A 72,089-nucleotide genomic window follows, 5' to 3' on the forward strand; every position below is an offset into this window, starting at 1 on the left:
CCACCTGCTCAACTCGCCTGAACCACCTGCCGGACATGCCAAAATCACCTGCCGACTATGCCAGAACCACTTGGCGAACACTCCGGAATCACTTGCCGGGCATGCAGGAACCACCTCTCAGACATGCCAGAACCCCGTGCCAATGACCCCGGAAGCACCAGCCGAGCACGCCGGAACCACCTGCTCGACTCGCCAGAACCACCTGCCGATCACGCAAAAATCACCTGCCGGCTACGCCACAACCAGTTGGTGAACACTTTGGAATCACCTGCCAGGCTTGCTGGAACCACCTGCCAGTCATGCCAAAATCACCTGCCAACTACGCCAGAACCGCTTGGCGGACACTGCGGAAACACCTGTCGGGCCGGCTGGAACCACATCTCAGACGTGCCAGAAACGTGTTCATGAGATGCTGGAACCACACCCCGAACAGACGGATACCACCTGCCAGAACCGCCTGAACCACCTGCTGAGCACGCCGGAACCACCTGCTCGACTCACCGGTACCACCTCCCTGACACGCCAAAATCACCTGCTGGGTATGCCAGAACCACTTGGCGGACACTCCGGAATCATCTTCCGGACATGCTGGAACCAGCTCTCAGACACACCAGAACCAAGTGCCGGAGACGCCGGAAGCACCTGCCGAGCATGCCGGAGCCACCTGCTCGACTCGCCAGAAACACCTGCCGGCCACGCCAAAATCACCTGCTGGGTACGCCAGAACCACCTGGCGGACACTCCGGAATCACCTGCCGCGCATGACGGAACCACCTCTCAGACGTGCCGGAAGCACGTGCCAGACACGTCGGAAACACCTACCGGACAGACCGGAACCACCTGCCAAGAACGCCGGAGCCACCTGTTCGACTCGCTGGAACCACCTGCCGGACAGGCCAATATCAACTGCTGGCTATGCCAGAACCACCTGGGGGACAGTCCGGGATCACCTGCCAGCCATGGCGGAACCACCTCTCAGACGTACCAGAACCACCTGCCGGAGAAGCTGGAAACACGTCCTGGACAGACTGGAACCACGTGACGGCCATGCCTGAACCACCTGCCGAGCACGGCGGAACCACCTGCCGGACACGCCAAAATCACCTGCGGGCTACGCCAGAACCACTTGGACGACTCTCCGAAATGACCTGCCGGGCATGTTGGAACCACCTCTCAGACGTGCCAGAAGCACGTGGCGGACAGTCCGGAATCACCTGTTGGGCATACGCAACCACCTCTGACACCTACCAGAACCACGTGCCGTGCTCGCCGGAACCACCGACCGGACAGACCGGAATCAAATTTTGGGCATGCCGGAACCACCAGTCAGGTGTGCCAGAAACACGTGCCGGACACGCCGGAAGCACCTGCCGAGCACGTCGCAACCACCTGCTCAACTCGCCTGAACCACCTGCCGGACACGCCAAAATCACCTGCCCGCTACACCAGCACCACTTCGGGGACAAGCCGGAATCACGTGAGGGGCATGCCGGCACAGCCTCTCAGACTGAACCTCGTGCCGGACACCACAGAACCACCTGCCGGACAGACCGGAACCACCTGCCGGACATGCCGGAACCACCGGCTCGACCCGCCGGAACGACCGCTGGACATGCAAAATCACCTGCCGGCTACGCCGGAAACACTTGGCGAACACTCCGGAATCACCTGCCGGGCATGCCGGAACCACCTCTCAGATATGCCAGAACCACGTGCCAATGACCCCGGAAGCACCTGCCGAGCACGCCGGAACCACCTGCTCGACTCGCCAGAACCACCTGCCGGACACGCAAAAATCACCTGCCGGCTACGCCACAACCAGTTGGGGAACACTTCGGAATCACCTGCCGGGCTTGCTGGAACCACCTGCCGGTCATGCCAAAATCACCTGCCAACTACGCCAGTACCACTTGGCGGACACTGTGGAAACACCTGTCGGGCCGGCCGGAACCACATCTCAGACGTGCCAGAACCATGTGCATGAGATGCTGGAACCACACCCAGAACAGACGGAAAACACCTGCCAGACCCGTCTGAACAACCTGCCGAGCACGCCGGAGCCACCTACCTGACATGCCCAAATCACCAGCCGGGTATGCCAGAACCACTTGGCGGACACTCCGGAATCATCTGCCGGACATGCCGGAACCAGCTCTCAGACACACCAGAACCACGTGCCGGAGACGCCGGAAGCACCTGCCGAGCATGCCGGAGCCACCTGCTCGACTCGCCAGAAACACCTTCCGGACACGCCAAAATCACCTGCCGGGTACGCCAGAACCACCTGGCGGACACTCCCAAACCACCTGTCGCGCATGCCGGAACCACCTCTCAGACGTGCAGGAAGCACGTGCCGGACACACCGGAATGACCTACCGGACAGACCGGAACCACCAGCCGAGCACGCCGGAGTCACCTGTTCGACTCGCTGGAACCACCTGCCGGACAGGCCAATATCAACTGCTGGCTATGCCAGAACCACCTGGGGGACGGTCCGGAATCACCTGCCAGCCATGGGGGAACCACCTCTCAGACGTACCAGAACCACCTGCCGGAGAAGCTGGAAACACGTCCTGGACAGTCTGTAACCACCTGCCGGCCAAGCCTGAACCACCTGCCAAGCACAACGGAACAACCTGCCTGACACGCCAAAATCACCTGCGTGTTATGCCAGAACCACTTGGAGGACTCTCTGGGATGACCTGCCGGGCATGCCGGAACCACCTCTCAGACGTGCCAGAACCATGTGGCGGACAGTCTGGAATCACCTGTTGGGCATGCGCAACCACCTCTGAGACGTACCAGAACCACATGCCGTGCCGGCTGGAGCCACCTACCGGACAGACCGGAATCACCTTTCGGGCATGCCGAAACCACCTGTCAGATGTGCCAGAAACACGTGCCGGAGACGCCGGAAGCACCTGCCAAGCACGTTGGAACCACCTGCTCAACTCGCCTGAACCACCTGCCGGACATGCCAAAATCACCTGCCGACTATGCCAGAACCACTTGGCGAACACTCCGGAATCACTTGCCGGGCATGCAGGAACCACCTCTCAGACATGCCAGAACCCCGTGCCAATGACCCCGGAAGCACCAGCCGAGCACGCCGGAACCACCTGCTCGACTCGCCAGAACCACCTGCCGATCACGCAAAAATCACCTGCCGGCTACGCCACAACCAGTTGGTGAACACTTTGGAATCACCTGCCAGGCTTGCTGGAACCACCTGCCAGTCATGCCAAAATCACCTGCCAACTACGCCAGAACCGCTTGGCGGACACTGCGGAAACACCTGTCGGGCCGGCTGGAACCACATCTCAGACGTGCCAGAAACGTGTTCATGAGATGCTGGAACCACACCCCGAACAGACGGATACCACCTGCCAGAACCGCCTGAACCACCTGCTGAGCACGCCGGAACCACCTGCTCGACTCACCGGTACCACCTCCCTGACACGCCAAAATCACCTGCTGGGTATGCCAGAACCACTTGGCGGACACTCCGGAATCATCTGCCGGACATGCTGGAACCAGCTCTCAGACACACCAGAACCAAGTGCCGGAGACGCCGGAAGCACCTGCCGAGCATGCCGGAGCCACCTGCTCGACTCGCCAGAAACACCTGCCGGCCACGCCAAAATCACCTGCTGGGTACGCCAGAACCACCTGGCGGACACTCCGGAATCACCTGCCGCGCATGACGGAACCACCTCTCAGACGTGCCGGAAGCACGTGCCAGACACGTCGGAAACACCTACCGGACAGACCGGAACCACCTGCCAAGAACGCCGGAGCCACCTGTTCGACTCGCTGGAACCACCTGCCGGACAGGCCAATATCAACTGCTGGCTATGCCAGAACCACCTGGGGGACAGTCCGGGATCACCTGCCAGCCATGGCGGAACCACCTCTCAGACGTACCAGAACCACCTGCCGGAGAAGCTGGAAACACGTCCTGGACAGACTGGAACCACGTGACGGCCATGCCTGAACCACCTGCCGAGCACGGCGGAACCACCTGCCGGACACGCCAAAATCACCTGCGGGCTACGCCAGAACCACTTGGACGACTCTCCGAAATGACCTGCCGGGCATGTTGGAACCACCTCTCAGACGTGCCAGAAGCACGTGGCGGACAGTCCGGAATCACCTGTTGGGCATACGCAACCACCTCTGACACCTACCAGAACCACGTGCCGTGCTCGCCGGAACCACCGACCGGACAGACCGGAATCAAATTTTGGGCATGCCGGAACCACCAGTCAGGTGTGCCAGAAACACGTGCCGGACACGCCGGAAGCACCTGCCGAGCACGTCGCAACCACCTGCTCAACTCGCCTGAACCACCTGCCGGACACGCCAAAATCACCTGCCAGCTACACCAGCACCACTTCGGGGACAAGCCGGCATCACGTGAGGGGCATGCCGGCACAGCCTCTCAGACTGAACCTCGTGCTGGACACCACAGAACCACCTGCCGGACAGACCGGAACCACCTGCCGGACACGCCGGAACCACCGGCTCGACCCGCCGGAACGACCGCTGGACATGCAAAATCACCTGCCGGCTACGCCGGAAACACTTGGCGAACACTCCGGAATCACCTGCCGGGCATGCCGGAACCACCTCTCAGATATGCCAGAACCACGTGCCAATGACCCCGGAAGCACCTGCCGAGCACGCCGGAACCACCTGCTCGACTCGCCAGAACCACCTGCCGGACACGCAAAAATCACCTGCCGGCTACGCCACAACCAGTTGGGGAACACTTCGGAATCACCTGCCGGGCTTGCTGGAACCACCTGTCGGTCATGCCAAAATCACCTGTCAACTACGCCAGTACCACTTGGCGGACACTGTGGAAACACCTGTCGGGCCGGCCGGAACCACAACTCAGACGTGCCAGAACCATGTGCATGAGATGCTGGAACCACACACCGAACAGACGGAAAACACCTGCCAGACCCGTCTGAACAACCTGCAGAGCACGCCGGAGCCACCTGCTCGACTTGCCGGAACCACCTACCTGACATGCCCAAATCACCAGCCGGGTATGCCAGAACCACTTGGCGGACACTCCGGAATCATCTGCCGGACATGCCGGAACCAGCTCTCAGACACACCAGAACCACGTGCCGGAGACGCCGGAAGCACCTGCCGAGCATGCCGGAGCCACCTGCTCGACTCGCCAGAAACACCTGCCGGACACGCCAAAATCACCTGCCGGGTACGCCAGAACCACCTGGCGGACACTCCGAAACCACCTGTTTCACATGCCGGAACCACCTCTCAGACGTGCCGGAAGCACGTGCCGGACACGCCGGAATGACCTACCGGACAGACCGGAACCACCTGCCGAGCACGCCGGAGCCACCTGTTCGACTCGCTGGAACCACCTGCCAGACAGGCCAATATTAACTGCTGGCTATGCCAGAACCACCTGGGGGACGGTCCGGAATCACCTGCCAGCCATGGCGGAACCACCTCTCAGACGTACCAGAACCACCTGCCGGAGAACCTGGAAACACGTCCTGGACAGTCTGGAACCACCTGCCGGCCAAGCCTGAACCACCTGCCAAGCACAACGGAACAACCTGCCAGACACGCCAAAATCACCTGCGTGTTATGCCAGAACCACTTGGAGGACTCTCTGGGATGACCTGCCGGGCATGCCGGAACCACCTCTCAGACGTGCCAGAACCATGTGGCGGACAGTCCGGAATCACCTGTTGGGCATGCGCAACCACCTCTGAGACGTACCAGAACCACATGCCGTCCCGGCTGGAACCACCTACCGGACAGACCGGAATCACCTTTCGGGCATGCCGGAACCACCTGTCAGATGTGCCAGAAACACGTGCCGGAGACGCCGGAAGCACCTGCCAAGCACGTTGGAACCACCTGCTCAACTCGCCTGAACCACCTGCCGGACATGCCAAAATCACCTGCCGACTATGCCAGAACCACTTGGCGAACACTCCGGAATCACTTGCCGGGCATGCAGGAACCACCTCTCAGACATGCCAGAACCCCGTGCCAATGACCCCGGAAGCACCAGCCGAGCACGCCGGAACCACCTGCTCGACTCGCCAGAACCACCTGCCGATCACGCAAAAATCACCTGCCGGCTATGCCACAACCAGTTGGTGAACACTTTGGAATCACCTGCCAGGCTTGCTGGAACCACCTGCCAGTCATGCCAAAATCACCTGCCAACTACGCCAGAACCGCTTGGCGGACACTGCGGAAACACCTGTCGGGCCGGCTGGAACCACATCTCAGACGTGCCAGAAACGTGTTCATGAGATGCTGGAACCACACCCAGAACAGACGGATACCACCTGCCAGAACCGCCTGAACCACCTGCTGAGCACGCCGGAACCACCTGCTCGACTCACCGGTACCACCTCCCTGACACGCCAAAATCACCTGCTGGGTATGCCAGAACCACTTGGCGGACACTCCGGAATCATCTGCCGGACATGCCGGAACCAGCTCTCAGACACACCAGAACCACGTGCCGGAGACGCCGGAAGCACCTGCCGAGCATGCCGGAGCCACCTGCTCGACTCGCCAGAAACACCTGCCGGACACGCCAATATCACCTTCCGGGTACGCCAGAACCACCTGGCGAACATTCTGAAATCACCTGTCGCGCATGCCGGAACCACCTCTAAGACGTGCCGGAAGCACGTGCCGGACACGCCGGAATCACCTACCGGACAGACCGGAACCACCTGCCGAGCACGCCGGAGCCACCTGTCCGACTCGCTGGAACCACCTGCCGGACAGGCCAATATCAACTGCTGGCTATGCCAGAACCACCTGGGGGACGGTCCGGAATCACCTGCCAGCCATGGCGGAACCACCTCTCAGACGTACCAGAACCACCTGCCGGAGAAGCTGGAATCACGTCCTGGACAGTCTGGAACCACCTGCCGGCCAAGCCTGAACCACCTGCCAAGCACAACGGAACAACCTGCCTGACACGCCAAAATCACCTGCGTGTTATGCCAGAACCACTTGGAGGACTCTCTGGGATGACCTGCCGGGCATGCCGGAACCACCTCTCAGACGTGCCAGAACCATGTGGCGGACAGTCCGGAATCACCTGTTGGGCATGCGCAACCACCTCTGAGACGTACCAGAACCACATGCCGTGCCGGCTGGAACCACCTACCGGACAGACCGGAATCACCTTTCGGGCATGCCGGAACCACCTGTCAGATGTGCCAGAAACACGTGCCGGAGACGCCGGAAGCACCTGCCAAGCACGTTGGAACCACCTGCTCAACTCGCCTGAACCACCTGCCGGACATGCCAAAATCACCTGCCGACTATGCCAGAACCACTTGGCGAACACTCCGGAATCACTTGCCGGGCATGCAGGAACCACCTCTCAGACATGCCAGAACCCCGTGCCAATGACCCCAGAAGCACCAGCCGAGCACGCCGGAACCACCTGCTCGACTCGCCAGAACCACCTGCCGATCACGCAAAAATCACCTGCCGGCTACGCCACAACCAGTTGGGGAACACTTTGGAATCACCTGCCAGGCTTGCTGGAACCACCTGCCAGTCATGCCAAAATCACCTGCCAACTACGCCAGAACCGCTTGGCGGACACTGCGGAAACACCTGTCGGGCCGGCTGGAACCACATCTCAGACTTGCCAGAAACGTGTTCATGAGATGCTGGAACCACACCCCGAACAGACGGATACCACCTGCCAGAACCGCCTGAACCACCTGCTGAGCACGCCGGAACCACCTGCTCGACTCACCGGTACCACCTCCCTGACACGCCAAAATCACCTGCTGGGTATGCCAGAACCACTTGGCGGACACTCCGGAATCATCTGCCGGACATGCCGGAACCAGCTCTCAGACACACCAGAACCAAGTGCCGGAGACGCCGGAAGCACCTGCCGAGCATGCGGGAGCCACCTGCTCGACTCGCCAGAAACACCTGCCGGAAATGCAAAACTCACCTGCCGGCTACGCCAGAACCACCTGGCGGACACTCCGGAATCACCTGCCGCGCATGCCGGAACCACCTCTCAGACGTGCCGGAAGCACGTGCCAGACACGCCGGAAACACCTACCGGACAGACCGGAACCACCTGCCAAGCACGCCGGAACCACCTGGTCGACTCGCCAGAACCACCTGCCGATCACGCAAAAATCACCTGCCGGCTACGCTACAACAAGTTGGTGAACACTTCGGAACCACCTGCCGGTCATGCCAAAATCACCTGCCAACTACGCCAGTACCACTTGGCGGACACTGTGGAAACACCTGTCGGGCCGGCCGGAACCACATCTCAGACGTGCCAGAACCATGTGCATGAGATGCTGGAACCACACCCCGAACAGACGGAAAACACCTGCCAGACCCGTCTGAACAACCTGCCGAGCACGCCGGAGCCACCTGCTCTACTCGCCGGAGCCACCTACCTGACAGGCCCAAATCACCAACCGGGTATGCCAGAACCACTTGGCGGACACTCCGGAATCATCTGCCGGACATGCCGGAACCAGCTCTCAGACACACCAGAACCACGTGCCGGAGACGCCGGAAGCACCTGCCGAGCATGCCGGAGCCACCTGCTCGACTCGCCAGAAACAACTGCCGGACACGCCAAAATCACCAGCCGGGTACGCCAGAACCACCTGGCGGACACTCCGAAACCACCTGTCGCGCATGCCGGAACCACCTCTCAGACGTGCCGGAACCACCTGCCGGACAGGCCAATATCAACTGCTGGCTATGCCAGAACCACCTGGGGGACAGTCCGGGATCACCTGCCAGCCATGGCGGAACCACCTCTCAGACGTACCAGAACCACCTGCCGGAGAAGCTGGAAACACGTCCTGGACAGACTGGAACCACGTGACGGCCATGCCTGAACCACCTGCCGAGCACGGCGGAACCACCTGCCGGACACGCCAAAATCACCTGCGGGCTACGCCAGAACCACTTGGACGACTCTCCGAAATGACCTGCCGGGCATGTGGGAACCACCTCTCAGATGTGCTAGAAGCACGTGGCGGACAGTCCGGAATCACCTGTTGGGCATACGCAACCACCTCTGACACGTACCAGAACCACGTGCCGTGCACGCCGGAACCACCTACCGGACAGACCGGAATCAACTTTTGGGCATGCCGGAACCACCAGTCAGATGTGCCAGAAACACGTGCCGGAGACGCCGGAAGCACCTGCCGAGCACGTCGCAACCACCTGCTCAACTCGCCTGAACCACCTGCCGGACACGCCAAAATCACCTGCCCGCTACACCAGCACCACTTCGGGGACAAGCCGGAATCACGTGAGGGGCATGCCGGCACAGCCTCTCAGACTGAACCTCGTGCCGGACACCACAGAACCACCTGCCGGACAGACCGGAACCACCTGCCGGACACGCCGGAACCACCGGCTCGACCCGCCGGAACGACCGCTGGACATGCAAAATCACCTGCCGGCTACGCCGGAAACACTTGGCGAACACTCCGGAATCACCTGCCGGGCATGCCGGAACCACCTCTCAGATATGCCAGAACCACGTGCCAATGACCCCGGAAGCACCTGCCGAGCACGCCGGAACCACCTGCTCAACTCGCCAGAACCACCTGCCGGTCACGGAAAAATCACCTGCCGGCTACGCCACAACAAGTTGGGGAACACTTCGGAATCACCTGCCGGGCTTGCTGGAACCACCAGCCAGTCATGCCAAAATCACCTGCCAACTACGCCAGTACCACTTGGCGGACACTGTGGAAACACCTGTCGGGCCGGCCGGAACCACATCTCAGACGTGCCAGAACCATGTGCATGAGATGCTGGAACCACACCCCGAACAGACGGAAAACTCCTGCCAGACCCGTCTGAACAACCTGCCGAGCACGCCGGAGCCACCTGCTCTACTCGCCGGAACCACCTACCTGACAGGCCCAAATCACCAACCGGGTATGCCAGAACCAGTTGGCGGACACTCCGGAATCATCTGCCGGACATGCCGGAACCAGCTCTCAGACACACCAGAACCACGTGCCGGAGACGCCGGAAGCACCTGCCGAGCATGCCGGAGCAACCTGCTCGAATCGCCAGAAACAACTGCCGGACACGCCAAAATCACCTGCCGGGTACGCCAGAACCACCTGGCGGACACTCCGAAACCACCTGTCGCGCATGCCGGAACCACCTCTCAGACGTGCCGGAACCACCTGCCGGACACGCCAAAATCACCTGCGGGCTACGCCAGAACCACTTGGACGACTCTCCGAAATGACCTGCCGGGCATGTTGGAACCACCTCTCAGACGTGCCAGAAGCACGTGGCGGACAGTCCGGAATCACCTGTTGGGCATACGCAACCACCTCTGACACGTACCAGAACCACGTGCCGTGCACGCCGGAACCACCTACCGGACAGACCGGAATCAACTTTTGGGCATGCCGGAACCACCAGTCAGATGTGCCAGAAACACGTGCCGGAGACGCCGGAAGCACCTGCCGAGCACGTCGCAACCACCTGCTCAACTCGCCTGAACCACCTGCCGGACACGCCAAAATCACCTGCCCGCTACACCAGCACCACTTCGGGGACAAGCCGGAATCACGTGAGGGGCAGGCCGGCACAGCCTCTCAGACTGAACCTCGTGCCGGACACCACAGAACCACCTGCCGGACAGACCGGAACCACCTGCCGGACACGCCGGAACCACCGGCTCGACCCGCCGGAACGACCGCTGGACATGCAAAATCACCTGCCAGCTACGCCGGAAACACTTGGCGAACACTCCGGAATCACCTGCCGGGCATGCCGGAACCACCTCTCAGATATGCCAGAACCACGTGCCAATGACCCCGGAAGCACCTGCCGAGCACGCCGGAACCACCTGCTCGACTCGCCAGAACCACCTGCCGGACACGCAAAAATCACCTGCCGGCTACGCCACAACCAGTTGGGGAACACTTCGGAATCACCTGCCGGGCTTGCTGGAACCACCTGCCGGTCATGCCAAAATCACCTGCCAACTACGCCAGTACCACTTGGCGGACACTGTGGAAACACCTGTCGGGCCGGCCGGAACCACATCTCAGACGTGCCAGAACCATGTGCATGAGATGCTGGAACCACACCCAGAACAGACGGAAAACAACTGCCAGACCCGTCTGAACAACCTGCCGAGCACGCCGGAGCCACCTACCTGACATGCCCAAATCACCAGCCGGGTATGCCAGAACCACTTGGCGGACACTCCGGAATCATCTGCCGGACATGCCGGAACCAGCTCTCAGACACACCAGAACCAAGTGCCGGAGACGCCGGAAGCACCTGCCGAGCATGCCGGAGCCACCTGCTCGACTCGCCAGAAACACCTGCCGGACACGCCAAAATCACCTGCCGGGTACGCCAGAACCACCTGGCGGACACTACGAAACCACCTGTCGCGCATGCCAGAACCACCTCTCAGACGTGCCGGAAGCACGTGCCAGACACGCCGGAAACACCTACCGGACAGACCGGAACCACCTGCCAAGAACGCCGGAGCCACCTGTTCGACTCGCTGGAACCACCTGCCGGACAGGCCAATATCAACTGCTGGCTATGCCAGAACCACCTGGGGGACGGTCCGGAATCACCTGCCAGCCATGGCGGAACCACCTCTCAGACGTACCAGAACCACCTGCCGGAGAAGCTGGAAACACGTCCTGGACAGTCTGGAACCACCTGCCGGCCAAGCCTGAACCACCTGCCAAGCACAACGGAACAACCTGCCTGACACGCCAAAATCACCTGCGTGTTATGCCAGAACCACTTGGAGGACTCTCTGGGATGACCTGCCGGGCATGCCGGAACCACCTCTCAGACGTGCCAGAACCATGTGGCGGACAGTCCGGAATCACCTGTTGGGCATGCGCAACCACCTCTGAGACGTACCAGAACCACATGCCGTGCCGGCTGGAACCACCTACCGGACAGACCGGAATCACCTTTCGGGCATGCCGGAACCACCTGTCAGATGTGCCAGAAACACGTGCCGGAGACGCCGGAAGCACCTGCCAAGCACGTTGGAACCACCTGCTCAACTCGCCTGAACCACCTGCCGGACATGCCAAAATCACCTGCCGACTATGCCAGAACCACTTGGCGAACACTCCGGAATCACTTGCCGGGCATGCAGGAACCACCTCTCAGACATGCCAGAACCCCGTGCCAATGACCCCGGAAGCACCAGCCGAGCACGCCGGAACCACCTGCTCGACTCGCCAGAACCACCTGCCGATCACGCAAAAATCACCTGCCGGCTACGCCACAACCAGTTGGTGAACACTTTGGAATCACCTGCCAGGCTTGCTGGAACCACCTGCCAGTCATGCCAAAATCACCTGCCAACTACGCCAGAACCGCTTGGCGGACACTGCGGAAACACCTGTCGGGCCGGCTGGAACCACATCTCAGACTTGCCAGAAACGTGTTCATGAGATGCTGGAACCACACCCCGAACAGACGGATACCACCTGCCAGAACCGCCTGAACCACCTGCTGAGCACGCCGGAACCACCTGCTCGACTCACCGGTACCACCTCCCTGACACGCCAAAATCACCTGCTGGGTATGCCAGAACCACTTGGCGGACACTCCGGAATCATCTGCCGGACATGCCGGAACCAGCTCTCAGACACACCAGAACCAAGTGCCGGAGACGCCGGAAGCACCTGCCGAGCATGCCGGAGCCACCTGCTCGACTCGCCAGAAACACCTGCCGGACACGCCAAAATCACCTGCCGGGTACGCCAGAACCACCTGGCGGACACTCCGGAATCACCTGCCGCGCATGCCGGAACCACCTCTCAGACGTGCCGGAAGCACGTGCCAGACACGCCGGAAACACCTACCGGACAGACCGGAACCACCTGCCAAGAACGCCGGAGCCACCTTCTCGACTCGCAGGAACAACCTGCCGGACAGGCCAATATCAACTGCTGGCTATGCCAGAACCACCTGGGGGACAGTCCGGGATCACCTGCCAGCCATGGCGGAACCACCTCTCAGACGTACCAGAACCACCTGCCGGAGAAGCTGGAAACACGTCCTGGACAGACTGGAACCACGTGACGGCCATGCCTGAACCACCTGCCGAGCACGGCGGAACCACCTGCCGGACACGCCAAAATCACCTGCGGGCTACGCCAGAACCACTTGGACGACTCTCCGAAATGACCTGCCGGGCATGTTGGAACCACCTCTCAGACGTGCCAGAAGCACGTGGCGGACAGTCCGGAATCACCTGTTGGGCATACGCAACCACCTCTGACACGTACCAGAACCACGTGCCGTGCATGCCGGAACCACCTACCGGACAGACCGGAATCAACTTTTGGGCATGCCGGAACCACCAGTCAGATGTGCCAGAAACACGTGCCGGAGACGCCGGAAGCACCTGCCGAGCACGTCGCAACCACCTGCTCAACTCGCCTGAACCACCTGCCGGACACGCCAAAATCACCTGCCCGCTACACCAGCACCACTTCGGGGACAAGCCGGAATCACGTGAGGGGCATGCCGGCACAGCCTCTCAGACTGAACCTCGTGCCGGACACCACAGAACCACCTGCCGGACAGACCGGAACCACCTGCCGGACATGCCGGAACCACCGGCTCGACCCGCCGGAACGACCGCTGGACATGCAAAATCACCTGCCGGCTACGCCGGAAACACTTGGCGAACACTCCGGAATCACCTGCCGGGCATGCCGGAACCACCTCTCAGATATGCCAGAACCACGTGCCAATGACCCCGGAAGCACCTGCCGAGCACGCCGGAACCACCTGCTCGACTCGCCAGAACCACCTGCCGGACACGCAAAAATCACCTGCCGGCTACGCCACAACCAGTTGGGGAACACTTCGGAATCACCTGCCGGGCTTGCTGGAACAACCTGCCAGTCATGCCAAAATCACCTGCCAACCACGCCAGTACCACTTGGCGGACACTGTGGAAACACCTGTCGGGCCGGCCGGAACCACATCTCAGACGTGCCAGAACCATGTGCATGAGATGCTGGAACCACACCCAGAACAGACGGAAAACACCTGCCAGACCAGTCTGAACAACCTGCCGAGCACGCCGGAGCCACCTACCTGACATGCCCAAATCACCAGCCGGGTATGCCAGAACCACTTGGCGGACACTCCGGAATCATCTGCCGGACATGCCGGAACCAGCTCTCAGACACACCAGAACCACGTGCCGGAGACGCCGGAAGCACCTGCCGAGCATGCCGGAGCCACCTGCTCGACTCGCCAGAAACACCTGCCGGACACGCCAAAATCACCTGCCGGGTACGCCAGAACCACCTGGCGGACACTCCGAAACCACCTGTCGCGCATGCCGGAACCACCTCTCAGACGTGCAGGAAGCACGTGCCGGACACGCCGGAATGACCTACCGGACAGACCGGAACCACCTGCCGAGTACGCCGGAGCCACCTGTTCGACTCTCTGGAACCACCTGCCGGACAGGCCAATATCAAATGCTGGCTATGCCAGAACCACCTGGGGGACGGTCCGGAATCACCTGCCAGCCATGGCGGAACCACCTCTCAGACGTACCAGAACCACCTGCCGGAGAAGCTGGAAACACGTCCTGGACAGTCTGGAACCACCTGCCGGCCAAGCCTGAACCACCTGCCAAGCACAACGGAACAACCTGCCTGACACGCCAAAATCACCTGCGTGTTATGCCAGAACCACTTGGAGGACTCTCTGGGATGACCTGCCGGGCATGCCGGAACCACCTCTCAGACGTGCCAGAACCATGTGGCGGACAGTCCGGAATCACCTGTTGGGCATGCGCAACCACCTCTGAGACGTACCAGAACCACATGCCGTGCCGGCTGGAACCACCTACCGGACAGACCGGAATCACCTTTCGGGCATGCCGGAACCACCTGTCAGATGTGCCAGAAACACGTGCCGGAGACGCCGGAAGCACCTGCCAAGCACGTTGGAACCACCTGCTCAACTCGCCTGAACCACCTGCCGGACATGCCAAAATCACCTGCCGACTATGCCAGAACCACTTGGCGAACACTCCGGAATCACTTGCCGGGCATGCAGGAACCACCTCTCAGACATGCCAGAACCCCGTGCCAATGACCCCGGAAGCACCAGCCGAGCACGCCGGAACCACCTGCTCGACTCGCCAGAACCACCTGCCGATCACGCAAAAATCACCTGCCGGCTACGCCACAACCAGTTGGTGAACACTTTGGAATCACCTGCCAGGCTTGCTGGAACCACCTGCCAGTCATGCCAAAATCACCTGCCAACTACGCCAGAACCGCTTGGCGGACACTGCGGAAACACCTGTCGGGCCGGCTGGAACCACATCTCAGACGTGCCAGAAACGTGTTCATGAGATGCTGGAACCACACCCCGAACAGACGGATACCACCTGCCAGAACCGCCTGAACCACCTGCTGAGCACGCCGGAACCACCTGCTCGACTCACCGGTACCACCTCCCTGACACGCCAAAATCACCTGCTGGGTATGCCAGAACCACTTGGCGGACACTCCGGAATCATCTGCCGGACATGCCGGAACCAGCTGTCAGACACACCAGAACCAAGTGCCGGAGACGCCGGAAGCACCTGCCGAGCATGCCGGAGCCACCTGCTCGACTCGCCAGAAACACCTGCCGGACACGCCAAAATCACCTGCTGGGTACGCCAGAACCACATGGCGGACACTCCGGAATCACCTGCCGCGCATGACGGAACCACATCTCAGACGTGCCGGAAGCACGTGCCAGACACGCCGGAAACACCTACCGGACAGACCGGAACCACCTGCCAAGAACGCCGGAGCCACCTGTTCGACTCGCTGGAACAACCTGCCGGACAGGCCAATATCAACTGCTGGCTATGCCAGAACCACCTGGGGGACAGTCCGGGATCACCTGCCAGCCATGGCGGAACCACCTCTCAGACGTACCAGAACCACCTGCCGGAGAAGCTGGAAACACGTCCTGGACAGACTGGAACCACGTGACGGCCATGCCTGAACCACCTGCCGAGCACGGCGGAACCACCTGCCGGACACGCCAAAATCACCTGCGGGCTATGCCAGAACCACTTGGACGACTCTCCGAAATGACCTGCCGGGCATGTTGGAACCACCTCTCAGACGTGCCAGAAACACGTGGCGGACAGTCCGGAATCACCTGTTGGGCATACGCAACCACCTCTGACACGTACCAGAACCACGTGCCGTGCACGCCGGAACCACCTACCGGACAGACCGGAATCAACTTTTGGGCATGCCGGAACCACCAGTCAGATGTGCCAGAAACACGTGCCGGAGACGCCGGAAGCACCTGCCGAGCACGTCGCAACCAGCTGCTCAACTCGCCTGAACCACCTGCCGGACACGCCAAAATCACCTGCCCGCTACACCAGCACCACTTCGGGGACAAGCCGGAATCACGTGAGGGGCAGGCCGGCACAGCCTCTCAGACTGAACCTCGTGCCGGACACCACAGAACCACCTGCCGGACAGACCGGAACCACCTGCCGGACACGCCGGAACCACCGGCTCGACCCGCCGGAACGACCGCTGGACATGCAAAATCACCTGCCGGCTACGCCGGAAACACTTGGCGAACACTCCGGAATCACCTGCCGGGCATGCCGGAACCACCTCTCAGATATGCCAGAACCACGTGCCAATGACCCCGGAAGCACCTGCCGAGCACGCCGGAACCACCTGCTCGACTCGCCAGAACCACCTGCCGGACACGCAAAAATCACCTGCCGGCTACGCCACAACCAGTTGGGGAACACTTCGGAATCACCTGCCGGGCTTGCTGGAACCACCTGCCGGTCATGCCAAAATCACCTGCCAACTACGCCAGTACCACTTGGCGGACACTGTGGAAACACCTGTCGGGCCGGCCGGAACCACATCTCAGACGTGCCAGAACCATGTGCATGAGATGCTGGAACCACACCCAGAACAGACGGAAAACACCTGCCAGACCCGTCTGAACAACCTGCCGAGCACGCCGGAGCCACCTACCTGACATGCCCAAATCACCAGCCGGGTATGCCAGAACCACTTGGCGGAAAACTCCGGAATCATCTGCCGGACATGCCGGAACCAGCTCTCAGACACACCAGAACCACGTGCCGGAGACGCCGGAAGCACCTGCCGAGCATGCCGGAGCCACCTGCTCGACTCGCCAGAAACACCTGCCGGACACGCCAAAATCACCTGCCGGGTACGCCAGAACCACCTGGCGGACACTCCGAAACCACCTGTCGCGCATGCCGGAACCACCTCTCAGACGTGCAGGAAGCACGTGCCGGACACGCCGGAATGACCTACCGGACAGACCGGAACCACCTGCCGAGCACGCCGGTGCCACCTGTTCGACTCTCTGGAACCACCTGCCGGACAGGCCAATATCAACTGCTGGCTATGCCAGAACCACCTGGGGGACGGTCCGGAATCACCTGCCAGCCATGGCGGAACCACCTCTCAGACGTACCAGAACCACCTGCCGGAGAAGCTGGAAACACGTCCTGGACAGTCTGGAACCACCTGCCGGCCAAGCCTGAACCACCTGCCAAGCACAACGGAACAACCTGCCTGACACGCCAAAATCACCTGCGTGTTATGCCAGAACCACTTGGAGGACTCTCTGGGATGACCTGCCGGGCATGCCGGAACCACCTCTCAGACGTGCCAGAACCATGTGGCGGACAGTCCGGAATCACCTGTTGGGCATGCGCAACCACCTCTGAGACGTACCAGAACCACATGCCGTGCCGGCTGGAACCACCTACCGGACAGACCGGAATCACCTTTCGGGCATGCCGGAACCACCTGTCAGATGTGCCAGAAACACGTGCCGGAGACGCCGGAAGCACCTGCCAAGCACGTTGGAACCACCTGCTCAACTCGCCTGAACCACCTGCCGGACATGCCAAAATCACCTGCCGACTATGCCAGAACCACTTGGCGAACACTCCGGAATCACTTGCTGGGCATGCAGGAAGCACCTCTCAGACATGCCAGAACCCCGTGCCAATGACCCCGGAAGCACCAGCCGAGCACGCCGGAACCACCTGCTCGACTCGCCAGAACCACCTGCCGATCACGCAAAAATCACCTGCCGGCTACGCCACAACCAGTTGGTGAACACTTTGGAATCACCTGCCAGGCTTGCTGGAACCACCTGCCAGTCATGCCAAAATCACCTGCCAACTACGCCAGAACCGCTTGGCGGACACTGCGGAAACACCTGTCGGGCCGGCTGGAACCACATCTCAGACTTGCCAGAAACGTGTTCATGAGATGCTGGAACCACACCCCGAACAGACGGATACCACCTGCCAGAACCGCCTGAACCACCTGCTGAGCACGCCGGAACCACCTGCTTGACTCACCGGTACCACCTCCCTGACACGCCAAAATCACCTGCTGGGTATGCCAGAACCACTTGGCGGACACTCCGGAATCATCTGCCGGACATGCCGGAACCAGCTCTCAGACACACCAGAACCAAGTGCCGGAGACGCCGGAAGCACCTGCCGAGCATGCCGGAGCCACCTGCTCGACTCGCCAGAAACACCTGCCGGACACGCCAAAATCACCTGCTGGGTACGCCAGAACCACCTGGCGGACACTCCGGAATCACCTGCCGCGCATGACGGAACCACCTCTCAGACGTGCCGGAAGCACGTGCCAGACACGCCGGAAACACCTACCGGACAGACCGGAACCACCTGCCAAGAACGCCGGAGCCACCTGTTCGACTCGCTGGAACCACCTGCCGGACAGGCCAATATCAACTGCTGGCTATGCCAGAACCACCTGGGGGACAGTCCGGGATCACCTGCCAGCAATGGCGGAACCACCTCTCAGACGTACCAGAACCACCTGCCGGAGAAGCTGGAAACACGTCCTGGACAGACTGGAACCACGTGACGGCCATGCCTGAACCACCTGCCGAGCACGGCGGAACCACCTGCCAGACACGCCAAAATCACCTGCGGGCTACGCCAGAACCACTTGGACGACTCTCCGAAATGACCTGCCGGGCATGTTGGAACCACCTCTCAGACGTGCCAGAAGCACGTGGCGGACAGTCCGGAATCACCTGTTGGGCATACGCAACCACCTCTGACACGTACCAGAACCACGTGCCGTGCACGCCGGAACCACCTACCGGACAGACCGGAATCAACTTTTGGGCATGCCGGAACCACCAGTCAGATGTGCCAGAAACACGTGCCGGACATGCCGGAACCACCTGCCGAGCTCGCCGGAACCACCTGCTGGACACGCCAAAATCACCTGCCGGCTACGCCAGAACCACTCGGCAGACACTTGGGAATCACATGCCAGGCATTCCGGAACCACCTCTCAGAGGTGTGAGAACCAAATGCCGGACACTCCTGTATCGCCTGCCGGGCATGCCGGAAACACCTTTCAGAGGTGCCAGAACCACATGCCGGACACTCTGGAATCACCTGCCGAGCATGCCGGAACCACCTGCCGGACATGCCGGAACCACCGGCTCGACTCGCCGGAACCATTGCCGGACATGCAAAATCACCTGCCGGCTATGCCAGAACCACTTGGCGAACACTCCGGAATAACCAGCCGGGCAGGGCGGAACCACCTCTCAGACATGCCGGAACCACATGCCAATGACACCGGAAGCACCTGCCGAGCACGCCAGAACCACCTGCTCGACTCTCCAAAACCACCTGCTGGAAACGCCAAAAACACTTGCCGGCTACGCCAGAACCACTCGGCAGACACTCCGGAACCACCTGCCGGGCATGCCAGAACCACCTCTCAGAGGTGCCAGAACCACATGCCGGACACTCCGGAATCACCTGCCGGGCACGCCGGAACCACCTCTCAGAGGTGCCAGAACCACATGCCGGACACTCCGGAATCACCTGCCGGGCATGCCGGAACCACCTGCCGGACATGCTGGAACCAACAGCTCGACTCGCCGGAACCATTGCCGGACATGCAAAATCACCTGCCGGCTATGCCAGAACCACTTGACGAACACTCCGGAATCACCTGCCGGGCATGGCGGAACGAACTCTCAGACATGCCGGAACCACATGCCAATGACACCGGAAGCACCTGCCGAGCACGCCAGAACCACCTGCTCGACTCGCCAAAACCACCTGCTGGACACGCCAAAATCACCTGCCGGCTACTCCAGAACCACTCGGCAGACACTCCGGAACCACCTGCCGGGCATGCCGGAACCACCTCTCAGAGGTGCCAGAACCACATGCCGGACACTCCGGAATCACCTGCCGGGCATGCCGGAACCAGCTCTCAGAGGTGCCAGAACCACATGACGGACACTCCGGAATCACCTGCTGGGCATGACGGAACCATCTCTCAGACGTGCCAGAACCATGTTCCGGACATGCTGGTACCACCTGCCGAGCTCGCCGGAACCACATGCTGGACACGCCAAAATCACCTGCCAGCTACGCCAGAACCACACGGCAGACACTCCGGAATCACCTGCCGGGCTGGCTGGAACCACCTGCCGGTCACGCCAACATCACCTTTCAGCTACGCCGGAACGACTTGGCGGACACTCCGGAAACACCTCTCCGGCCGGCCGCAACCACCTCTCAGACGTGCCAGAACCATGTGCCTGACATGCCGGAACCACTCCCCGAACAGACCGAAACCACCTGCCAGACGCGCCTGAACCCCCTGGCGAGCACGCCTGATCCACCTGCTCAACTTGCCGGAACCAACTTCCTGGCACGCCAAAATCACCTGCCGGCTACGCCACAACCATTTGGTGAACTCTTGGGAATCACCTGCCGGCCTGGCTCCAGAACCACTCGGCAGACACTCCGGAACCACCTGCCGGGCATGCCGTAACCACCTCTCAGACATGCCGGAACCACATGACAATTGCACCAGAAGCAACTGCCGAGCACGCCAGAACCACCTGCTCGACTCGCCAAAACCACCTGCTGGACACGCCAAAATCTCCTGCCAGCTACGCCACAACCATTTGGTGAACTCTTCGGAATCACCTGCCGGCCTGGCTCCAGAACCAGTCGGCAGACACTCCGGAACCACCTGCCGGGCATTCCGGAACCACCTCTCAGACATGCCGGAACCACATGCCAATGACACCGGAAGCACCTGCCAAGCACGCCACAACCACCTGCTCGACTCGCCAAAACCACCTGCTGGACTCGCCAAAATAACCTGCCGGCTACGCCACAAACATTTGTTGAACTCTTCGGAATCAAATGCCGGGCTTGCTGGAACCACCTGCCGGTCACGCCAACATCACCTGCCAGCTATGCCAGAACCAGTTGGCAGACACCACGGAAACACCTGTCGGGCCAGCCGGAAACACCTCTCAGACGTGCCAGAACCATGAGCCTGAGATGCCGGAACCACTCCCCGAACAGACCGAAACCGCCTGCCAGACCCGCCTGAACCCCCTGGCGAGCACGCCTGATCCACCTGCTCAACTAGCTGGAACCAACTTCCTGACACGCCAAAATCACCTGCCAGGTCTACCAGAACCACTTGGTGGACACTCCGGAATCATCTGCCGGACATGCCAGAACCAGCTCTCAGACACACCAGAACCACGTGCCAGAGACGCCGGAAGCACCAGCTGAGCATGCCTCAGCCACCTGCTCGACTCGCAAGATACACCTGTCGGACATGCCAAAGTCACCTGCCGGGTACGCCAGAAACACTTGGCGGACGCTCCGGAATCACCTGTCGGGCGTGCCGGAACCACCTCTCAGACTTGCCAGAACCATGTTCTGGACACGCCGGTAGCACCTGCCGAGTATGCCGGAACCAGCTGATCCACTCCCCAGAACGACCTAGTGGACACGCCAAAATCACCTGCCGGCTACGCCAGAACCACTCGGCAGACACTCGGGAATCACATGCCAGGCATTCCGGAACCACCTCTCAGAGGTGTGAGAACCAAATGCCGGACACTCCGGTATCACCTGCCGGGCATGCCGGAACCACCTCTCAGAGGTGCCAGAACCACATGCCGGACACTCCGGAATCACCTGCCGGGCATGCCGGAACCACCTGCCGGAGATGTCGGAACCACCGGCTCGACTCGCCGGAACCATTGCCGGACATGCAAAATCACCTTCCGGCTACGCCGGAACCACTTGGCGAACACTCCGGAATCACCTACCGGGCATGGCGGAACCACATCTCAGACATGCCGGAACCACATGCCAATGACACCGGAAGCACCTGCCGAGCACGCCAGAACCACCTGCTCGACTCACCAAAACCACCTGCTGGACACGCCAAAATCACCTGCCGGCTACGCCACAAACATTTGGTGAACTCTTCGGAATCACCTGCCGGGCTGGCTGGAACCACCTGCCGGTCACGCCAACATCACTTGCCAGCTATGCCAGAACCACTTGGCGGACACCATGGAAACACCTGTCGGGCCGGCCGGAACCACCTCACAGACGTGCCGGAACCATGTGCCTGAGATGCCGGAACCACTCCCCGAACAGACCGAAACCACCTGCCAGACCCGCCTGAACCCCCTGGCGAGCACGCCTGATCCACCTGCTCAACTAGCCGGAACCAACTTCCTGACATGCCAAAATCACCTGCCAGGTATACAAGAACCACTTGGTGGACACTCCGGAATCATCTGCCGGAGATGCCAGAACCAGCTCTCAGACACACCAGAACCACGTTCCAGAGACGCCGGAAGCACCAGCTGAGCATGCCTCAGCCACCTGCTCGACTCGCAAGATACACCTGTCGGACAGGCGAAAAACACCTGCCGGGTACGCCAGAAACACTTGGCGGACGCTCCGGAATCACCTGTCGGGCGTGCCGGAACCACCTCTCAGACTTGCCAGAACCATGTTCTGGACACGCCGGTACCACCTGCCGAGTATGCCGGAACCAGCTGATCCACTCCCCAGAACCACCTAGTGGACACGCCAAAATCAACTGCCGGCTACGCCAGAACCACTCGGCAGACACTCCGGAATCACATGCGAGGCATTCCGGAACCACCTCTGAGAGGTGCCAGAACCAAATGCCGGACACTCAGGTATCACCTGCCGGGCATGCCGGAACCACCTCTCAGAGGTGCCAGAACCACATGCCGGACACTCCGGAATCACCTGCCGGGCATGCTGGAACCACGTGCTGGACATGCCGGAACCACCTGCCAGACATGCCGGAACCACCTGCCGGACATTGCGGAACCACGGCTCGACTCGCCGGAACCATTGCCGGACATGCAAAATCACCTGCCGGCTACGCCAGAACCACTTGGCGAACACTCCGGAATCACCTGCCGGGCATGCCGGAACCACCTCTCAGATATGCCAGAACCACGTGCCAATGACCCCGGAAGCACCTGCCGAGCACGCCGGAACCACCTGCTCGACTCGCCAGAACCACCTGCCGGACACGCAAAAATCACCTGCCGGCTACGCCACAACCAGTTGGGGAACACTTCGGAATCACCTGCCGGGCTTGCTGGAACCACCTGCCGGTCATGCCAAAATCACCTGCCAACTACGCCAGTACCACTTGGCGGACACTGTGGAAACACCTGTCGGGCCGGCCGGAACCACATCTCAGACGTGCCAGAACCATGTGCATGAGATGCTGGAACCACACCCAGAACAGACGGAAAACACCTGCCAGACCCGTCTGAACAACCTGCCGAGCACGCCGGAGCCACCTACCTGACATGCCCAAATCACCAGCCGGGTATGCCAGAACCACTTGGCGGACACTCCGGAATCATCTGCCGGACATGCCGGAACCAGCTCTCAGACACACCAGAACCACGTGCCGGAGACGCCGGAAGCACCTGCCGAGCATGCCGGAGCCACCTGCTCGACTCGCCAGAAACACCTGCCGGACACGCCAAAATCACCTGCCGGGTACGCCAGAACCACCTGGCGGACACTCCGAAACTACCTGTCGCGCATGCCGGAACCACCTCTCAGACGTGCAGGAAGCACGTGCCGGACACGCCGGAATGACCTACCGGACAGACTGGAACCACCTGCCGAGCACGCCGGAGCCACCTGTTCGACTCGCTGGAACCACCTGCCGGACAGGCCAATATCAACTGCTGGCTATGCCAGAACCACCTGGGGGACGGTCCGGAATCACCTGCCAGCCATGGCGGAACCACCTCTCAGACGTACCAGAACCACCTGCCGGAGAAGCTGGAAACACGTCCTGGACAGTCTGGAACCACCTGCCGGCCAAGCCTGAACCACCTGCCAAGCACAATGGAACAACGTGCCTGACACGCCAAAATCACCTGCGTGATATGCCAGAACCACTTGGAGGACTCTCTGGGATGACCTGCCGGGCATGCCGGAACCACCTCTCAGACGTGCCAGAAGCATGTGGCGGACAGTCTGGAATCACCTGTTGGGCATGCGCAACCACCTCTGAGACGTACCAGAACCACATGCCGTGCCGGCTGGAGCCACCTACTGGACAGACCGGAATCACCTTTCGGGCATGCCGAAACCACCTGTCAGATGTGCCAGAAACACGTGCCGGAGACGCCGGAAGCACCTGCCAAGCACGTTGGAACCACCTGCTCAACTCGCCTGAACCACCTGCCGGACATGCCAAAATCACCTGCCGACTATGCCAGAACCACTTGGCGAACACTCCGGAATCACTTGCCGGGCATGCAGGAACCACCTCTCAGACATGCCAGAACCCCGTGCCAATGACCCCGGAAGCACCAGCCGAGCACGCCGGAACCACCTGCTCGACTCGCCAGAACCACCTGCCGATCACGCAAAAATCACCTGCCGGCTACGCCACAACCAGTTGGTGAACACTTTGGAATCACCTGCCAGGCTTGCTGGAACCACCTGCCAGTCATGCCAAAATCACCTGCCAACTACGCCAGAACCGCTTGGCGGACACTGCGGAAACACCTGTCGGGCCGGCTGGAACCACATCTCAGACGTGCCAGAAACGTGTTCATGAGATGCTGGAACCACACCCCGAACAGACGGATACCACCTGCCAGAACCGCCTGAACCACCTGCTGAGCACGCCGGAACCACCTGCTCGACTCACCGGTACCACCTCCCTGACACGCCAAAATCACCTGCTGGGTATGCCAGAACCACTTGGCGGACACTCCGGAATCATCTGCCGGAGATGCCGGAACCAGCTCTCAGACACACCAGAACCAAGTGCCGGAGACGCCGGAAGCAGCTGCCGAGCATGCCAGAGCCAACTGCTAGACTCGCCAGAAACACCTGCCGGACACGCCAAAATCACCTGCCGGGTATGCCAGAACCACCTGGCAGACACTACGGGATCACCTGCCGCGCATGTTGGAACCACCTCTCAGACGTGCCGGAAGCACGTGCCAGACACGCCGGAAACACCTACCGGACAGACCGGAACCACCTGCCGAGCACGCCGTAGCCACCTGTTCGACTCGCTGGAACCACCTGCCGGACAGGCCAATATCAACTGCTGGCTATGCCAGAACCACCTGGGGGACGGTCCGGGATCACCTGCCAGCCATGGCGGAACCACCTCTCAGACGTACCAGAACCACCTGCCGGAGAAGCTGGAAACACGTCCTGGACAGACTGGAACCACGTGACGGCCATGCCTGAACCACCTGCCGAGCACGGCGGAACCACCTGCCGGACACGCCAAAATCACCTGCGGGCTACGCCAGAACCACTTGGACGACTCTCCGAAATGACCTGCCGGGCATGTTGGAACCACCTCTCAGACGTGCCAGAAGCACGTGGCGGACAGTCCGGAATCACCTGTTGGGCATACGCAACCACCTCTGACACGTACCAGAACCACGTGCCGTGCACGCCGGAACCACCTACCGGACAGACCGGAATCAACTTTTGGGCATGCCGGAACCACCAGTCAGATGTGCCAGAAACACGTGCCGGAGACGCCGGAAGCACCTGCCGAGCACGTCGCAACCACCTGCTCAACTCGCCTGAACCACCTGCCGGACACGCCAAAATCACCTGCCCGCTACACCAGCACCACTTCGGGGACAAGCCGGAATCACGTGAGGGGCATGCCAGCACAGCCTCTCAGACTGAACCTCGTGCCGGACACCACAGAACCACCTGCCGGACAGACCGGAACCACCTGCCGGACACGCCGGAACCACCGGCTCGACCCGCCGGAACGACCGCTGGACATGCAAAATCACCTGCCGGCTACGCCGGAAACACTTGGCGAACACTCCGGAATCACCTGCCGGGCATGCCGGAACCACCTCTCAGATATGCCAGAACCACGTGCCAATGACCCCGGAAGCACCTGCCGAGCACGCCGGAACCACCTGCTCGACTCGCCAGAACCACCTGCCGGACACGCAAAAATCACCTGCCGGCTACGCCACAACCAGTTGGGGAACACTTCGGAATCACCTGCCGGGCTTGCTGGAACCACCTGCCGGTCATGCCAAAATCACCTGCCAACTACGCCAGTACCACTTGGCGGACACTGTGGAAACACCTGTCGGGCCGGCCGGAACCACATCTCAGACGTGCCAGAACCATGTGCATGAGATGCTGGAACCACACCCAGAACAGACGGAAAACACCTGCCAGACCCGTCTGAACAACCTGCCGAGCACGCCGGAGCCACCTACCTGACATGCCCAAATCACCAGCCGGGTATGCCAGAACCACTTGGCGGAAAACTCCGGAATCATCTGCCGGACATGCCGGAACCAGCTCTCAGACACACCAGAACCACGTGCCGGAGACGCCGGAAGCACCTGCCGAGCATGCCGGAGCCACCTGCTCGACTCGCCAGACACACCTGCCGGACATGCCAAAATCATCTGCCGGGTACGCCAGAACCACCTGGCGGACACTCCGAAACCACCTGTCGCGCATGCCGGAACCACCTCTCAGACGTGCAGGAAGCACGTGCCGGACACGCCGGAATCACCTACCGGACAGACCGGAACCACCTGCCGAGCACGCCGGAGCCACCTGTTCGACTCGCTGGAACCACCTGCCGGACAGGCCAATATCAACTGCTGGCTATGCCAGAACCACCTGAGGGACGGTCCGGAATCACCTGCCAGCCATGGCGGAACCACCTCTCAGACGTACCAGAACCACCTGCCGGAGAAGCTGGAAACACGTCCTGGACAGTCTGGAACCACCTGCCGGCCAAGCCTGAACCACCTGCCAAGCACAATGGAACAACCTGCCAGACACGCCAAAATCACCTGCGTGTTATGCCAGAACCACTTGGAGGACTCTCTGGGATGACCTGCCGGGCATGCCGGAACCACCTCTCAGACGTGCCAGAACCATGTGGCGGACAGTCCGGAATCACCTGTTGGGCATGCGCAACCACCTCTGAGACGTACCAGAACCACATGCCGTGCCGGCTGGAACCACCTACCGGACAGACCGGAATCACCTTTCGGGCATGCCGGAACCACCTGTCAGATGTGCCAGAAACACGTGCCGGAGACGCCGGAAGCACCTGCCAAGCACGTTGGAACCACCTGCTCAACTCGCCTGAACCACCTGCCGGACATGCCAAAATCACCTGCCGACTATGCCAGAACCACTTGGCGAACACTCCGGAATCACTTGCCGGGCATGCAGGAACCACCTCTCAGACATGCCAGAACCCCGTGCCAATGACCCCGGAAGCACCAGCCGAGCACGCCGGAACCACCTGCTCGACTCGCCAGAACCACCTGCCGATCACGCAAAAATCACCTGCCGGCTACGCCACAACCAGTTGGTGAACACTTTGGAATCACCTGCCAGGCTTGCTGGAACCACCTGCCAGTCATGCCAAAATCACCTGCCAACTACGCCAGAACCGCTTGGCGGACACTGCGGAAACACCTGTCGGGCCGGCTGGAACCACATCTCAGACTTGCCAGAAACGTGTTCATGAGATGCTGGAACCACACCCCGAACAGACGGATACCACCTGCCAGAACCGCCTGAACCACCTGCTGAGCACGCCGGAACCACCTGCTCGACTCACCGGTACCACCTCCCTGACACGCCAAAATCACCTGCTGGGTATGCCAGAACCACTTGGCGGACACTCCGGAATCATCTGCCGGACATGCCGGAACCAGCTCTCAGACACACCAGAACCAAGTGCCGGAGACGCCGGAAGCACCTGCCGAGCATGCCGGAGCCACCTGCTCGACTCGCCAGAGACACCTGCCGGACACGCCAAAATCACCTGCTGGGTACACCAGAACCACCTGGCGGACACTCCGGAATCACCTGCCGCGCATGACGGAACCACCTCTCAGACGTGCCGGAAGCACGTGCCAGACACGACGGAAACACCTACCGGACAGACCGGAACCACCTGCCAAGAACGCCGGAGCCACCTGTTCGACTCGCTGGAACCACCTGCCGGACAGGCCAATATCAACTGCTGGCTATGCCAGAACCACCTGGGGGACAGTCCGGGATCACCTGCCAGCCATGGCGGAACCACCTCTCAGACGTACCAGAACCACCTGCCGGAGAAGGTGGAAACACGTCCTGGACAGACTGGAACCACGTGACGGCCATGCCTGAACCACCTGCCGAGCACGGCGGAACCACCTGCCGGACACGCCAAAATCACCTGCGGGCTACGCCAGAACCACTTGGACGACTCTCCGAAATGACCTGCCGGGCATGTTGGAACCACGTCTCAGACGTGCCAGAAGCACGTGGCGGACAGTCCGGAATCACCTGTTGGGCATACGCAACCACCTCTGACACGTACCAGAACCACGTGCCGTGCACGCCGGAACCACCTACCGGACAGACCGGAATCAACTTTTGGGCATGCCGGAACCACCAGTCAGATGTGCCAGAAACACGTGCCGGACATGCCGGAACCACCTGCCGAGCTCGCCGGAACCACCTGCTGGACACGCCAAAATCACCTGCCGGCTACGCCAGAACCACTCGGCAGACACTTGGGAATCACATGCCAGGCATTCCGGAACCACCTCTCAGAGGTGTGAGAACCAAATGCCGGACACTCCTGTATCGCCTGCCGGGCATGCCGGAAACACCTTTCAGAGGTGCCAGAACCACATGCCGGACACTCTGGAATCACCTGCCGAGCATGCCGGAACCACCTGCCGGACATGCCGGAACCACCGGCTCGACTCGCCGGAACCATTGCCGGACATGCAAAATCACCTGCCGGCTATGCCAGAACCACTTGGCGAACACTCCGGAATAACCAGCCGGGCAGGGCGGAACCACCTCTCAGACATGCCGGAACCACATGCCAATGACACCGGAAGCACCTGCCGAGCACGCCAGAACCACCTGCTCGACTCTCCAAAACCACCTGCTGGAAACGCCAAAAACACTTGCCGGCTACGCCAGAACCACTCGGCAGACACTCCGGAACCACCTGCCGGGCATGCCAGAACCACCTCTCAGAGGTGCCAGAACCACATGCCGGACACTCCGGAATCACCTGCCGGGCACGCCGGAACCACCTCTCAGAGGTGCCAGAACCACATGCCGGACACTCCGGAATCACCTGCCGGGCATGCCGGAACCACCTGCCGGACATGCTGGAACCAACAGCTCGACTCGCCGGAACCATTGCCGGACATGCAAAATCACCTGCCGGCTATGCCAGAACCACTTGACGAACACTCCGGAATCACCTGCCGGGCATGGCGGAACGAACTCTCAGACATGCCGGAACCACATGCCAATGACACCGGAAGCACCTGCCGAGCACGCCAGAACCACCTGCTCGACTCGCCAAAACCACCTGCTGGACACGCCAAAATCACCTGCCGGCTACTCCAGAACCACTCGGCAGACACTCCGGAACCACCTGCCGGGCATGCCGGAACCACCTCTCAGAGGTGCCAGAACCACATGCCGGACACTCCGGAATCACCTGCCGGGCATGCCGGAACCAGCTCTCAGAGGTGCCAGAACCACATGACGGACACTCCGGAATCACCTGCTGGGCATGACGGAACCATCTCTCAGACGTGCCAGAACCATGTTCCGGACATGCTGGTACCACCTGCCGAGCTCGCCGGAACCACATGCTGGACACGCCAAAATCACCTGCCAGCTACGCCAGAACCACACGGCAGACACTCCGGAATCACCTGCCGGGCTGGCTGGAACCACCTGCCGGTCACGCCAACATCACCTTTCAGCTACGCCGGAACGACTTGGCGGACACTCCGGAAACACCTCTCCGGCCGGCCGCAACCACCTCTCAGACGTGCCAGAACCATGTGCCTGACATGCCGGAACCACTCCCCGAACAGACCGAAACCACCTGCCAGACGCGCCTGAACCCCCTGGCGAGCACGCCTGATCCACCTGCTCAACTTGCCGGAACCAACTTCCTGGCACGCCAAAATCACCTGCCGGCTACGCCACAACCATTTGGTGAACTCTTGGGAATCACCTGCCGGCCTGGCTCCAGAACCACTCGGCAGACACTCCGGAACCACCTGCCGGGCATGCCGTAACCACCTCTCAGACATGCCGGAACCACATGACAATTGCACCAGAAGCAACTGCCGAGCACGCCAGAACCACCTGCTCGACTCGCCAAAACCACCTGCTGGACACGCCAAAATCTCCTGCCAGCTACGCCACAACCATTTGGTGAACTCTTCGGAATCACCTGCCGGCCTGGCTCCAGAACCAGTCGGCAGACACTCCGGAACCACCTGCCGGGCATTCCGGAACCACCTCTCAGACATGCCGGAACCACATGCCAATGACACCGGAAGCACCTGCCAAGCACGCCACAACCACCTGCTCGACTCGCCAAAACCACCTGCTGGACTCGCCAAAATAACCTGCCGGCTACGCCACAAACATTTGTTGAACTCTTCGGAATCAAATGCCGGGCTTGCTGGAACCACCTGCCGGTCACGCCAACATCACCTGCCAGCTATGCCAGAACCAGTTGGCAGACACCACGGAAACACCTGTCGGGCCAGCCGGAAACACCTCTCAGACGTGCCAGAACCATGAGCCTGAGATGCCGGAACCACTCCCCGAACAGACCGAAACCGCCTGCCAGACCCGCCTGAACCCCCTGGCGAGCACGCCTGATCCACCTGCTCAACTAGCTGGAACCAACTTCCTGACACGCCAAAATCACCTGCCAGGTCTACCAGAACCACTTGGTGGACACTCCGGAATCATCTGCCGGACATGCCAGAACCAGCTCTCAGACACACCAGAACCACGTGCCAGAGACGCCGGAAGCACCAGCTGAGCATGCCTCAGCCACCTGCTCGACTCGCAAGATACACCTGTCGGACATGCCAAAGTCACCTGCCGGGTACGCCAGAAACACTTGGCGGACGCTCCGGAATCACCTGTCGGGCGTGCCGGAACCACCTCTCAGACTTGCCAGAACCATGTTCTGGACACGCCGGTAGCACCTGCCGAGTATGCCGGAACCAGCTGATCCACTCCCCAGAACGACCTAGTGGACACGCCAAAATCACCTGCCGGCTACGCCAGAACCACTCGGCAGACACTCGGGAATCACATGCCAGGCATTCCGGAACCACCTCTCAGAGGTGTGAGAACCAAATGCCGGACACTCCGGTATCACCTGCCGGGCATGCCGGAACCACCTCTCAGAGGTGCCAGAACCACATGCCGGACACTCCGGAATCACCTGCCGGGCATGCCGGAACCACCTGCCGGAGATGTCGGAACCACCGGCTCGACTCGCCGGAACCATTGCCGGACATGCAAAATCACCTTCCGGCTACGCCGGAACCACTTGGCGAACACTCCGGAATCACCTACCGGGCATGGCGGAACCACATCTCAGACATGCCGGAACCACATGCCAATGACACCGGAAGCACCTGCCGAGCACGCCAGAACCACCTGCTCGACTCACCAAAACCACCTGCTGGACACGCCAAAATCACCTGCCGGCTACGCCACAAACATTTGGTGAACTCTTCGGAATCACCTGCCGGGCTGGCTGGAACCACCTGCCAGTCACGCCAACATCACTTGCCAGCTATGCCAGAACCACTTGGCGGACACCATGGAAACACCTGTCGGGCCGGCCGGAACCACCTCACAGACGTGCCGGAACCATGTGCCTGAGATGCCGGAACCACTCCCCGAACAGACCGAAACCACCTGCCAGACCCGCCTGAACCCCCTGGCGAGCACGCCTGATCCACCTGCTCAACTAGCCGGAACCAACTTCCTGACATGCCAAAATCACCTGCCAGGTATACAAGAACCACTTGGTGGACACTCCGGAATCATCTGCCGGAGATGCCAGAACCAGCTCTCAGACACACCAGAACCACGTTCCAGAGACGCCGGAAGCACCAGCTGAGCATGCCTCAGCCACCTGCTCGACTCGCAAGATACACCTGTCGGACAGGCGAAAAACACCTGCCGGGTACGCCAGAAACACTTGGCGGACGCTCCGGAATCACCTGTCGGGCGTGCCGGAACCACCTCTCAGACTTGCCAGAACCATGTTCTGGACACGCCGGTACCACCTGCCGAGTATGCCGGAACCAGCTGATCCACTCCCCAGAACCACCTAGTGGACACGCCAAAATCAACTGCCGGCTACGCCAGAACCACTCGGCAGACACTCCGGAATCACATGCGAGGCATTCCGGAACCACCTCTGAGAGGTGCCAGAACCAAATGCCGGACACTCAGGTATCACCTGCCGGGCATGCCGGAACCACCTCTCAGAGGTGCCAGAACCACATGCCGGACACTCCGGAATCACCTGCCGGGCATGCTGGAACCACGTGCTGGACATGCCGGAACCACCTGCCAGACATGCCGGAACCACCTGCCGGACATTGCGGAACCACGGCTCGACTCGCCGGAACCATTGCCGGACATGCAAAATCACCTGCCGGCTACGCCAGAACCACTTGGCGAACACTCCGGTATCACCTGCCGGGCATGCCGGAACCACCTCTCAGAGGTGCCAGAACCACATGCCGGACACTCCGGAATCACCTGCCGGGCATGCCGGAACCACCTGCCGGACATGCCGGAACCACCGGATCGACTCGCCGGAAGCACCTGCCGGACACGCCTGAACCAGCTGCCGAGCACGCCAGAACCACCTACTGGACTCGCCGAACCACCTACCTGACACGCTAAAATCACCTGCCGGGTATGCCACAACCACTTGGTGGACACTCCGGAATCATCTGCCGGACATGCCAGAACCAGCTCTCAGACACACCAGAACCACGTGCCAGACACGCTGGAAGCACCTGCTGAGCATGCCTGAGCCAAATGCTCGACTTGCAAAAAACACCTGCCAGACACGCCAAAATCACCTGCCGGGTACGCCAGAACCACGTGGCGGACACTCCGGAATCACCTGTCGGGCATGGCGGAACCAAATCTCAGACGTGCCAGAACCTCGTGCCGGTCACGCCAGAACCACCTGCCGGACAGACCGGAAACAACTGCTGGATACACCGGAACCACCGGCTCGACTCGCCGGAACCACCGCCGGACATGCAAAATGACCTGCCGTCTACGCCAGAACCACTTGGCGAACACTCCGGAATCACCTGTCGGCCATGCCGGAACCACCTCTCAGAGTTGCCAGAACCATGTTCCGGACACTCCGGTACCACCTGCCGAGTATGCCGGAACCACCTGATCCACTCCCCAGAACCACCTGCTGGATACGCCAGAATCACCTGCCGGCTACTCCAGAACCGCTCGGCAGATACTCCGCAACCAACTGCCGGGAATGCCGGAACCACCTCTCAGAGGTGCCAGAACCAAATGCCGGACACTCCGGTATCACCTGCCGGGCATGCCGGAACCACCTCTCAGAGGTGCCAGAACCACATGCCGGACACTCCGGAATCACCTGCCGGGCATGCTGGAACCACGTGCTGGGCATGCCGGAACCACCTGCCAGACATGCCGGAACCACCTGCCGGACATTGCGGAACCACGGCTCGACTCGCCGGAACCATTGCCGGACATGCAAAATCACCTGCCGGCTACGCCAGAACCACTTGGCGAACACTCCGGTATCACCTGCCGGGCATGCCGGAACCACCTCTCAGAGGTGCCAGAACCACATGCCGGACACTCCGGAATCACCTGCCGGGCATGCCGGAACCACCTGCCGGACATGCCGGAACCACCGGATCGACTCGCCGGAACCACCTGCCGGACACGCCTGAACCACCTGCCGAGCACGCCAGAACCACCTACTGGACTCGCCGAACCACCTACCTGACACGCTAAAATCACCTGCCGGGTATGCCACAACCACTTGGTGGACACTCCGGAATCATCTGCCGGACATGCCAGAACCAGCTCTCAGACACACCAGAACCACGTGCCAGACACGCCGGAAGCACCTGCTGAGCATGCCTGAGCCAAATGCTCGACTTGCAAAAAACACCTGCCAGACACGCCAAAATCACCTGCCGGGTATGCCAGAACCACGTGGCGGACACTCCGGAATCACCTGTCGGGCATGGCGGAACCAAATCTCAGACGTGCCAGAACCTCGTGCCGGTCACGCCAGAACCACCTGCCGGACAGACCGGAAACAACTGCTGGATACGCCGGAACCACCAGCTCGACTCGCCGGAACCACCGCCGGACATGCAAAATGACCTGCCGTCTACGCCAGAACCACTTGGCGAACACTCCGGAATCACCTGTCGGCCATGACGGAACCACCTCTCAGAGTTGCCAGAACCATGTTCCGGACACGCCGGTACCACCTGCCGAGTATGCCGGAACCACGTGATCCACTCCCCAGAACCACCTGCTGGATACGCCAGAATCACCTGCCGGCTACTCCAGAACCGCTCGGCAGACACTCCGCAACCAACTGCCGGGCATGCCAGAACCACCTCTCAGAGGTGCCAGAACCACATGCCGGACACTCCGGAATCACCTGCCGGGCATGGCGGAACCATGTCTCAGACTTGCCAGAACCATGTTCCGGACATGCCGGAACCACCGGCCGGCTACGCCACAACCACTCAGCGGACACTTGGGAATCACATGCCAGACATTCCGGAACCACCTCTCAGAGGTGCCAGAACCAAATGCCGGACACTCAGGTATCACCTGCCGGGCATGCCGGAACCACCTCTCAGATGTACCAGAACCACATGCCGGACACACCGGAATCACCTGCCGGGCTTGCCGGAACCACCTGCCGGACATGCAGGAACCACCGGATCGACTCGCCGGAACCATTGCCGGACATGCAAAATCACCTGCCGGCTATGCCAGAACCACTTGGCGAACACTCCGGTATCACCTGCCGGGCATGCCGGAACCACCTCTCAGAGGTGCCAGAACCACATGTCGGACACTCCGGAATCACCTGCCGGGCATGCCGGAACCACCTGCCGGACATGCCAGAACCACCGGCTCGACTCTCCGGAACCATTGCCGGACATGCAAAATCACCTGCCGGCTACGCCAGAACCACTTGGCGAACACTCCAGAAACACCTGCCGGGCATGGCGGAACCACCTCTCATACATGCCGGTACCACATGCCAATGACACCGGAAGCACCTGCCGAGCACGCCAGAACCACCTTCTCGACTCTTCAAAACCACATGCTGGACACGCCAAAATCACCTGCCGACTACGCCACAACAATTTGATGAACTCTACGGAATCACCTGTCGGGATGGCTGGAACCACCTGCCGGTCACGCCAACATCACCTGCCAGCTATGCCAGAACCACTTGGCGGACACCATGGAAACACCTGTCGGGCGGGCCGGAACCACCTCTCAGACGTGCCAGAACCATGTGCCTGAGATGCCGGAACCACACCCCGAAAAGACCGAAACCACCAGCCAGACCCGCCTGAACCCCCTGGCAAGCAGGCCTGATCCACCTGCTCAACTAGCCGGAACCACCTTCCTGACACGCCAAAATAACCTGCCGGCTACGCCACAACCATTTGGTGAACTCTTCGGAATCACCTGCCGGGCTGGCTGCAGAACCACTCGGCAGAGTCTCCGGAACCACCTGCCGGGCATTCCGGAACCACCTCTCAGACATGCCGGAACTATGTTCTGGACACGCCGGTAGCACCTGCCGAGCACGCCAGAACCACCTGCTCGACTCACCAAAACCACCTGCTGGACACGCCAAAATCACCTTCCGTCTATGCCACAGCCATTTGGTGAACACTTCGGAATCACCTGCCGGGCTGGCTGGAACCACCTGCCGGTCACGCCAACATCACCTGCCAGCTATGCCAGAACCACTTGGCGGACACCTTGGAGACACCTGTCGGGCCGGCCGGAACCACCTATCAGACGTGCCAGAACCATGTGCCTGAGATGCCGGAACCACACCACGAACAGACCGAAACCACCTGCCAGACCCGCCTGAACCACCTGCCGAGCACGCTGGAACCACCTACTCGACTCGCCGGAACCACCTACCTGACACGCTAAAATCACCTGCCGGGTATGCCACAACCACTTGGTGGACACTCCGGAATCATCTGCCGGACATGTCAGAACCAGCTCTCAGACACACCAGAACCACGTGCCAGACACGCAGGAAGCACCTGCTGATCATGCCTGAGCCAAATGCTCGACTTGCAAGAAACACCTGCCAGACACGCCAAAATCACCTGTCGGGTACGCCAGAACCACGTGATGGACACTCCGGAATCACCTGTCGGGCATGCCAGAACCAACCCTCAGACGTGCCAGAACCTCGTGCCGGACACGCCAGAACCACCTGCCGGACAGACCTGAAACACCTGCTCGACACGCCGGAACCACCGGCTCCACTCGCCGGAACCACCGCCGGACATGCAAAATGACCTGCCGGCTACGCCAGAACCACTTGGCGAACACTCCGGAATCACCTGTCGGGCATGCCGGAACCACCTCTCAGACTTGCCAGAACCATGTTCAGGACACTCCGGTACCACCTGCCGAGTATGCCGGAACCACCTGATCCACTCCCCAGAACCACCTGCTGGACACGCCAGAATCACCTGCCGGCTACGCCAGAACCACTCGGCAGACACTCCGGAACCACCTGCCGGGCATGCCGGAACCACCTCTCAGAGGTGCCAGAACCACATGCCGGACACTCCGGAATCACCTGCCGGGCATGCCGGAACCATCTCTCAGACGTGCCAGAACCATGTTCCCGACACTCCGGTACCACCTGCCGAGCTCCCCGGAACCACCTGCTGGACACGCCAAAATCACCTGCCGGCTACGCCAGAACCACTCGGCAGACACTCCGGAATCACCTGCCGGGCTGGCTGGAACCACCTGCGGTTCATGCAAACATAACCTTTCAGCTACACCAGAACCACTTGGCGGACACTCCGGAAACACCTGTAGGGCCGGCCGGAACCACCTCTCAGACGTGCCAGAACCATGTGCCTGAGATGCCGGAACCACTCCCCGAACAGACCGAAAACACCTGCCAGACCCGCCTGAACACCCTGGCGAACACGCCTGATCCACCTGCTCACCTAGCCGGAACCACCTTCCTGACACGCCAAAATAACCTGCCAGGTCTACCAGAACCACTTGGTGGACACTCCGGAATCATCTGCCGGACATGCCAGAACCAGCACTCAGACACACCAGAACCACGTGCCAGAGACGCCGGAAGCACCAGCTGAGCATGCCTGAGCCACCTGCTCGACTCGCAAGAAACACCTGTCGGACATGCCAAAATCACCTGCCGGGTACGCCAGAAGCACTTGGCCTACACTCCAGAATCACCTGTCGGGCGTGCCGGAACCACCTCTCAGACTTGCCAGAACCATGTTCTGGACACGCCGGTACCACCTGCCGAGCTCGCCGAAACCACCTGCTGGACACGCCAAAATCAGGTACCACCTGCCGAGTATTCCGGAACCAGCTGCTCCACTCCCCAGAACCACCTAGTGGACACGCCAAAATCAACTGCCGGCTACGCCAGAACCACTCGGCAGACACTCCGGAAACACAGGCCAGGCATTCCGGAACCACCTCTCAGAGGTGCCAGAACCAAATGCCGGACACTCCGGTATCACCTGCCGGGCATGCCGGAATCACCTCTCAGAGGTGCCAGAACCACATGCCGGACACTCCGGAATCACCTGCCGGGCATGCCAGAATCACCTGCCGGACATGTCGGAACCACCGGCTGGACTCGCCGGAACAATTGCCGGACATGCAAAATCACCTGCCTGCTACGCCAGAACCACTTGGCGAACACTCCGGAATCACCTGTCGGGCATGCCGGAACCTCCTCTCAGACATGCCAGAAGCATGTTCCGGACACGCCGGTACCACCTGCCGAGTATGCCGGAACCACCTGATCCACTCCCCAGAACCACCTGCTGGACACGCCAGAATCACCTGCCGACTATCCCAGAACCACACGGCAGACACTCCGGAACCACCTGCCGGGCATGCCGGAACCACCTCTCAGAGGTGCCAGAACCACATGCCGGACACTCCGGAATCACCTGCCGGGCATGCCGGAACCACCTGCCGGACATGCCGGAACCACCGGCTCGAGTCGCCGGAACCATTGCCGGACATGCAAAATCACCTGCCGGCTATGCCAGAACCACTTGGCGAAAACTCCGGAATCACCTGCCGGGCATGGCGGAACCACCTCTCAGACATGCTGGAACCAGATGCCAATGACACCGGAAGCACCTGCCGAGCACGACAGAACCACCTGCTCGACTCGCCAAAACCACCTGCTGGACACGCCAAAATCACCTGCCGGCTACGCCACAACCATTTACTGAACTCTTCGGAATCACCTGCCGGGCTGGCTCCAGAACCACTCTGCAGACACTCCGGAACCACCTGCCGGGCATACCGGAACCACCTCTCAGACATGCTGGAACCACATGCCAATGACACCGGAAGCACCTGCCGAGCACGCCACAACCACCTGCTCGACTCGCCAAAACCACCTGCTGGACACGCCAAAATCACCTGCCGGCTACGCCACAACCATTTGGTGAACTCTTGGGAATCACCTGCCGGGCTTGCTGGAACCACCTGCTGGTCACGCCAACATCATCTGCCAGCTATGCCAGAAAAACTTGGCGGGCACCATGGAAACACCTGTCGGGCCGGCCGGAACCACCTCTCAGACTTGACAGAACCATGAGCCGGAGATTCCGGAACCACTCCCCGAACACACCGAAACCACCTGCCAGACCCGCCTGAACCCACTGGCGAGCATGCCTCATCCACCTGCTCAAATAGCCGGAACCAACTTCCTGACACGCCAAAATCACCTGCCAGGTATACCAGAACCACTTGGTGGACACTCCGGAATCATCTGCCGGACATGCCAGAACCAGCTCTCAGACACACCAGAACCACGTGCCAGAGACGCCGGAAGCACCAGCTGAGCATGCCTCAGCCACCTGCTCGACTCGCAAGATACACCTGTCGGACATGCCAAAATCACCTGCAGGGTACGCCAGAAACACTTGGCGGACGCTCCGGAATCACCTGTCGGGCGTGCCGGAACCACCTCTCAGACTTGCCAGAACCATGTTCTGGACACGCCGGTAGCACCTGCCGAGTATGCCGGAACCAGCTGATCCACTCCCCAGAACGACCTAGTGGACACGCCAAAATCACCTGCCGGCTACGCCAGAACCACTCGGCAGACACTCGGGAATCACATGCCAGGCATTCCGGAACCACCTCTCAGAGGTGTGAGAACCAAATGCCGGACACTCCGGTATCACCTGCCAGGCATGCCGGAACCACCTCTCAGAGGTGCCAGAACCACATGCCGGACACTCCGGAATCACCTGCCAGGAATGCCGGAACCACCTGCCGGAGATGTCGGAACCACCGGCTCGACTCGCCGGAACCATTGCCGGACATGCAAAATCACCTGCCGGCTACGCCAGAACCACTTGGCGAACACTCCGGAATCACCTACCGGGCTGGCTGAAACCACCTGCCGGTCACGCCAACATCACTTGCCAGCTATGCCAGAACCACCTGGCGGACACCATGGAAACACCTGTCGGGCCGGCCGGAACCACCTGACAGACGTGCCGGAACCATGTGCCTGAGATGCCGGAACCACTCCCCGAACAGACCGAAACCACATGCCAGACCCGCCTGAACCCCCTGGCGAGCACGCCTGATCCACCTGCTCAACTAGCCGGAACCAACTTCCTGACATGCCAAAATCACCTGCCAGGTATACAAGAACCACTTGGTGGACACTCCGGAATCATCTGCCGGAGATGCCAGAACCAGCTCTCAGACACACCAGAACCACGTTCCAGAGACGCCGGAAGCACCAGCTGAGCATGCCTCAGCCACCTGCTCGACTCGCAAGATACACCTGTCGGACAGGCGAAAAACACCTGCCGGGTACGCCAGAAACACTTGGCGGACGCTCCGGAATCACCTGTCGGGCGTGCCGGAACCACCTCTCAGACTTGCCAGAACCATGTTCTGGACACGCCGGTACCACCTGCCGAGTATGCCGGAACCAGCTGATCCACTCCCCAGAACCACCTAGTGGACACGCCAAAATCAACTGCCGGCTACGCCAGAACCACTCGGCAGACACTCCGGAATCACATGCGAGGCATTCCGGAACCACCTCTGAGAGGTGCCAGAACCAAATGCCGGACACTCAGGTATCACCTGCCGGGCATGCCGGAACCACCTCTCAGATGTACCAGAACCACATGCCGGACACACCGGAATCACCTGCCGGGCATGCCGGAACCACCTGCCGGACATGCAGGAACCACCGGCTCGACTCGCCGGAACCATTGCCGGACATGCAAAATCACCTGCCGGCTATGCCAGAACCACTTGGCGAACACTCCGGTATCACCTGCCGGGCATGCCGGAACCACCTATCAGAGGTGCCAGAACCACATGCCGGACACTCCGGAATCACCTGCCGGGCATGCCGGAACCACCTGCCGGACATGCCGGAACCACCGGCTCGACTCACCGGAACCATTGCCGGACATGCAAAATCACCTGCCGGCTACGCCAGAACCACTTGGCGAACACTCCAGAAACACCTGCCGGGCATGGCGGAACCACCTCTCAGACATGCCGGAACCACATGCCAATGACACCGGAAGCACCTGCCGAGCACGCCAGAACCACCTGCTCGACTCGCCAAAACCACCTGCTGGACACGCCAAAATCACCTGCCGGCTACTCCAGAACCACTCGGCAGACACTCCGGAACCACCTGCCGGGCATGCCGGAACCACCTCTCAGAGGTGCCAGAACCACATGCCGGACACTCCGGAATCACCTGCCGGGCATGCCGGAACCAGCTCTCAGAGGTGCCAGAACCACATGACGGACACTGCGGAATCACCTGCTGGGCATGACGGAACCATCTCTCAGACGTGCCAGAACCATGTTCCGGACATGCTGGTACCACCTGCCGAGCTCGCCGGAACCACATGCTGGACACGCCGAAATCACCTGCCAGCTACGCCAGAACCACACGGCAGACACTCCGGAATCACCTGCCGGGCTGGCTGGAACCACCTGCCGGTCACGCCAACATCACCTTTCAGCTACGCCGGAACGACTTGGCGGACACTCCGGAAACACCTCTCCGGCCTGCCGCAACCACCTCTCAGACATGCCAGAACCATGTGCCTGACATGCCGGAACCACTCCCCGAACAGACCGAAACCACCTGCCAGACGCGCCTGAACCCCCTGGCGAGCACGCCTGATCCACCTGCTCAACTTGCCGGAACCAACTTCCTGGCACGCCAAAATCACCTGCCGGCAACGCCACAACCATTTGGTGAACTCTTGGGAATCACCTGCCGGCCTGGCTCCAGAACCACTCGGCAGACACTCCGGAACCACCTGCCGGGCATGCCGGAACCACCTCTCAGACATGCCGGAACCACAAGACAATTGCACCAGAAGCACCTGCCGAGCACGCCAGAACCACCTGCTCGACTCGCCAAAACCACCTGCTGGACACGCCAAAATCTCCTGCCGGCTACGCCACAACCATTTGGTGAACTCTTCGGAATCACCTGCCGGCCTGGCTCCAGAACCAGTCGGCAGACACTCCGGAACCACCTGCCGGGCATGCCGGAACCACCTCTCAGACATGCCGGAACCACATGCCAATGACACCGGAAGCACCTGCCGAGCACGCCACAACCACCTGCTCGACTCGCCAAAACCACCTGCTGGACTCGCCAAAATAACCTGCCGGCTACGCCACAAACATTTGTTGAACTCTTCGGAATCAAATGCCGGGCTTGCTGGAACCACCTGCCGGTCACGCCAACATCACCTGCCAGCTATGCCAGAACCAGTTGGCAGACACCACGGAAACACCTGTCGGGCCAGCCGAAACCACCTCTCAGACGTGCCAGAACCATGAGCCTGAGATGCCGGAATAACTCCCCGAACAGACCGAAACCACCTGCCAGACCCGCCTGAACCCCCTGGCGAGCACGCCTGATCCACCTGCTCAACTAGCTGGAACCAACTTCCTGACACGCCAAAATCACCTGCCAGGTCTACCAGAACCACTTGGTGGACACTCCGGAATCATCTGCCGGACATGCCAGAACCAGCTCTCAGACACACCAGAACCACGTGCCAGAGACGCCGGAAGCACCAGCTGAGCATGCCTCAGCCACCTGCTCGACTCGCAAGATACACCTGTCGGACATGCCAAAATCACCTGCAGGGTACGCCAGAAACACTTGGCGGACGCTCCGGAATCACCTGTCGGGCGTGCCGGAACCACCTCTCAGACTTGCCAGAACCATGTTCTGGACACGCCGGTAGCACCTGCCGAGTATGCCGGAACCAGCTGATCCACTCCCCAGAACGACCTAGTGGACACGCCAAAATCACCTGCCAGCTACGCCAGAACCACTCGGCAGACACTCGGGAATCACATGCCAGGCATTCCGGAACCACCTCTCAGAGGTGTGAGAACCAAATGCCGGACACTCCGGTATCACCTGCCGGGCATGCCGGAACCACCTCTCAGAGGTGCCAGAACCACATGCCGGACACTCCGGAATCACCTGCCGGGCATGCCGGAACCACCTGCCGGACATGCCGGAACCACCGGCTCGACTCACCGGAACCATTGCCGGACATGCAAAATCACCTGCCGGCTACGCCAGAACCACTTGGCGAACACTCCAGAAACACCTGCCGGGCATGGCGGAACCACCTCTCAGACATGCCGGAACCACATGCCAATCACACCGGAAGCACCTGCCGAGCACGCCAGAACCACCTGCTCGACTCGCCAAAACCACATTCTGGACATGCCAAAATCACCTGCCGGCTACGCCAGAAGCACTCGGCAGAAACTCCGGAATCACATGCCAGGCATTCCGGAACCACCTCTCAGAGGTGCCAGATCCAAATGCCGGAGACTCCGGTATCACCTGCCGGGCATGCCGGAACCACCTCTCAGAGGTGCCAGAACCACATGCCGGACACTCCGGAATCACCTGCCGGGCATGCTGGAACCACGTGCTGGACATGCCGGAACCACCTGCCGGACATGCCGGAAAAACCTGCCGGACATTCCGGAACCACCGGCTCGACTCGCCGGAACCATTGCCGGACATGCAAAATCACCTGTCGGCTACGCCAGAAACACTTGGTGAACACTCCGGTATCACCTTCCGGGCATGCCGTAACCACCTCTCAGAGGTGCCAGAACCACATGCCGGACACTCCGGAATCACCTGCCGGGCATGCCAGAACCAACTCTCAGATGTGCCAGAACCTCGTGCCGGACACGCCAGAACCACATGCCGGACAGACCGGAGCGACCTGCTGGACACGCCGGAACCACTGGCTCGAGTCGCCGGAACCACCTCCGGAAATGCAAAATGACCTGCCCGCGACGCCAGAACCACTTGGTGTACACTCCGGAATCACCTGTCGGGCGTGCCGGAACCACCTCTCAGACTTGCCAGAACTGTGTTCTGGACACGGCGGTACCACCTGCCGAGTATGCCGGAACCAGCTGATCCACTCCCCAGAACCACCTAGTGGACACGCCAAAATCAACGGCCGGCTACGCCGGAACCACCGGCTCGACTCGCCGGAACCACCGCCGGACATGCAAAATGACCTGCCGGCTACGCCAGAACCACTTGGCGAACACTCCGGAATCACCTGTCTGGCATGCCGGAACCACCTCTCAGACTTGCGAGAACCATGTTCCGGACACGCCGGTACCACCTGCCGAGTATGCCGGAACCACCTGATAAACTCCCCAGAACCACCTGCTGGACATGCCAGAATCACCTGCCGGCTACGCCAGAACCACTCGGCAGACACTCCGGAACCACCTACCGGGCATGCCGGAACCACCTCTCAGAGGTGCCAGAACCACATGCCGGACACTCTGGAATCACCAGCCGGGCATGCCGGAACCATCTCTCAGATGTGCCAGAACCATGTTTCGGACACGCCGGTACCACCTGCCGAGCTCGCCGGAACCACCTGCTGGACACGCCAAAATCACCTGCCGGCTATGCCAGAACCACTCGACAGACACTCCGGAATCACCTGCCGGGCTGGATGGAACCACCTGCCGGTCACGCCAACATCACCTTTCAGCTATGCCAGAACCACTTGGCGGACACTCCGGAATCACCTGTCGGGCGGTCCGGAACCACCTCCCAGATTTGCCAGAACCATGTTCTGGACACGCCGGTACAACCTGCCGAGTATGCCGGAACCAGCTGATCCACTCCCCACAACCACCTAGTGGACACGCCAAAATCAACTGCCGGCTACGCCAGAACCACTCGACAGACACTCCGGAATCACATGCCAGGCATTCCGGAACCACCTCTTAGAGGTGTGAGGACCAAATGCCGGACACTCCGGTATCGCCTGCTGGGCATGCCGGAAACACCTCTCAGAGGTGCCAGAACCACATGCCGGACACTCCGGAATCACCTGCCGGGCATGCCGGAACCACCTGCCGGACATGTCGGAACCACCGGCTCGACTCGCCGGAACCATTGCCGGACATGCAAAATCACCTGCCGGCTACGCCAGAACCACTTGGCGAACACTCCGGAATCACCTGCCGGGCAGGGCAGAACCACCTCTCAGACATGCCGGAACCACATGCCAATGACACGGGAAGCACCTGCCGATCACGCCAGAACCACCTGCTCGACTCTCCAAAACCACCTGCTGGACACGCCAAAATCACTTGCCGGCTACGCCAGAACCACTCGGCAGACACTCCGGAACCACCTGCCGGGCATGCCGGAACCACCTCTCAGAGGTGCCAGAACCACATGCCGGACACTCCGGAATCACCTGCCGGGCATGCCGGAACCAGCTCTCAGAGGTGCCAGAACCACATGACGGACACTCCGGAATCACCTGCCGGGCATGACGGAACCATCTCTCAGACGTGCCAGAACCATGTTCCGGACATGCTGGTACCACCTGCCGAGCTCGCCGGAACCACATGCTGGACACGCCAAAATCACCTGCCAGCTACGCCAGAACCACACGGCAGACACTCCGGAATCACCTGCCGGGCTGGCTGGAACCACCTGCCGGTCACGCCAACATCACCTTTCAGCTACGCCGGAACGACTTGGCGGACACTCCGGAAACACCTCTCCGGCCGGCCGCAACCACCTCTCAGACGTGCCAGAACCATGTGCCTGAGATGCCGGAACCACTCCCCGAAAAGACCGAAACCACCTGCCATACCCTCCTGAACCCACTGGCGAGCACGCCTGATCCACCTGCTCAACTAGCCGGAACCACCTTCCTGACACGTCAAAATAACCTGCCGGCTATGCCACAACTATTTGGTGAACTCTTCGGAATCACCTGCCGGGCTGGCTCCAGAACCACTCGGCAGACTCTCCGGAACCACCTGCCGGGCATACCGGAGCCACCTCTCAGACATGCCGGAACCACATGCCAATGACACCGGAAGCACCTGCCGAGCACGCCAGAACCACCTGCTCGACTCGCCAAAACCACCTGCTGGACACGCCAAAATCACCTGCCGGCTACGCCAGAACCACTCGGCAGACACTCCGGAACCACCTGCCGGGCATGCCGGAACCAGCTCTCAGAGGTGCCAGAACCACATGACGGACACTCCGGAATCACCTGCCGGGCATGACGGAACCATCTCTCAGACGTGCCAGAACCATGTTCCGGACATGCTGGTACCACCTGCCGAGCTCGCCGGAACCACATGCTGGACACGCCAAAATCACCTGCCAGCTACGCCAGAACCACACGGCAGACACTCCGGAATCACCTGCCGGGCTGGCTGGAACCACCTGCCGGTCACGCCAACATCACCTTTCAGCTACGCCGGAACGACTTGGCGGACACTCCGGAAACACCTCTCCGGCCGGCCGCAACCACCTCTCAGACGTGCCAGAACCATGTGTCTGAGATGCCGGAACCACTCCCCGAACAGACCGAAACCACCTGCCAGATGCGCCTGAACCCCCTGGCGAGCACACCTGATCCAACTGCTCAACTTGCCGGAACCAACTTCCTGGCACACCAAAATCACCTGCCGGCTACGCCAGAACCACTTGGCGAACACTCCGGTATCACCTGCCGGGCATGCCGGAACCACATCTCAAAGGTGCCAGAACCACATGCAGGACACTCCGGAATCACCTGCCGGGCATGCCGGAACCACCTCTCAGAGGTGCCAGAAGCACATGACGGACACTCCGGAATCACCTGTCGGGCGTGCCGGAACCACCTGTCAGACTTGCCAGAACCATGTTCTGGACACGCCGGTACCAACTGCCGAGTATGCCGGAACAAGCTGATCCACTCCCCAGAACCACCTAGTGGACACGGCAAAATCAACTGCCGTCTACGCCGGAACCACCGGCTCGACTCACCGGAACCACCGCCGGACATGCAAAATGACCTGCCGGCTACGCCAGAATCACATGGCGAACAATCCGGAATCACCTGTCGGGCATGCCGGAACCACATCTCAGACTTGCCAGAACCATGTTCTGGACACGCCGGTACCACCTGCCGAGTGTGCCGGAACCACCTGATCCACTCCCCAGAACCACCTGTTGGACACCCCAGAATCACCTGCCGGCTTCGCCAGAACCACTCGGCAGACACTCCGGAATCACCTGCCGGGCTGGCTGGAACCACCTGCCGGTCACGCCAACATCACCTGCCAGCTATGCAAGAACCACTTGGCGGACACCATGGAAACACCTGTCGGGCCGGCCGGAACCACCTATCAGACGTGCCAGAACCATGTGCCTGATATGCCGGAACCACACCCCGAACAGACCGAAACAACCTTCCAGACCCGCCTGAACCACCTGCCGAGCACGCCGGAACCACATACTCGATTCACCGGAACCACCTACCAGACACGCTAAAATCACCAGCCGGGTATGCCACAACCACTTGGTGGACAATCCGGAATCATCTGCCGGACATGCCAGAACCAGCTCTCAGACACAGCAGAACCACGTGCCGGACATGCCGGAAGCATCGGGTGAGCATACCTGAGCAAAATGCTCGACTTCCAAGAAACACCTGCCAGACACGCCAAAATCACCTGCCGGGTACGCCAGAACCACGTAACGGACACTCCGGAATCACCTGTCGGGCATGCCGGAACCAACTCTCAGACGTGCCAGAACCTCGTGCCGGTCACGCCAGAACCACCTGCCGGACACGCCGGAACCACCGGCTCGACTCGCCGGAACCACCGCTGGACATGCAAAATGACCTGCCGGCTACGCCAGAACCACTTGGCGAACACTCCGGAATCACCTGTCGGGCATGCTGGAACCACCTCTCAGAGGTGCCAGAACCACATGCCGGACACTCTGGAATCACCTGCCGGGCATGCCGGAACCACCTCTCAGAGGTGCCAGAACCACATGCCGGACACTCCGGAATCACCTGCCGGGCATGCCGGAACCACCTCTCAGAGGTGCCAGAACCACATGCCGGACACTCCGGAATCACCTGCCGGGCATGCCGGAACCATCTCTCAGACGTGCCAGAACCATGTTCCGGACACGCTGGTACCACCTGCCGAGCTCGCCAGAACCACCTGCTGGACACGCCAAAATCACCTGCCAGCTACGCCAGAACCACACGGCAGACACTCCGGAATCACCTGTCGGGCGTGCCGAAACCACCTCTCAGACTTGCCAGAACCATGTTCTGGACACGCCGGTACCACCTGCCGAGTATGCCGGAAGCAGCTGATGCACTCCCCAGATCCACCAGTGGACACGCCAAAATCAACCTCCGGGTACGCCAGAACAACGTGGCGGACTCTCCGGAATCACCTGCCGGGCATGCCGGAACCACCTGTCAGAGGTGCCAGAACCACATGCTGGACACTCCGGAATCACCTGCCGGGCAAGCTGGAAGCACATGCTGGACATGCCGGAACGACCGGCTCGACTCGCCGGAACCATTGCCGGACATGCAAAATCACCTGCCGGCTACGCCAGAACCAATCGGCAGACACTCCAGAACCACCTGCCGGGCATGCCGGAACCACCTCTCAGAGGTGCCAGAACCACATGCCGGACACTCCGGAATCACCTGCCGGGCATGCCGGAACCACCTCTCAGAGGTGCCAGAACCACATGCCGGACACTCCGGAATCACCTGCCGGGCATGCCGGAACCACCTGCCGGACATGCCGGAACCACCAGCTCGAGTCGCCAGAACCATTGCTGGACATGCAAAATCACCTGCCGGCTACGCCAGAACCACTTGGCGAACACTCCGGAATCACCCGCCGGGCATGGCGGAACCACCTCTCAGACATGCCGGAACCACATGCCAATGACACCGGAAGCACCTGCCGAGCACGCCAGAACCACCTGCTCGACTCGCCAAAACCACCTGCTGGACACGCCAAAATCACCTGCCGGCTACGCCAGAACCACTCGGCAGACACTCCGGAACCACCTGCCGGGCATGCCGGAACCACCTCTCAGAGGTGCCAGAACCACATGCCGGACTCTCCGGAATCACCTGCCGGGCATGCCGGAACCAGCTCTCAGAGGTGCCAGAACCACATGACGGACACTCCGGAATCACCTGCCGGGCATGACGGAACCATCTCTCAGACGTGCCAGAACCATGTTCCGGACATGCTGGTACCACCTGCCGAGCTCGCCGGAACCACATGCTGGACACGCCAAAATCACCTGCCAGCTACGCCAGAACCACACGGCAGACACTCCGGAATCACCTGCCGGGCTGGCTGGAACCACCTGCCGGTCACGCCAACATCACCTTTCAGCTACGCCGGAACGACTTGGCGGACACTCCGGAAACACCTCTCCGGCCGGCCGCAACCACCTCTCAGACGTGCCAGAACCATGTGTCTGAGATGCCAGAACCACTCCCCGAACAGACCGAAACCACCTGCCAGACGCGCCTGAACCCCCTGGCGAGCACACCTGATCCAACTGCTCAACTTGCCGGAACCAACTTCCTGGCACACCAAAATCACCTGCCGGCTACGCCAGAACCACTTGGCGAACACTCCGGTATCACCTGCCGGGCATGCCGGAACCACATCTCAAAGGTGCCAGAACCACATGCAGGACACTCCGGAATCACCTGCCGGGCATGCCGGAACCACCTCTCAGAGGTGCCAGAAGCACATGACGGACACTCCGGAATCACCTGTCGGGCGTGCCAGAACCACCTGTCAGACTTGCCAGAACCATGTTCTGGACACGCCGGTACCAACTGCCGAGTATGCCGGAACAAGCTGATCCACTCCCCAGAACCACCTAGTGGACACGGCAAAATCAACTGCCGTCTACGCCGGAACCACCGGCTCGACTCACCGGAACCACCGCCGGACATGCAAAATGACCTGCCGGCTACGCCAGAATCACATGGCGAACAATCCGGAATCACCTGTCGGGCATGCCGGAACCACATCTCAGACTTGCCAGAACCATGTTCTGGACACGCCGGTACCACCTGCCGAGTGTGCCGGAACCACCTGATCCACTCCCCAGAACCACCTGTTGGACACCCCAGAATCACCTGCCGGCTTCGCCAGAACCACTCGGCAGACACTCCGGAATCACCTGCCGGGCATGCCGGAAGCACCTCTCAGAGGTGCCAGAACCACATGCCGGACACTCCTGAATCACCTGCCGGGCATGCCAGAACCATCTCTCAGACGTGCCAGAACCATCTTCCGGACACGCCGGTACAACCTGCCGAGCTCGCCGGAACCACCTGCTGGACACGCCAAAATCACCTGTCGGCTACGCCAGAACCATTCAGCAGACACTCCGGAATCACCTGCCGGACTGGCTGGAACCACCTGCCTGTCACGCCAACATGACCTTTCAGCTACGCCAGAAGCACTTGGCGGACACTCCGGAAACACCTGTAGGGCCGGCCGGAACCACCTCTCAGACGTGCCAGAACCATGTGCCTGAGATGCCGGAACCACACCCCAAACAGACCGAAACCACCTGCCATACCCGCCTGAACCCCCTGGCGAGCACGCCTGATCCACCTGCTAAACTAGCCGGAACGAACTTCCTGACACGCCAAAATAACCTGCCGGCTACGCCACAACCATTTGGTGAACTCTTCGGAATCACCTGGGGGGCTGGCTCCAGAACCACTCGGCAGACACTCCGGAACCACCTGCCGGGCATGCCGGAACCACCTCTCAGACATGCCGGAACCACATGCCAATGACACCGGAAGCACCTGCCGGGCCCGCGACTACCACGTGCTCGACTCGCCAAAACCCCCTGCTGGGCACGCCAAAATCACCTGCCGGCTACGCCACAACCATTTGGTGAACTCTTCGGAATCACCTGCCGGGCTTGCTGGAACCACCTGCCGGTCACACCAACATCACCTGCCAGCTATGCCGGAACCACTTGGCGGACACCATGGAAACACCTGTCGGGCCGGCCGGAACCACCTCTCAGACGTGCCAGAACCATGAGCCTGAGATGCCGGAACCACTCCCCGAACAGACCGAAACCACCTGCCAGACCCGCCTGAACGCCCTGGCGAGCACGCCTGATCCACCTGCTCAACTAGCCGGAACCAACTTCCTGACACGCCAAAATCACCTGCCAGGTATACAAGAACCACTTGGCGGACACTCCGGAAACACCTCTCCGGCCGGCCGGAACCACCTCTCAGACGTGCCAGAACCATGTGCCTGAGATGCCGGAACCACTCCCCGAAAAGACCGAAACCACCTGCCATACCCTCCTGAACCCACTGGCGAGCACGCCTGATCCACCTGCTCAACTAGCCGGAACCACCTTCCTGACACGTCAAAATAACCTGCCGGCTACGCCACAACTATTTGGTGAACTCTTCAGAATCACCTGCCGGGCTGGCTCCAGAACCACTCGGCAGACTCTCCGGAACCACCTGCCGGGCATACCGGAGCCACCTCTCAGACATGCCGGAACCACATGCCAATGACACCGGAAGCACCTGCCGAGCACGCCAGAACCACCTGCTCGACTCGCCAAAACCACCTGCTGGACTCGCCAAAATCACCTGCCGGCTACGCCACAACCATTTGGTGAACTCTTCGGAATCACCTGCCGGGCTTGCTGGAACCACCTGCTGGTCACGCCAACATCACCTGCCAGCTATGCCGGAACCACTTGGCGGACACCATGGAAACACCTGTCTGGCCGGCCGCAACCACCTCTCAGACGTGCCAGAACCATGAGCCTGAGATGCTGGAACCACTCCCCGAACAGACCGAAACCAACTTCCAGACCCGCCTGAATCCACTGTCGAGCACGCCTGATCCACCTGCTCAACAAGCCGGAACCACCTTCCTGACACGTCAAAATCAACTGCCAGGTATACCACAACCACTTCGTGGACACTCCGGAATCATCTGCCGGACATGCCAGAACCAGCTCTCAGAGACACCAGAACCACGTGCCAGAGACGCCGGAAGCACCAGCTGAGAATGCCTGAGCCACCTGTTCGACTCGCAAGAAACACCTGTCGGACATGCCAAAATCACCTGCCGGGTACGCCAGAAACACTTGGCGGACGCTCCGGAATCACCTGTCGGGCGTGCCGGAACCACCTCTCAGACTTGCCAGAACCATGTTCTGGACACGCCGGTACCACCTGCCGAGTATGCCGGAAGCAGCTGATGCACTCCCCAGAACCACCAGTGGACACGCCAAAATCAACCTCCGGGTACGCCAGAACCACGTGGCGGACTCTCCGGAATCACCTGCCGGGCATGCCGGAACCACCTGTCAGAGGTGCCAGAACCACATGCTGGACATTCCGGAATCACCTGCCGGGCAAGCTGGAAGCACCTGCTGGACATGCCGGAACGACCGGCTCGACTCGCCCGAACCATTGCCGGACATGCAAAATCACCTGCCGGCTAGGCCAGAACCACTTGGGGAACACTCCGGAATCACCTGCCGGGCATGGCGGAACCACCTCTCAGACATGCCGGAACCGCATGCCAATGACACCGGAAGCACCTGCCGAGCACGCCAGAACCACCTGCTCGACTCGCCAAAACCACCCGCTGGACACGCCAAAATCACCTGCCGGCTACGCCAGAACCACTCGGCAGACACTCCGGAATCACCTGCCGGGCTGGCTGGAACCACCTGCCGGTCACGCCAACATCACCTGCCAGCTATGCCAGAACCACTTGGCGGACACCATGGAAACACCTGTCGGGCCGGCCGGAACCACCTATCAGACGTGCCAGAACCATGTGCCTGATATGCCGGAACCACACCCCGAACAGACCGAAACCACCTTCCAGACCCGCCTGAACCACCTGCCGAGCACGCCGGAACCACATACTCGATTCACCGGAACCACCTACCAGACACGCTAAAATCACCAGCCGGGTATGCCACAACCACTTGGTGGACAATCCGGAATCATCTGCCGGACATGCCAGAACCAGCTCTCAGACACACCAGAACCACGTGCCGGACATGCCGGAAGCACCGGGTGAGCATACCTGAGCAAAATGCTCGACTTCCAAGAAACACCTGCCAGACACGCCAAAATCACCTGCCGGGTACGCCAGAACCACGTAACGGACACGCCGGAATCACCTGTCGGGCATGCCGGAACCAACTCTCAGACGTGCCAGAACCTCGTGCCGGTCACGCCAGAACCACCTGCCGGACACGCCGGAACCACCGGCTCGACTCGCCGGAACCACCGCTGGACATGCAAAATGACCTGCCGGCTACGCCAGAACCACTTGGCGAACACTCCGGAATCACCTGTCGGGCATGCTGGAACCACCTCTCAGAGGTGCCAGAACCACATGCCGGACACTCTGGAATCACCTGCCGGGCATGCCGGAACCACCTCTCAGAGGTGCCAGAACCACATGCCGGACACTCCGGAATCACCTGCCGGGCATGCCGGAACCACCTCTCAGAGGTGCCAGAACCACATGCCGGACACTCCGGAATCACCTGCCGGGCATGCCGGAACCATCTCTCAGACGTGCCAGAACCATGTTCCGGACACGCTGGTACCACCTGCCGAGCTCGCCAGAACCACCTGCTGGACACGCCAAAATCACCTGCCAGCTACGCCAGAACCACACGGCAGACACTCCGGAATCACCTGCCGGGCTGGCTGGAAACACCTGCTGGTCACGCCAACATCACCTTTCAGCTACGCCAGAACCACTTGGCGGACACTCCGGAAAAGCCTCTCCGGCCGGCCGGAACCACCTCTCAGACGTGCCAGAACCATGTGCCTGAGATGCCGGAACCACTCCCCAAACAGACCGAAACCACCTGCCAGACCCGCCTGAACCCACTGGCGAGCACGCCTGATCCACCTGCTCAACTAGCCGGAACCACATTCCTGACACGTCAAAATAACCTGCTGGCTATGCCACAACCATTTGGTGAACTCTTCAGAATCACCTGCCGGGCTGGCTCCAGAACCACTCGGCAGACTCTCCGGAACCACCTCTCAGACATACCGGAACCACATGCCAATGACACTGGAAGCACCTGCCGAGCACGACAGAACCAGCTGCTCGACTCGCCAAAACCACCCGCTGGACATGCCAAAATCACCTGCCGGCTATGCCACAACCATTTGGTGAACTCTTCGGAATCACCTTCCGGGCATGCCGGAACCACCTGCCGGACATGCCGGAACCACCGGCTCGACTCGCCGGAACCAGTGCCGGACATGCAAAATCACCTGCCGGCTACGCCAGAACCACTTGGCGATCACTCCGGAATCACCTGCCGGGCATGGCGGAACCACCTCTCAGACATGCCGGAACCAGATGCCAATGACACCGGAAGCACCTGCCGGGCTCGCCAGAACCACCTGCTCGACTCACCAAAAACACCTGCTGGACACGCCAAAATCACCTGCCGGCTACGCAGAACCACTTGGTGAGCACTCTGGTATCACCTGCCGGGCATGCCGGAACCACCTCTCAGAGGTGCCAGAACCACATGCCAGAAACTCCGGAATCACCTGCCGGGCATGCCGGAACCACCTGCCGGACATGCCGGAACCACCGGCTCGACTCGCCGGAACCATTGCCGGACATGCAAAATCACCTGCCGGCTACGCCAGAACCACTTGGCGAACACTCCGGAATCACATGCCGGGCATGGCGGAACCACCTCTCAGACATGCCAGAACCACATGCCAATGACACCGGAAGCACCTGCCGAGCACGACAGAACCACCTGCTCGACTCACCAAAACCACCTGCTAGACACGCCAAAATCACCTGACGGCTACGCCAGAACCACTCGTCAGACACTCCGGAATCACATGCCAGGCATTCTGGAACCACCTCTCAGAGGTGCCAGAACCAAATGCCGGAGAATCCGGTATCACCTGCCGGGCATGCCGGAACCACCTCTCAGAGGTGCCAGAACCACATGCCGGACACTCCGGAATCACCTGCCGGGCATGCTGGAACCACGTGCTGGACATGCCGGAACCACCTGCCGGACATGCCGGAACCACCTGCCGGACATTCCGGAACCACCGGCTCGACTCGCCGGAACCATTGCCGGACATGCAAAATCACCTGTCAGCTACGCCAGAAACACTTGGTGAACACTCCGGTATCACCTTCCGGGCATGCCGTAACCACCTCTCAGAGGTGCCAGAACCACATGCCGGACACTCCGGAATCACCTGCCGGGCATGCCAGAACCAACTCTCAGACGTGCCAGAACCTCGTGCCGGACACGCCAGAACCACCTGCCGGACAGACCGGAGTGACCTGCTGGACACGCCGGAACCACTGGCTCGAGTCGCCGGAACCACCGCCGGACATGCAAAATGACCTGCCCGCGACGCCAGAACCACTTGGCGTACACTCCGGAATCACCTGTCGGGCGTGCCGGAACCACCTCTCAGACTTGCCAGAACCGTGTTCTGGACACGGCGGTACCACCTGCCGAGTATGCCGGAACCAGCTGCTCCACTCCCCAGAACCACCTAGTGGACACGCCAAAATCAACGGCCGGCTATGCCGGAACCACCGGCTCGACTCGCCGGAACCACCGCCGGACATGCAAAATGACCTGCCGGCTACGCCAGAACCACTTGGCGAACACTCCGGAATCACCTGTCTGGCATGCCAGAACCACCTCTCAGACTTGCGAGAACCATGTTCCGGACACGCCGGTACCACCTGCCGAGTATGCCGGAACCACCTGATAAACTCCCCAGAACCACCTGCTGGACACGCCAGAATCACCTGCCGGCTACGCCAGAACCACTCGGCAGACACTCCGGAACCACCTACTGGGCATGCCGGAACCACCTCTCAGAGGTGCCAGAACCACATGCCGGACACTCTGGAATCACCAGCCGGGCATGCCGGAACCATCTCTCAGATGTGCCAGAACCATGTTTCGGACACGCCGGTACCACCTGCCGAGCTCGCCGGAACCACCTGCTGGACACGCCAAAATCACCTGCCGGCTATGCCAGAACCACTAACAGACACTCCGGAATCACCTGCCGGGCTGGATGGAACCACCTGCCGGTCACGCCAACATCACCTTTCAGCTATGCCAGAACCACTTGGCGGACACTCCGGAATCACCTGTCGGGCGGTCCGGAACCACCTCTCAGACTTGCCAGAACCATGTTCTGGACACGCCGGTACAACCTGCCGAGTATGCCGGAACCAGCTGATCCACTCCCCACAACCACCTAGTGGACACGCCAAAATCAACTGCCGGCTACGCCAGAACCACTTGACAGACACTCCGGAATCACATGCCAGGCATTCCTGAACCACCTAACAGAGGTGCCAGAACCACATGCCGGACACTCCGGAATCACCTGCCGGGCATGCTGGAACCACCTGCCGGACATGCCGGAACCACCGGCTCGACTCGCCGGAACCATTGCGGGACATGCAAAATCACCTGGCGGCTACGCCAGAACCACTTGGCGAACAATCCGGAGTCACCTGCCGGGCATGGCGGAACCACCTCTCAGACATGCCGGAACCACATGCCAATGACACCGGAAGCACCTGCCGAGCACGCCAGAACCACCTGCTCGACTCGCCAAAACCACCTGCTGGACACGCCAAAATCACCTGCCGGCTACGCCGCAACCATTTGGTGAACTCTTCGGAATCACCTGCCGGGCTGGCTGGAACCACCTGCCGGTCACGCCAACATCACCTGCCAGCTACGCCGGAACCACTTGGCGGACACTCCGGAATCATCTGTAGGGCTGACCGGAACCACATCTCAGACGTGCCAGAACCATGTGCCTGAGATGCCGGAACCACTCCCCGAACAGACCGAAACCACCTGCCACACCCGCCTGAACCCCCTGGCGAGCACGCCTGATCAACCTGCTCAACTAGCCGGAACCACCTTCCAGACATGCCAAAATCACCTGCCAGGTCTACCAGAACCACTTGGTGGACACTCCGGAATCATCTGCCGGACATGCCAGAACCAGCCCTCTGTCACACAAGAACCACGTGCCGGAAACGCCGGAAGCACCTGCTGATCATGCCTGAGCCACATGCTCGACTTGCAAGAAACACCTGCCAGACACGCCAAAATCAACCTGCCGGGTACGCCAGAACCACGTGGCGGACACTCCGGAATCACCTGTCGGGCATGCCGTAACCAACTCTCAGACGTGCCAGAACCTCGTGCCGGACACGCCAGAACCACCTGCCGGACAGACCGGAAAGACCTGCCAGACACGCCGGAACAACCGGCTTGACTCGCCGGAACCACCGCCGGACATGCAAAATGACCTGCCGGGTACGCCAGAACCGCTTGGCGAACACTCCGGAATCACCTGTCGGGCATGCCGTAACCACCTCTCAGACTTGCCAGAACCATGTTCCGGACACGCCGGTACCACCTGCCGAGTATGCCAGAACCACCTGATCCACTCCCCAGAACCACCTGCTGGACACGCCAGAATCACCTGCCGACTACGCCAGAACCACTCGGCAGACACTCCGGAACCACCTGCTGGGCATTCCGGAACCACCTCTCAGAGGTGCCAGAACCACATGCCGGACACTCCGGAATCACCTGCCTGGCATGCCGGAACCATCTCTCAGACGTGCCAGAACCATGTTCCGGACACGCTGGTACCACCTGCCGAGCTCGCCGGAACCACCTGCTGGACACGCCAAAATCACCTGCCGGCTACGCCAGAACCACGCGGCAGACACTCCGGAATCACCTGCCGGGCTGGCTGGAACCACCTGCCGGTCACGCCAACATCACCTTTCAGCTACGCCAGAACCACTTGGCGGACACTCCGGAAACACCTGTCGTGCCGGGGGGAACCACCTCTCAGACGTGCCAGAACCATGTGCCTGAGATGCCGGAACCACACCCCGAACAGACCGAAACCACCTGCCAGACCCGACTGAACCACCTGCCGAGCACCCCGGAACCACCTACTCGACTCGCCGGAACCACCTACCTGACACGCTAAAATCACCTGCCGGGTATGCCACAACCACTTGGTGGACACTCCAGCATCATCTGCCGGACATGCCAGAACCAGCTCTCAGACACACCAGAACCACGTGCAGGACACGCCGGAAGCACTTGCTGATCATGCCTGAGCCACATGCTCGACTTGCAAGAAACACCTGCCAGACACGCCAAAATCACCTGCCCGGTACGCCACAACCACGTGGCGGACACTCCGAAATCACCTGTCGGGCATGCCGGAACCAACTCTCAGACGTGCCAGAACCTCGTGCCGGACACGCCAGAACCACCTGCCGGAAAGACCGGAACCACATGCTGGACACGCCAGAAGCACCGGCTCGACTCGCCGGAACCATTGCCGGACATGCAAAATCACCTGCCGGCTATGCCAGAACCACTTGGCGAACACTCCGGAATCAGCTGCCGGGCATGGCGGAACCACCTCTCAGACATGCCGGAACCACCTGCTGGACACGCGAAAATCACTTTCCGGCTACGCCGCAACCATTTGGTGAACTCTTCGGAATCACCTGCCGGGCTGGCTGGAACCACCTGCCGGTCACGCCAACATCACCTGCCAGCTATGCCAGAACCAATTGGCGGACACCATGGAAACACCTGTCGGGCCGGCCGGAACCACCTATCAGACGTGCCAGAACCATGTGCCTGAGATGCCGGAACCACACTCCGAACAGACCGAAACCACCTGCCAGACCCGCCTGAACCACCTGCCGAGCACGCCGGAACCACCTACTCGACTCGCTGGAACCACCTACCTGACACGCTAAAATCACCTGCCGGGTAGGCCAGAACCACTTGGCGAACACTCCGGAATCACCTGTCGGGCCTGCCGGAACAACCTCTCAGACTTGCCAGAACCATGTTCCGGACACGCCGGTACCACCTGCCGAGTATGCCGGAACCACCTGATTCACTCCCCAGAACCACCTGCTGGACACCCCAGAATCACCTGCCGGCTACGCCAGAACCACTCGGCAGACACTCCGTAACCACCTGCCGGGCATGCCGGAACCACCTCTCAGAGGTGCCAGAACCACATGCCGGACACTCCGGAATCACCTGCCGGTCATGCCGGAACCATCTCTCAGACGTGCCAGAACCATGTCCCGGACACGCCGGCACAACCTGCCGAGCTCGCCGGAACTACCTGCTGGACACGCCAAAATCACCTGCCGGCTACGCCAGAACCATTCAGCAGACACTCCGTAATGACCTGCCGGGCTGGCTGGAACCACCTGCCGGTCACGCCAACATCACCTTTCAGCTACGCCGGAACCACTTGGCGGACACTCCGGAATCAGCTGTAGGGCCGACCGGAACCACATCTCAGACGTGCCAGAACCATGAGCCTGAGATGCCGGAACCACTCCCCGAACAGACCGAAACCACCTGCCAGACCCGCCTGAACCCCCTGGCGAGCATGCCTGATCCACCTGCTCAACTAGCCGGAACCACCTTCCTGACACGCCAAAATCACCTGCCAGGTCTACCAGAACCACTTGGTGGACACTCCGGAATCATCTGCCGGACATGCCAGAACCAGCTCTCAGACACACCAGAACCACGTGCCAGAGACGCCGGAAGCACCAGCTGAGCATGCCTGAGCCACCTGCTCGACTCGCAAGAAACACCTGTCGGACATGCCAAAATCACCTGTCGGGTACGCCAGAAACACTTGGCGGATGCTCCGGAATCACCTGTCGGGCGTGCCGGAACCACCTCTCAGACTTGCCAGAACCATGTTCTGGACACGCCGGTACCACCTGCCGAGTATGCTGGAACCAGCTGCTACACTCCCCAGAACCACCTAGTGGACACGCCAAAATCAACTGCCGGCTACGCCAGTACCACTCGGCAGACACTCCTGAATCACAGGCCAGGCATTCCGGAACCACCTCTCAGAGGTGCCAGAACCAAATGCCGGAGACTCCGGTATCACCTGCCGGGCATGCCGGAACCACCTCTCAGAGGTGCCAGAACCACATGCCGGACACTCCGGAATCACCTGCCGGGCATGCCAGAACCAACTCTCAGACGTGCCAGAACCTCGTGCCGGACACGCCAGAACCACCTGCCGGACAGACCGGAGCGACCTGCTGGACATGCCGGAACCACTGGCTCGAGTCGCCGGAACCACCGCCGGACATGCAAAATGACCTGCCCGCGACGCCAGAACCACTTGGCGTACACTCCGGAATCACCTGTCGGGCGTGCCGGAACCACCTCTCAGACTTGCCAGAACCGTGTTCTGGACACGGCGGTACCACCTGCCGAGTATGCCGGAACCAGCTGCTCCACTCCCCAGAACCCCCTGCTGGACACGCCAAAATCACCTGCCGGCTACGCCGCAACCATTTGGTGAACTCTTCGGAATCACCTGCCGGGCTGGCTGGAACCACCTGCCGGTCACGCCAACATCACCTGCCAGCTACGCCGGAACCACTTGGCGGACACTCCGGAATCAGCTGTAGGGCTGACCGGAACCACCTCTCAGACGTGCCAGAACCATGTTCCGGAAACGCCGGTACCACCAGCCGAGCTCGCCGGAACCACCTGCTGGACACGCCAAAATCACCTGCCGGCTACGCCAGAACCACGCGGCAGACACTCCGGAATCACCTGCCGGGCTGGCTTGAACCACCTCTCAGACGTGCCAGAACCATGTGCCTGAGATGCCGGAACCACTCCCCGAACAGACCGAAACCACCTGCCAGACCCGCCTGAACCCCCTAGCGAACACGCCTGATCCACCTGCTCAACTAGCCTGAACCACCTTCCTGACACGCCAAAATCACCTGCCAGGTATACCAGAACCACTTGGTGGACACTCCGGAATCATCTGCCGGACGTGCCGGAACCAGCTCTCAGACACACCAGAAGCACGTGCCAGAGACGCCGGAAGCACCAGCTGAGCATGCCTGAGCCACCTGCTCGACTCGCAAGAAACACCTGTCGGACATGCCAAAATCACCTGCCGGGTACGTCAGAAACACTTGGCGGACGCTGCGGAATCAACTGTCGGGCGTGCCGGAACCACCTCTCAGACTTGCCTTAACCATGTTCTGGACACGCCGGTACCACCTGCCGAGTATGCCGGAACCAGCCGCTCCACTCCCCAGAACCACATAGTGGACACGCCAAAATCAACTGCCGGATACGCCAGAACCACTCGGCAGACACTCCGGAATCACATGCCAGGCATTCCGGAACCACCTCTCAGAGGTGCCAGAACCACATGCCGGACACTCCGGAATCACCTGCCTGGCATGCCGGAACCATCTCTCAGACGTGCCAGAACCATGTTTCGGACACGCCGGTACCACCTGCCGAGCTCGCCGGAACCACCTGCTGGACGCGAAAAAATCACCTGTCGGCTACGCCAGAACCACGCGGCAGACACTGCGGAATCACCTGCGGGGCTGGCTGGAACCACGTGCCGGTCACGCCAACATCACCTTTCAGCTACGCCAGAACCACTTGACGGACACTCCGGAAATACCTGTCGGGCCGGCCGGAACCACCTCTCAGACGTGCGAGAACCATGTGCCTGAGATGCCGGAACCACTCCCCGAACAGACCGAAACCACCTGCCAGACCCGCCTGAACCCCCTGGCGAGCATGCCTGATCCACCTGCTCAACTAGCCGGAACCACCTTCCTGACACGCCAAAATCACCTGCCATGTCTACCAGAACCACTTGGTGGACACTCCGGAATCATCTGCCGGACATGCCAGAACCAGCTCTCAGACACACCAGAACCACGTGCCAGGGACGCCAGAAGCACCAGCTGAGCATGCCTGAGCCACCTGCTCGACTCGCAAGAAACACCTGTCGGACATGCCAAAATCACCTGCCGGGTACGCCAGAAAAACTTGGCGGACGCTCCGGAATCACCTGTCGGGCGTGCAGGAACCACCTCTCAGACTTGCCAGAACCGTGGTCTGGACACGGCGGTATCACCTGCCGGGTATGCCGGAACCAGCTGATCCACTCCCCAGAACCACCTAGTGGACACGCCAAAATCAATGGCCGGCTACGCCGGAACCACCGGCTCGACTCGCCGGAACCACCGCCGGACATGCAAAATGACCTGCCGGCTACGCCAGAACCACTTGGCGAACACTCCGGAATCACCTGTCTGGCATGCCAGAACCACCTCTCAGACTTGCGAGAACCATGTTCCGGACACGCTGGTACCACCTGCCGAGTATGCCGGAACCACCTGATCCACTCCCCAGAACCACCTGCTGGACACGCCAGAATCACCTGCCGGCTACGCCAGAACCACTCGGCAGACACTCCGGAACCACCTGCCGGGCATGCCGGAACCACCTCTCAGAGGTGCCAGAACCATGTTCCGGACACGCCGGTACCACCTGCCGAGCTCGCCGGAACCACCTGCTGGACACGCCAAAATCACCTGCCAGCTACGCCAGAACCACTCGACAGACACTCCGGAATCACCTGCCGGGCTGGATGGAACCACCTGCCGGTCACGCCAACATCACCTTTCAGCTATGCCAGAACCACTTGGCGGACACTCCGGAATCACCTGTCGGGCGGTCCGGAACCACCTCTCAGACTTGCCAGAACCATGTTCTGGACACGCCGGTACAACCTGCCGAGTATGCCGGAACCAGCTGATCCACTCCCCACAACCACCTAGTGGACACGCCAAAATCAACTGCCGGCTACGCCAGAACCACTCGACAGACACTCCGGAATCACATGCCAGGCATTCCGGAACCACCTCTCAGAGGTGCCAGAACCACATGCCGGACACTCCGGAATCACCTGCCTGGCATGCCGGAACCATCTCTCAGACGTGCCAGAACCATGTTCCGGACACGCTGGTACCACCTGCCGAGCTCGCCGAAACCACCTGCTGGACACGCCAGACTCACCTGCCGACTACGCCAGAACCACTCGGCAGACACTCCGGAACCACCTGCCGGGCATGCCGGAACCACCTCTCAGAGGTGCCAGAACCACATGCCGGACACTCCGGAATCACCTGCTGCGCATGCCGGAACCATCTCTCAGACGTGCCGGAACCATGTTTCGGACACGCTGGTACCACCTACCGAGCTCGCCGGAACCACCTGCTGGACACGCCAAAATCACCTGCCAGCTACGCCAAAACGACACGGCAGACACTCCGGAATCACCTGCCGGGCTGGCTGGAACCAAGTGCTGGTCACGCCAACATCACCTGCCAGCTATGCCAGAACCACTTGGCGGACACCATGGAAACACCTGTCGGGCCGGCGGGAACCACCTCTCAGACGTGCCAGAACCATGAGCCTGAGATGCCGGAATGACTCCCCGAACAGACCGAAACCACCTGCCAGACCCGCGTGAACCCACTGGCAAGCACGCCTGATCCACCTGCTCAACTAGCCGGAACCAACTTTCTGACATGCCAAAATCACCTGCCAGGTATACAAGAACCACTTGGTGGACACTCCGGAATCATCTGCCGGACATGCCAGAACCAGCTCTCAGACACACCAGAACCACGTGCCAGAGACACCGGAAGCACCAGCTGAGCATGCCTCAGCCACCTGCTCGACTCGCAAGATACACCTGTCGGACATGCCAAAATCACCTGCCGGGTACGCCAGAAACACTTGGCGGACGCTCCGGAATCACCTGTCGGGCGTGCCGGAACCACCTCTCAGACTTGCCAGAACCATGTTCCGGACACACCGGTACCAACTGCTGAGTATGCCGGAACCAGCTGATCCACTCCCCAGAACCACCTAGTGGACACGCCAAAATCAACTGCCGGCTACACCAGAACCACTCGGCAGACACTCCGGAATCACAGGCCAGGCATTCCGGAACCACCTCTCAGAGGTGCCAGAACCAAATGCCGGAGACTCCGGTATCACCTGCCGGGCATGCCGGAACCACCTCTCAGAGGTGCCAGAACCACATGCCGGACACTCCCGAATCACCTGCCGGGCATGCTGGAACCACGTGCTGGACATGCCGGAACCACCTGCCGGACATGCCGGAACCACCTGCCGGACATTCCGGAACCACCGGCTCGACTCGCCGGAACCATTGCCGGACATGCAAAATCACCTGTCGGCTACGCCAGAAACACTTGGTGAACACTCCGGTATCACCTGCCGGGCATGCCGTAACCACCTCTCAGAGGTGCCAGAACCACATGCCGGACACTCCGGAATCACCTGCCGGGCATGCCAGACCCAAATCTCAGTCGTGCCAGAACCTCGTGCCGGACACGCCAGAACCACCTGCCGGACAGACCGGAGCGACCTGCTGGACACGCCGTAACCACTGGCTCGAGTCGCCGGAACCACCGCCGGACATGCAAAATGACCTGCCCGCGACGCCAGAACCACTTGGCCAACACTCCGGAATCACCTGTCGGGCATGCCGGAACCACCTCTCAGACTTGCCAGAAGCATGTTCCGGACACGCCGTTACAACCTGCCGAGTATGCCGGAACCACCTGATACACTCCCCAGAACCACCCGCTGGACACGCCAGAATCACCTGCCGGCTACGCCAGAACCACTCGGCAGACACTCCGGAACCACCTGCCGGGCATGCCGGAACCACCTCTCAGAGGTGCCAGAACCACATGCCGGACACTCCGGAATCACCTGCCGGGCATGCCGGAACCATCTCTCAGACGTGCCATAACCATGTTCCGGAAACGCCGGTACCACCAGCCGAGCTCGCCGGAACCACCTGCTGGACACGCCAAAATCACCTGCCGGCTACGCCAGAACCACGCGGCAGACACTCCGGAATCACCTGCCGGGCTGGCTTGAACCACCTCTCAGACGTGCCAGAACCATGTGCCTGAGATGCCGGAACCACTCCCCGAACAGACCGAAACCACCTGCCAGACCCGCCTGAACCCCCTAGCGAACACGCCTGATCCACCTGCTCAACTAGCCTGAACCACCTTCCTGACACGCCAAAATCACCTGCCAGGTATACCAGAACCACTTGGTGGACACTCCGGAATCATCTGCCGGACGTGCCGGAACCAGCTCTCAGACACACCAGAAGCACGTGCCAGAGACGCCGGAAGCACCAGCTGAGCATGCCTGAGCCACCTGCTCGACTCGCAAGAAACACCTGTCGGACATGCCAAAATCACCTGCCGGGTACGTCAGAAACACTTGGCGGACGCTGCGGAATCAACTGTCGGGCGTGCCGGAACCACCTCTCAGACTTGCCATAACCATGTTCTGGACACGCCGGTACCACCTGCCGAGTATGCCGGAACCAGCCGCTCCACTCCCCAGAACCACATAGTGGACACGCCAAAATCAACTGCCGGATACGCCAGAACCACTCGGCAGACACTCCGGAATCACATGCCAGGCATTCCGGAACCACCTCTCAGAGGTGCCAAAACCAAATGCCGGACACTCCGGTATCACCTGCCGAGCATGCCGGAACCACCTCTCAGAGGTGCCAGAACCACATGCCGGACACTCCGGAATCACCTGCCGGGCATGCCGGAACCATCTCTCAGACGTGCCAGAACCATGTTTCGGACACGCCGGTACCACCTGCCGAGCTCGCCGGAACCACCTGCTGGACGCGAAAAAATCACCTGTCGGCTACGCCAGAACCACGCGGCAGACACTGCGGAATCACCTGCGGGGCTGGCTGGAACCACGTGCCGGTCACGCCAACATCACCTTTCAGCTACGCCAGAACCACTTGACGGACACTCCGGAAATACCTGTCGGGCCGGCCGGAACCACCTCTCAGACGTGCGAGAACCATGTGCCTGAGATGCCGGAACCACTCCCCGAACAGACCGAAACCACCTGCCAGACCCGCCTGAACCCCCTGGCGAGCATGCCTGATCCACCTGCTCAACTAGCCGGAACCACCTTCCTGACACGCCAAAATCACCTGCCATGTCTACCAGAACCACTTGGTGGACACTCCGGAATCATCTGCCGGACATGCCAGAACCAGCTCTCAGACACACCAGAACCACGTGCCAGGGACGCCAGAAGCACCAGCTGAGCATGCCTGAGCCACCTGCTCGACTCGCAAGAAACACCTGTCGGACATGCCAAAATCACCTGCCGGGTACGCCAGAAAAACTTGGCGGACGCTCCGGAATCACCTGTCGGGCGTGCAGGAACCACCTCTCAGACTTGCCAGAACCGTGGTCTGGACACGGCGGTATCACCTGCCGGGTATGCCGGAACCAGCTGATCCACTCCCCAGAACCACCTAGTGGACACGCCAAAATCAATGGCCGGCTACGCCGGAACCACCGGCTCGACTCGCCGGAACCACCGCCGGACATGCAAAATGACCTGCCGGCTACGCCAGAACCACTTGGCGAACACTCCGGAATCACCTGTCTGGCATGCCAGAACCACCTCTCAGACTTGCGAGAACCATGTTCCGGACACGCTGGTACCACCTGCCGAGTATGCCGGAACCACCTGATCCACTCCCCAGAACCACCTGCTGGACACGCCAGAATCACCTGCCGGCTACGCCAGAACCACTCGGCAGACACTCCGGAACCACCTGCCGGGCATGCCGGAACCACCTCTCAGAGGTGCCAGAACCATGTTCCGGACACGCCGGTACCACCTGCCGAGCTCGCCGGAACCACCTGCTGGACACGCCAAAATCACCTGCCAGCTACGCCAGAACCACTCGACAGACACTCCGGAATCACCTGCCGGGCTGGATGGAACCACCTGCCGGTCACGCCAACATCACCTTTCAGCTATGCCAGAACCACTTGGCGGACACTCCGGAATCACCTGTCGGGCGGTCCGGAACCACCTCTCAGACTTGCCAGAACCATGTTCTGGACACGTCGGTACAACCTGCCGAGTATGCCGGAACCAGCTGATCCACTCCCCACAACCACCTAGTGGACACGCCAAAATCAACTGCCGGCTACGCCAGAACCACTCGACAGACACTCCGGAATCACATGCCAGGCATTCCGGAACCACCTCTCAGAGGTGCCAGAACCACATGCCGGACACTCCGGAATCACCTGCCTGGCATGCCGGAACCATCTCTCAGACGTGCCAGAACCATGTTCCGGACACGCTGGTACCACCTGCCGAGCTCGCCGAAACCACCTGCTGGACACGCCAAAATCACCTGCCGGCTACGCCAGAACCACGCGGCAGACACTCCGGAATCACCTGCCGGGCTGGCTGGAACCACCTGCCGGTCACGCCAACATCACCTTTCAGCTACGCCAGAACCACTTGGCGGACACTCCGGAAACACCTGTCGTGCCAGCGGGAACCACCTCTCAGACGTGCCAGAACCATGTGCCTGAGATGCCGGAACCACACCCCGAACAGACCGAAACCACCTGCCAGACCCGCCTGAACCACCTGCCGAGCACCCCGGAACCACCTACTCGACTCGCCGGAACCACCTACCTGACACGCTAAAATCACCTGCCGGGTATGCCACAACTACTTGGTGGACACTCCAGAATCATCTGCCGGACATGCCAGAACCAGCTCTCAGACACACCAGAACCACGTGCAGGACACCCCGGAAGCACCTGCTGATCATGCCTGAGCCACATGCTCGACTTGCAAGAAACACCTGCCAGACACGCCAAAATCACCTGCCCGGTACGCCACAACCACGTGGCGGACACTCCGAAATCACCTGTCGGGCATGCCGGAACCAACTCTCAGACGTGCCAGAACCTCGTGCCGGACACGCCAGAACCACCTGCCGGACAGACCGGAAACACCTGCTGGACACGCCGGAACCACCGGCTCGACTCGCCGGAACCATTGCCGGACATGCAAAATCACCTGCCGGCTATGCCAGAATCACTTGGCGAACACTCCGGAATCAGCTGCCGGGCATGGCGGAACCACCTCTCAGACATGCCGGAACCACATGCCAATGACACCGGAAGCACCTGCCGAGCACGCCAGAACCACCTGCTCGACTCGCCAAAACCACCTGCTGGACACGCGAAAATCACTTGCCGGCTACGCCGCAACCATTTGGTGAACTCTTCGGAATCACCTGCCGGGCTGGCTGGAACCACCTGCCGGTCACGCCAACATCACCTGCCAGCTATGCCAGAACTACTTGGCGGACACCATGGAAACACCTGTCGGGCCGGCCGGAACCACCTATCAGACGTGCCAGAACCATGTGCCTGAGATGCCGGAACCACACCCCGAACAGACCGAAACCACCTGCCAGACCCGCCTGAACCACCTGCCTAGCACGCCGGAACCACCTACTCGACTCGCTGGAACCACCTACCTGACACGCTAAAATCACCTGCCGGGTACGCCAGAACCACTTGGCGAACACTCCGGAATCACCTGTCGGGCATGGGGGAACCACCTTTCAGACATGCCGGAACCACATGCCAATGACACCGGAAGCACCTGCCGAGCACGCCAGAACCACCTGCTCGACTCGCCAAAACCACCTACTGGACACGCCAAAATCACCTGCCGGCTACGCCACAACCATTTGGTGAGCTCTTTGGAATCACCTGCCGGGCTGGCTGGAACCACCTTCCGGTCATGCCAACATCACCTGCCAGCTATGCCAGAACCACTTGGCGGACACCATGGAAACACCTGTCGGCCCGGCCGGAACCACCTATCAGACGTGCCAGAACCATGTGCCTGAGATGCCGGAACCACACCCCGAACAGACCGAAACCACCTGCCAGACCCGCCTGAACCACCTGCCGAGCACGCCGGAACCACCTACTCGACTCGCCGCAACCACCTACCTGACACGCTAAAATCACCTGCCGGGTATGCCACAACCACTTGGTGGACACTCGGGAATCATCTGCCGGACATGCCAGAACCAGCTCTCAGACACACCAGAACCACGGGCCGGACACGCCGGAAGCACCTGCTTATCATGCCTGAGCCAAATGCTCGACTTGCAAGAAACACCTGCCAGACACGCCAAAATCACCTGCCGGGTACGCCAGAACCACGTGGCGGACACTCTGGAATCACCTGTCGGGCATGCCGGAACCAAATCTCAGACGTGCCAGAACCTCGTGCCGGACACGCCAGAACCACCTGCCGGACAGACCGGAAACACCTGCCGGACACGACGGAACAACCGGCTTGACTCGCCGGAACCACCGCCGGACATGCAAAATGACCTGCCGGCTACGCCAGAACCGCTTGGCGAACGCTCCGGAATCACCTGTCGGGCAAGCCGGAACCATCTCTCAGATGTGCCAGAACCATGTTCCGGACACGCCGGTACCACCTGCCGAGCTCGCCGGAACCAACTGCTGGACACGCCAAAATCACCTGCCGGCTATGCCAGAACCACTCGACAGACACTCCAGAATCACCTGCCGGGCTGGATGGAACCACCTGCCGGTCACGCCAACATCACCTTTCAGCTATGCCAGAACCACTTGGCGGACACTCCGGAATCACCTGTCGGGCGGTCTGGAACCACCTCTCAGACTTGCCAGAACCATGTTCTGGACTCGCCGGTACAACCTGCCGAGTATGCCGGAACCAGCTGATCCACTCCCCACAACCACCTAGTGGACACGCCAAAATCAACTGCCGGCTACGCCAGAACCACTCGACAGACACTCCGGAATCACATGCCAGGCATTCAGGAACCACCTCTCAGAGGTGCCAGAACCACATGCCGGACACTCCAGAATCACCTGCCGGGCATGCCGGAACCACCTGCCGGACATGCCGGAACCACCGGCTCGACTCGCCGGAACCATTGCCGGACATGCAAAATCACCTGCCGGCTCTGCCAGAACCACTTGGCGAACACTCCGGAATCACCTGCCGGGCATGGTGGAACCACCTCTCAGACATGCCGGAACCACACCCCGAACAGACCGAAACCACCTGCCAGACCCGCCTGAACCACCTGCCAAGCACCCCGGAACCACCTACTCGACTCGCCGGAACCACCTACCTGACACGCTAAAATCACCTGCCGGGTACGCCAGAACCACTTTGCCAACAATCCGGAATCACCTGTCGGTCCTGCCGGAACCAGCTCTCAGACTTGCCAGAACCATGTTCCAGACACGCCGGTACCACCTGCCGAGTATGCCGGAACCACCTGATCCACTCCCCAGAACCACCTGCTGGACACGCCAGAATCACCTGCCGGCTACGCCAGAACCACTCGGCAGACACTCCGGAACCACCTGCCGGGCATGCCGGAACCACCTCTCAGAGGTGCCAGAACCACATGCCGGACACTCCGGAATCACCAGCCGGGCATGCCGGAACCATGTCTCAGACGTGCCAGAACCATGTTCCGGACACGCCGGTACAACCTGCCGAGCTCGCCGGAACTACCTGGTGGACACGCCAAAATCACCTGCCGGCTACGCCAGAACCATTCAGCAGACACTCCGTAATGACCTGCCGGGCTGGCTGGAACCACATGCCGGTCACGCCAACATCAACTTTCAGCTACGCCGGAACCACTTGGCGGACACTCCGGAATCAGCTGTAGGGCCGACCGGAACCACATCTCAGACGTGCCAGAACCATGTGCCTGAGATGCCGGAACCACTCCCCGAACAGACCGAAACCACCTGCCAGACCCGCCTGAACCCCCTGGCGAGCACGCCTGATCAACCTGCTCAACTAGCCGGAACCACCTTCCAGACATGCCAAAATCACCTGCCAGGTCTACCAGAACCACTTGGTGGACACTCCGGAATCATCTGCCGGACATGCCAGAACCAGCCCTCTGTCACACAAGAACCACGTGCCGGAAACGCCGGAAGCACCTGCTGATCATGCCTGAGAAACATGCTCGACTTGCAAGAAACACCTGCCAGACACGCCAAAATCAACCTGCCGGGTACGCCAGAACCACGTGGCGGACACTCCGGAATCACCTGTCGGGCATGCCGGAACCGACTCTCAGACGTGCCAGAACCTCGTGCCGGACACGCCAGAACCACCTGCCGGACAGACCGGAAACACCTGCCGGACACGCCGGAACAACCGGCTTGACTCGCCGGAACCACCGCCGGACATGCAAAATGACCTGCCGGCTACGCCAGAACCGCTTGGCGAACACTCCGGAATCACCTGTCGGGCATGCCGGAACCACCTCTCAGACTGGCCAGAACCATGTTCCGGACACGCCGGTACCACCTGCCGAGTATGCCGGAACCACCTGATCCACTCCCCAGAACCACCTGCTGGACACGCCAGAATCACCTGCCGACTACGCCAGAACCACTCGGCAGACACTCCGGAACCACCTGCCGGGCATGCCGGAACCACCTCTCAGAGGTGCCAGAACCACATGCCGGACACTCCGGAATCACCTGCCTGGCATGCCGGAACCATCTCTCAGACGTGCCAGAACCATGTTCCGGACACGCTGGTACCACCTGCCGAGCTCGCTGGAACCGCCTGCTGGACACGCCAAAATCACCTGCCGTCTACGCCAGAACCATTCAGCAGACACTCCGTAATGACCTGCCGGGCTGGCTGGAACCACCTGCCGGTCACGCCAACATCACCTTTCAGCTACGCCGGAACCACTTGGCGGACACTCCGGAATCAGCTGTAGGGCCGACCGGAACCACATCTCAGACGTGCCAGAACCATGAGCCTGAGTTGCCGGAACCTCTCCCCGAACAGACCGAAACCACCTGCCAGACCCGCCTGAACCCCCTGGCGAGCATGCCTGATCCACCTGCTCAACTAGCCGGAACCACCTTCCTGACACGCCAAAATCACCTGCCAGGTCTACCAGAACCACTTGGTGGACACTCCGGAATCATCTGCCGGACATGCCAGAACCAGCTCTCAGACACACCAGAACCACGTGCCAGAGACGCCGGAAGCACCAGCTGAGCATGCCTCAGCCACCTGCTCGACTCGCAAGATACACCTGTCGGACATGCCAAA

The sequence above is a fragment of the Equus caballus genome, chromosome 15 (genome assembly GCF_041296265.1).
Source record: "Equus caballus isolate H_3958 breed thoroughbred chromosome 15, TB-T2T, whole genome shotgun sequence".
NCBI classification, from domain to species: Eukaryota; Metazoa; Chordata; class Mammalia; order Perissodactyla; family Equidae; genus Equus; species Equus caballus.